Source organism: Salmo trutta, chromosome 19, assembly GCF_901001165.1.
Source record: "Salmo trutta chromosome 19, fSalTru1.1, whole genome shotgun sequence".
Lineage (NCBI taxonomy): Eukaryota > Metazoa > Chordata > Actinopteri > Salmoniformes > Salmonidae > Salmo > Salmo trutta.
Window position 1 is genome coordinate 52382301 of NC_042975.1, and position 65314 is coordinate 52447614.

At 42.0% G+C, this 65314-nt stretch overlaps 3 protein-coding genes across 8 annotated transcripts; 2 read left to right on the top strand and 1 right to left on the bottom strand.

Moving 5' to 3' along the window:
• Window positions 1–32374: 32374 nt before the first annotated feature.
• On the top strand, window positions 32375–37475 carry LOC115154954 (POU class 2 homeobox associating factor 2). 4 transcript variants are annotated; one of them, XM_029701688.1, is made up of 5 exons: window positions 32375–32728; window positions 34207–34307; window positions 35861–35906; window positions 36211–36515; window positions 36837–37475. In XM_029701688.1, exons 1-5 carry the CDS (start codon window positions 32704–32706, stop codon window positions 37251–37253), a joined length of 894 nt encoding a protein of 297 aa, XP_029557548.1. In that variant the 5' UTR covers window positions 32375–32703; the 3' UTR covers window positions 37254–37475. The 4 variants fall into 4 exon arrangements, with proteins under 4 accessions (XP_029557548.1, XP_029557551.1, XP_029557550.1 ...); XM_029701691.1 differs by having other exon boundaries at window positions 32375–32713; XM_029701690.1 differs by having other exon boundaries at window positions 32376–32728; window positions 35864–35906.
• A 3048-nt stretch (window positions 37476–40523) lies between these two features.
• On the top strand, window positions 40524–51936 carry stk36 (serine/threonine kinase 36 (fused homolog, Drosophila)). 3 transcript variants are annotated; one of them, XM_029701693.1, is made up of 21 exons: window positions 40524–40886; window positions 41027–41167; window positions 41308–41385; window positions 41525–41655; window positions 42061–42310; window positions 42539–42632; window positions 42747–42907; window positions 45148–45329; window positions 45552–45687; window positions 45828–45944; window positions 46162–46338; window positions 46522–46613; window positions 46756–46819; window positions 46908–47018; window positions 47223–47297; window positions 47383–47500; window positions 47739–47865; window positions 48029–48212; window positions 48546–49586; window positions 50230–50369; window positions 51705–51936. In XM_029701693.1, exons 1-20 carry the CDS (start codon window positions 40803–40805, stop codon window positions 50326–50328), a joined length of 3462 nt encoding a protein of 1153 aa, XP_029557553.1. In that variant the 5' UTR covers window positions 40524–40802; the 3' UTR covers window positions 50329–50369; window positions 51705–51936. The 3 variants fall into 3 exon arrangements, with proteins under 3 accessions (XP_029557553.1, XP_029557554.1, XP_029557552.1); XM_029701694.1 differs by having other exon boundaries at window positions 50230–50339; XM_029701692.1 differs by lacking the exon at window positions 51705–51936 and having other exon boundaries at window positions 50230–50858.
• A 226-nt stretch (window positions 51937–52162) lies between these two features.
• atf5a (activating transcription factor 5a) lies at window positions 52163–57919 on the bottom strand. Its single transcript, XM_029701695.1, has 4 exons — window positions 57513–57919; window positions 55910–56164; window positions 54341–55580; window positions 52163–54053 (listed from the first exon to the last, which is right to left on the bottom strand). Exons 2-4 carry the CDS (start codon window positions 56052–56054, stop codon window positions 53864–53866), a joined length of 1575 nt encoding a protein of 524 aa, XP_029557555.1. The 5' UTR covers window positions 56055–56164; window positions 57513–57919; the 3' UTR covers window positions 52163–53863.
• Window positions 57920–65314: the final 7395 nt, after the last annotated feature.

Sequence of the window (65314 nt, forward strand, 5' to 3'; positions counted from 1 at the left end):
CCTCCCTACAACGCCTGGGCATGCTCCTGATGAGGTGGCGGATGGTCTCCTGAGGGATCTCCTCCCAGACCTGGACTAAAGCATCCGCCAACTCCTGGACAGTCTGTGGTGCAATGTGGCATTGGTGGATGGAGCGAGACATGATGTCCCAGATGTGCTCAATTGGATTCAGGTCTGGGGAACGGGCGGGCCAGTCCATAGCATCAATGCCTTCCTCTTGCAGGAACTGCTGACACACTCCAGCCACATGAGATCTAGCATTGTCTTGCATTAGGAGGAACCCAGGGCCAACCGCACCAGCATATGGTCTCACAAAGGGTCTGAGGATCTCATCTCGGTACCTAATGGCAGTCAGGCTACCTCTGACGAGCACATGGAGGGCTGTGCGGCCCCCCAAAGAAATGCCACCCCACACCATGACTGACCCACCGCCAAACCAGTCATGCTGGAGGATGTTGCAGGCAGCAGAACGTTCTCCACGGCGTCTCCAGACTGTCACGTCTGTCACATGTGCTCAGTGTGAATCTGCTTTCATCTGTGAAGAGCACAGGGCGCCAATGGCGAATTTGCCAATCTTGGTGTTCTCTGGCAAATGCCAAACGTCCTGCACGGTGTTGGGCTGTAAGCACAACCCCCACCTGTGGACGTCGGGCCCTCATACCACCCTCATGGAGTCTGTTTCTGACCGTTTGAGCAGACACATGCACATTTGTGGCCTGCTGGAGGTCATTTTGCAGGGCTCTGGCAGTGCTCCTCCTGCTCCTCCTTGCACAAAGGCGGGGGTAGCGGTCCTGCTGCTGGGTTGTTGCCCTCCTATGGCCTCCTCCATGTCTCCTGATGTACTGGCCTGTCTCCTGGTAGCGCCTCCATGCTCTGGACACTACCCTGACAGACACAGCAAACCTTCTTGCCACAGCTCGCATTGATGTGCCATCCTGGATGAGCTGCACTACCTGAGCCACTTGTGTGGGTTGTAGACTCCGTCTCATGCTACCACTAGAGTGAAAGCACCGCCAGCATTCAAAGTGACCAAAACATCAGCCAGAAAGCATAGGAACTGAGAAGTGGTCTGTGGTTACCACCTGCAGAACCACTCCTTTATTGGGGGTGTCTTGCTAATTGCCTATAATTTCCACCTGTTGTCTATTCCATTTGCACAACAGCATGTGAAATTTATTGTCAATCAGTGTTGCTTCCTAAGTGGACAGTTTGATTTCACAGAAGTGTGATTGACTTGGAGTTACATTGTGTTCCCTTTATTTTTTTGAGCAGTATATTTGCTAAGGTTAGACTGAACACTGTGAACGCCAGACTGAAGCCAGGTTAAACCAGACGGAACATTGTGAGAGCAATGTTCAGTCTGTTTTAACCAGGCTTCGTCATCAGATCAATGACTACAAGGTTGCAGGATATAATCCCATTGAGGACAATGCTATAGCTGTGGTATATTATTAGGTAAGATACCGCAATGCATGTGATATCCTAATAAAGTCTATTGATGAAACAGATGAGGTAATGTGCTTTAGACTCTTAAAGACATGATAAGAGGACGTCATATCAAGACATTCCTTATCTTAGAAATTCATTTTGTTGCTTCTCTCCATCATGAAAAGACACTTTAAACTGAAAATAAACAATTACATTATGGTTTAATACAGATCATGTCTACAGAAGTAGTTCATGTCTTTGGGGATTTTTTTCCAGCTAGGACTGGTGTGATGAGATAACTGGGACTGTGGAACAAGATGGTACGAGTGCTAATTGCAAAGAGTGCCCCGTAAACCACACCCCAGTGAGCAGATCTACAGTAGGCATGTTGCACTGGGACACATTTTAATATGGAGATTGACCTCTCACTTCACAATGGGTCCATGTTGGTCCTGTGTAGTTATGCTAATATATTTGAGAAGTTTGCAGTTAATTTTGTCTTTGACTTAATAAGTTAAATATCTTTGGGTAGGGTAACAGGGTGGGTTATGTTTCCACTTGCCTCTAAAGAAATGTGTATTTAATGTTCAAGTGTTTTTATTGGTTGGTTCAATTCCGATGACAATAAGGCGTGTTGTTATTGGCCCCGCTTGCAGATAGATGCAAGGGGTAGATCACGTTCTGAATACTATATTCTATTTTTACATTTTACAATGTGTACAAGTTTGCTGTACATTCCTGATTTATACATGTGTGGGTATATGGTACCTGTTAGGAATTGAGGGGCTTTTTGGGATGTGCTTTGTTATATGATTGCTGTATATAAGTGTTAGCTAGCATGCACCGATGTAACGGTCACATAAGCTCACTGCTAACACAGTTGTTTTCGTGCTACAGATTTTACCATCGACAGCCATCAACATGTGAAGCAACATAAACATTGGCACAGACACATGCACACACACACACGACAATATACGCGCTATACATACACATGGTTTAGTACTGTAGATATGTGGTAGTGGTGGAGTAGGGGCCTGAGGGCACACAGTGTGTTCTGAAATCTGTGAATGTATTGTTATGTTTTAAAATTGTATAAACTGCCTTCATTTTGCTGGACCCCAGGAAGAGTAGCTGCTGCCAATGGGGATCCATAATAAATACAAATACAAACATCATTAAGCCCTGCACAACTAACGTGCTGTTTCCTATTTAACTACAGGTATTTACACATGTTATATTTTGTATTTTGTTTATGCCCAGTATAAAAAGGTGATGCAAGGGATTTTACCATCAACAGCCATCAACATCATTAAGCCCTGCACAACTAACGTGCTGTTTCCTGTTTAACTACAGATAATAAATAATGCTCAACTGCGACCACTGGCTGGGGTCAAGGAGAGTAAGATTAACATCTGTTACACGATAGCAAACAGTGAAACAATGAGATCCAGACAGTTCACACTAGAACATTTTCTGGGTGAGGAGGGTGTTGTTTACTACCTGAATGATTTGGATTATCTGGTTACCACCCGCGTTTGGAATAAATTGTGCTCGTTGATAAAACAGACCTGGGGTGCCTTTTCACACAGAGATTTATTTGACGAAGGTCTGCAGTGGGTCTGTGTATGTAGTTTTATATTGGAGACATGTTATAATTGCAGCGAATGTTATCTATTCATTTACTGTTAGGCTATAGTATTGCTGAGTAGCAGCCATTGATAGCAGCCAGGGAAACAACAACTTGTTCTCACTTTAGAGGATAGAACATTCCAATTTATCTACATGACTAGCGCACTTTACCTGAATATTTTGGATTATCTTGACAACCGAATAGCACTACTTATTTTGCTTGACTAGAGGTTGAAATAAATGGTGTTTCTTTGAAAAGATTGGCCTGGCTGAGAATAGAACAATCAGACATAGAACAGTCTTGTTCCACGGCCCGAGTTATCTCATCACACCGATCGCAGAGATAGCTCATTTGTATATGCATCCATTTTCCTGTCAAATTAAGGTGAAATTCTTACCACAACAGTGAAATCCCTTTTCTGGCACTGTCTCTGACTGTAGCAAGTGATGTAGTGGTAAAAAAAAAATAGGTGGGTAAAATCTGATCGCCGGTTGTGGGTTGAAAAATAATGCTTCCTACAAAGGTAGGTAAACTTTTTGGCAAAAGAAAAAAGGTGGGTAAACTTTGTTTACTTGCGTTTACCCTCCACTACTCCATTGACTGTAACATGCACTTACTCATACTGTCATCTGATGTTTGCCACTGTTGCCAGGAAACGATCCACGTACCTTGGAGCTGAGTGCAGAGAGAGAGAGCCAGGCAGGAAGCTACTGTGTCTGTCTCCTCAGAGAGTTTGTAAAGGTGAGAAGGATAAAATGTCCTGGTGACGAAGTCTCTCCCTCAAAACCCTTTTCTTTCCTCACTACGATATCTCAAACATAGATGATGTTGATATGATGATGACACCGAGTTATGTTCAGCCCAAATCAGACTGAGGTCATTGTCAGATGCTGACGTCTTAAATCTGACATGATTATACTAGGAGTTATTCTATTATGATTTATACGAATCAACATCAGGCTTCAAAAGGGACGATTGTATTGTATCAAGACATTAGCCTGGTTCCAGATCTGTTTGAGCTGTGTTGCCAACTATTATCGTCTTTGGCATGACAATGACCATAGGAGTTGGTTGACAAGACAGCACAAACACATCTGGGACCAGGCTATCAAAACAGTGTCCCCTCAGGTCAAAATCTCCTGGCTGCTTTGGCTGTGTTGTTATAAAAAGTAACATACATTTGTGTAATAGACTTTTAATCTGACATACTGGATCCAATTGAGTATTTCTCCAACATTTCATAAACTACAGTATAATTTCATAACACCTATCAAGGTTTCAAATGGATTTCAACAGATGTTAGATAATAAACATTTGGATCAAATATCATGCTTGATTTATAGGGAGCTACTTTTGTGGGCTTCAAGCTCAACTGGCACAATGTCTTTTCCATTGTCACAGAACAGCGGTGATCTTTCATGAGGACAATTGTCCTTCATTCCGCTTGACAAGGATTAAGTATCTCATAACTGTGTCCTAATGTTGCTGATAGGCTATATATATATATATATTTTGTTGTAGGTTCCATTCTTTCATGATTAGTATGCGCAGAGATTTTTTCCATTGCTGTTTTCCATTGCACATTTGTAGTGTGATATGATCATTTGCGACGATCTGACACAAATGACAACATCACAATAACAGTGATATTTTCCAACAGATCTGAATTTGTAACTGGGGGTGTGGCTGCCCTTCTAATCAAGGTGAGCTGCTGTCAACAGGTGAAATATTGGACATAGAGAGGACAATACAGCCAATTACAGTGCCGTCAGAAAGTATTCACACCCTTCACTTTTTTCACATTTTATTGTGTTACAAAGTTGGATTAAATATTTGTAATTATCATAGAATTTTTTTATTTTTTTTAAACACTAATATATCTTCATTATAAGTATTATAAGATTTTCAAGCCAATTTAAGTCAAAACTCTAATTAGGCTACTCAGGAACATTCAATGTTGTCTTGGTAAGCAACTCCAGTGTATATTTGGCCTTGTGTTTTAGGTTATCGTCCTGCTGAAAGGTGAAATTGTCTCCCAGTGTCTGTTGGAAAGCAGACAGAACCAGGTTTTCCTCTAGGATTTTGTCTGTGCTTAGCTCTATCCTGAATATTTGCATTTAAGAAAAATAATCCGTAGTCCTTGCCAATGACAAGCATACCCATAACATGATGCAGCCACCACCATGATTGAAAATATAAAGAGTAGTACACAGTGATATGTTGGATTTGCCCCAAACATAACGCTCTGTATTCAGGACATAACATTTATTTCTTTGCCACATTTCTTGCAGTTTACTATAGTGCCTTATTGCAAACAGGATGCATGTTTTGGAATATTTTTATTCTGTACAGGCTTCCTTCTTTTCACTCTGTCATTTTGGTTAGTAGTGTGGAGTAACTACAATGTTGTTGATTCATCCTCAGTTTACTCCTATCACAGCCATTAAACTGTTTTAAAGTCACCATTTGCCTTATGGTAAAATCCCTGAGAGATTTCCTTCCTCTCCGGCAACTGAGTTAGGTAGGACGTGTGTATCTTTGTGGTGACTGGGTGTATTGATAGACATAATTAATAACTTAACCATGCTCAAAGGGATATTCAATGTCTTCTTTTAATATATATACACTAAATATACCAATAGGAGCCCTTATTTGTGAGGCATTGGAAAACCTCCCCAATCTTTATGGTTGAATCCATGTTTCAAATTTACTGCTAGACTGAGGGACCTTACAGATCATTGTATGTGTTGGGTACAGAGATGAGGTAGTCATGCAAAAATCATGTTAAACACTGTTATTGCACACAGAGTGAGTCCATGCAACTTATGTGACTTAAGCAAATTTTTACTCCCAAACTTATTTAGGCTTGCCATAACAACTATACTTATTTAACTCAAGACTTTTTCATTTTGTATTAATTAGTAAACAAATTGAAAAACATAATTCCCCTTTGACATTATGGGGTATTGTTCGTAGGCCACAATCCCAATTGAATCAATTTTAAATTCAGCTGTAACACAGTAAAACATGGTAAAAGTCAAGGGCTGTGATACATTTTAAAGACACTGTAATATTCTGTAGGTATTTTTTTTATGCTGCAAATGTTTTTTTATCTTATGCATCTCCTAAAGCAGTGGTCATGGTCACCAACCTTTTCTGAGTCAAGATCACTTTCGGAGTCACATTCTTTTTTTCACGACTTAAAAAATGTAAGCCTATGCAACATTAACCTAATAACAATGTAAGAATGAGGTTTGTGCAGTAGACCTAATACATTATCACAGCATATTGGCTATGCTTGGCATGCCAATATTGTTCTTCCCATACCATATTATATTTCAAAACTCGAGCTTTGATAACAAAATAGATCAGTTGTTGTATCACTTGCGAGGCACAGTGGAGTATAAATTGAAATAATTTAAAATATTTTTACTGGACTGATGGTAGAGGGAGTCTCTCCGTCTCTCACGGTCCCTGCTCTCTCCTTTCCTCTGGTGAGACTGACCAGAGAGAGGGAACACGTCTTCCAATTGATAGCGAAACTCGAGTAGCACACATTATTTCTGCTTCTTGCAAAAATGTATGTTGTTCCTATGACCAAAGAAAGTGAAATTTTCCTCGATATTAAAATAGAAACGATGAGCTGCTAAAAGATTAAAAAGCTGGCCTATCGATACACTTGGCTTCTCATTAATTGCAGATGCAGTGCTGGTTGTAGCGCGAGTGGCAGTAGGGAGAATTGCATTTTATGTTTTGTAAAAGTGGTGAATAAAACAGTGTTGACAGTGCTGAATAAAAACTTAAAAATGAACTCGCTCATAAAAACAGCAGCTCTTTGCTGTATTCTTTGACAGTCCCTCTCTGGTCATGATTTTAAAAGTTCTAAAACATCACGTAGGCTAGTATCAAACTTTGCTGTCGGGCCATGGAAACTGTAGGAACGGTGATTTGAGCTATCCGATTGGCCAGCACAGTAGGCACACTTGATTTAGCTCTCCTGGTCCACCGGGTAGGCAGTTTGTCCCATCAGACAAATTAAATGGTTAAAAATGTGAACACTTTGCATACCCGGCATGCAGGCCTTCTGAATAAAGTGCACATACCGCCAACTGCGCAAGACAAATTGCCAAGACTTTATCATTGGCTTTTCTACAGAAATGTTTGGTGATTGACTACGAATGCCTTGAAGATCGATCAGTCGATTGATTGACCGGTTGGTGACCACTGTCCTAAGATGCAATCATAACCACCAGACGAAATAGGGCTCAGTTTCTAATGTTGTGGGGCCTTAGAACTAACCTACTGTAACTTCCCTGTCATCTTCCTTCTCTACCAGCAACCCCAGCAGCTAATAGACGAGAATGTATAAAAGGATACCCATTAAAACCTATCACTTATTTTTTGCTCTGAAAATAACTGGAAATGCCAAACCCCCAAAAAGTCTGACTATTAAATGTTGAGAAAAAACAATAAATAAAAATGACCGAAAATTGAAATATCCCTACTGTTCTCTTTTTAAAGAGACAAATACTTTGTTCCATCAAAGGAACGAACTTCCAACAGTTTACCTGAATATAAGAGTCAATATTTGAAGAAAAATAAAGGTGTTGTAGGAACAGGTGCATTGCACCCAGTAGCGGTGCATAGGTAAAAAAATCACTTGGGAAGCCAGAAAAAAAAGCCATATTAGAGACCTGTGTGATAATTGCGTTGTTGTACCCTCTCTCTGTCTCTATCTCTGCCTGCTGGTTCATAACATTTTTAATCTATCACTCAACTTCTTCAACACCATCCCCCAGCTAATTTTCACCCTCCAATAAACACTCCCTGATCCTGTCACATAAATACACTATAACCCAGACAGGGGCCAACATAATCCTTACTCAGACAGGGGTAATGCAAAGATAGACCTTGTTGTGTGTGTCCTTGTCTTACACCCAGTAGGGCCTCCAACTTCTGTCAGTCACTATGGCGGTGTCTCTCTTACTGTAAGTCCCTGTTTTACATTAAATCCACAAAACAACAAAGCTAAAGTCATCTAAGATTAAGTGCAACGATATGTGATGGCATGGGATCTATATTTATTAGGGCCTGTCCCTTCTCAGACAGTCACAATGGCTGTGATAGTCCCCTCTTACTGTAAATACACAAAAAAAGCAAAGCTAAAGTCATCTAAGCTTAATGAAAAAATATGATGATGGGATTGGATCTACATTTCTATCTTTATACATCCAGTTAAGCCCATTTACTGGATTATGGTAAAATAATAGCACAAGACCAGTAGCATAGTGAAGGGTATACGCAGGTATATGCCGCATTCTTTTTCAGTGGGCATTGTGTATACTCACTTCTTAATCCCAACGATGTGTATCAAAGTGGTATAGTGGAGGTACAAGATGTATCAATTAATAATGCAGATGTAACAGATCAGAATGTTTAGCTTAAAATGTTAATAAAAACTATTATTTCTTCACATTTTAAGTGCAGAAATGTGCACACGGCAGTAGGCCTACAAGCAAATGTTCCAAAATGCAATTTGTGGGAAAACAACGTTCTAAAAAGCGCACTGCACATGTGAGCAGTTTCATGGAAAGAGATGGAGCAACTATCATGGGTTACTAATATAACTAGGATAATGCCTTTGCCTGCTAGACAATGAAAGAAAGTTGATTTGAAAACCAATAGAACAGGAGAGCGCATAGGAGGAAGTCTTTATAAAAATGATTGCCTCCATGTTTCTATGGTGGGATTTTGGCTAGGCTACACTAAAGCGAAGATATTCTTCATAGTAAAACGTCCATGTTTCAAACAAATAAAGAACAGGAAAATATAGTGAGGCTAATGATAGGCCTAACCGTCTTCTGGTAGATGGAAGGGCTTTCCCAAAAACATTCTCAATTAAATGTTAACTAGCTACAAAGTAGCCTATGCTTACCTGGCAGAATGATATCATGATTATTTGATGATTATCCATTGGCCATTTGTTTTTCGAACTGGGACTAAACACCTCCCTCTGCAACTGGATCCTGAACTTCCTAACGGGCCGCCACCAAATGGTGAGGGTAGGCAACAACACATCTTCCACACTGATCCTCAACACTGGGGCCCCTCAGGAGTGCATGCTTAGTCCCCTCCTGTACTCCCTGTTCAATCGCGACTGCGTGGCCAAGCACAACTCCAACACCATCATTAAGTTTACTGAAGACAAATATAACGATGAGACAGCCTATAGGGAGGTGGTGTGAGACCTGGCAGTGTGGTGCCAGGACAGCAACCTCTCTCTCAATGTGAGCAAGACAAAAGGAGCTGATGGTGTACTATAGGAAAAGGAGGGCCGAACAGGCCCCCATTAACATCGACGGGGACAGAAGTGGAGCGGGTCAAGAGTTTGAAGTTCCTTGGTGTCCACATCACCAACAAACTATCATGGTCCAAACATACCAACACAGAGGGCACAACAACACATTTTCCCACTCAGGAGACTTGGCATGGGTCCCCAGATCCTCAAAAAGTTCTACAGGAACACCATCCTGACTGGTTGCATCACCGCCTGGTATGGCAACTGCTCGGCGCTACAGAGGGTAGTGCAAATGGCCCAGTACATCACTGGGACCAAGCTTCCTGACATCCTGTATATACTAGGCGGTGTCAGAGGAAGGTCCAAAAAATTGTCAAAGACTCCAGTCACCCAAGTCATAGACTGTTCTCTCTGCTACCGCACAGCAAGCGGTACCAGAATGCCAAGTCTAGGACCAAAAAGCTCCTTAACAGCTTCTACCCCAAGCCATAAGCCTGCTCAACAACTAAACTAATCAAATGGCCACCCAGACTATTAACATTGACCCCCCTGTTACGGTTTGATTTATTCCATTTTTTTTAAACTTTAGTTTATTTAGTAAATATTTTCTTAACTCAATTTCTTGAACTGCATTGTTGGTTAATTAAGAGCTTGTAAGTAAGCATTTCACGGTAAAGTCTACCTACACCTGTTGTATTACGCACATGTGACAAATACAATTGGATTTGATTTTGATCTCAAGTGCACAACAGAAATATCGCTAACCAAACAACAGTGCAGGTGCCTGCACAGTTGAATTAACTACACTCAAAACTCTAAATATCTTAGATTTTTTTCCAGACCTCAAAAATGATCTCCTAATGTGGTTTAAGCATGGTTGTAGAATTGTTGTAGAACATCCAATTTTGTTGTTTTCTATTAATAAAGTGTGACCTGCAAAAATAATGAAAAATCAGAACCCTGTGAATTTCTGAATCAGTTGACAGCGTAATTTACCTAATTCAAAAGTTGGCCTACTATTAGCCTGATTGCACAGAACAGCTTGGGTTGGCCTGACTGTGAAAGACCAATATGGGATTTATCGGTTTTTTTGGTCTTTTAGAGTGTATAGTGTATTCGGAAAAGTATTTAGACCCCTACACTTTTTCCACATTTTGTTACCTTCCAGCCTTATTCTAAAATGGGCTAAATATTTTTTTCCCCTTATCACACAATACCCCATAATGACAAAGAAAATAAATACAACTGGAAACATCACATTTACATAACTATTCAGACCCTTTACTCAGCGATTACAGCCTCAATTCTTCTTGGATATGATGCTAAAGCTTGGCTCACCTGTATTTGGGGAGTGTCTCCCATTCTTTGACCCAGTCTGAAGTCCTGAGCTCTCTGGAGCAGGTTTTCTTCAAGGATCTCTCTGTACTTTGCTCTATTAATCTTTCCCTCGATCCTGACTCCCAGTCCCTGCCACTGAAAAACATACACACGGCATGATGCTGCCACCACCATGCTTCACCGTAGAGATGGTGCCATGTTTCCTCCAGATGTGACACTTGACACTCAGGCCAAAAAGTTCAATCTTTGTTTCATCAGACCAGAGAATCTTGTTTTTCATGGTCTGAGAGTCCTTTAGGTGCCTTTTGGCAAACTCTAAGTGGGCTATCATGTGCCTTTTACTGAGGAGTGGCTTTCATCTGTCCACTCTACCATAAATGCCTGATTGGTGGAGTGCTGCAGAGATGGTTGTCCTTCTGGAAGGTTCTCCCATCTCCACAGAGGAACTCTCGAGCTCTGTCAGAGTGACCATCAGATTCTTGGTCACCTCCCTGGCCAAGGCCCTTCTCCCCCAATTGCTCAGTTTGGCCAGGCGGCCAGCTCTAGGAAGAGTCTTGGTGGTTCCAATCTTCTTCAATTTAAGAATGATGGAGGCCACTGTGTTCTAGGGGACCTTCAAGGCTGAAGAATGTTTTGGTACCGTTTCCCAGGTCTGTGTCTGAACACAATCCTGTCTCGGACAATTCCTTTAACCGCATGGCTTGGTTTTTGCTCTGACATGCACTGTGGGACCTTATATAAACAGGTGTGTGTCTTTCCAAATCATGTCCAATCTATTTAATTTACCACAGGTGGACTCCAATCAAGTTGTAGAAACATCTCAAGGATGATCAATGGAAACAGGATGCATCTGAGCTCAATTTCGAGTCTCATAGCAAAGGGTCTGAATACTTATGTAAATTCTAAAAACCTGTTTTTGCTTAGTCATTATGGTGTATTGTGTGAAGATTGGTCAGGGGATTTTTTTTAAACTCCATTTTTGAGTAACGCTGTAACATAACAACATTTGGAAAAAGTCAAGTGGTCTGAATACTTTCCGAATGCACTATGTATCATTGTTTGTCATATAATTTTTCACACGCGGTGCCTTTCCTTCTCTGGGTCGGACAGTTGGCAAAAATGTTGTATACCCATTTCTCCAGGCACCACTACACCAATAGACAAGACCAATCATGGAAAGGAATTTAGGTCATGAGTCTTTTTTTAAACCTTTAATTAACTAGGCAAGTCAGTTAAGAACAAATTATTTTTTATAATGACGGCCTACCTTGAATGACCAGACACAACTGGGAGAAGATCTCCAAAAGAACTGCCTTAGTCTCCGAACCACTGCAGCAGCAGAAAATAGCCAAATTCTGTCTCTGATCTGATAAAAGAATGTCACCATGCAGCACAATCCAAAGTCTTGGACGTAGAAAGTCCTAGCATTTCTCCAGCCTCTGGCTTCCAAGGAAATGTTTGTTACCATGGCAGCCAAACGAACGCTGCTCTGGGACAGACAGAGAGACAGATGGTGGAGAGGAGAGCATCATCCCATCATTTCCTGTCTGAGTGGGCAGAGCAGAGGAAGATTCCAGTCAGCAGCTTTTTTCCCTTCTTTTAACATTTTCGAAGTGTTTGGATACAGATGCAGCTTAGAAATGTATGACATGAGTGGGATATAGCACAGAACACGCGTGCACACACAAACAGCCACCATCTCCCCTCCACAGTGTGGCTGCATGAGGCTTGTGTTGGTGGGCTAGGCAGCGGGAAGAACAATTCACTCCCCTGTCCTCTCAATATCCTCCATATCAGCCCTTCCAGTCTCCCCGTCAGTCTGTCCGAGTATAGACATATAAAAATTGCTGCCTGTATAAACTGAGCGCGTTCCTTCCCAGGGTTCACTGACCGTTACATTTTTCTGCTGCAGTCAGGTAGAAAGAACACAGAGTCCAAGGCCTCAGAGTGACAGTCATATGCAGACCAGGCCAGTCCAGTTACCTTTTACTGGAAAGGCTTTTATACAGCCTCAAGTTATTTGAACATTATTTCTAATGACCGTAAATAGGAGACAGATGGCAACTGAAGCCATATCAAAGAGCTAGATATACTGAGATGAACCAAAGTATAGACTATCTTAACCGCATATTTATGGCATTTTAACCGAGGCTGAAGTTGGAACACCCGTACAATAACATTGCATAAAAACCCTAGTAGAGTGATTTTACACACAAGCACGATTAACAGGGGTCAATCTGTGGGTCAGATTTGCCCACATACTTTTTCTCTTTACAGACATAAATTTATGACCATAATGTCCATTTTTTTTATTGGGGCCTCCACTCATCCAATTTCAATCTCTCAGAGGACCCAATCACCCCAAGTAGACACCCAACAGCCACCATACTTTAATTTAATTGATAAGGTAATACAAACCAACCACAGTACTTAAGTGGCAGTCATTCTTCAAATGTATGTATTCACATTGTTTGGGGTACTTAAGAAGAAGAGTCAACACTAAAAAGCCCTAATAAGGCATAGCACCTCAAGTACAAAAACGTAATTTTCTTTATGTTTTTTTTGGTGTTTTTTGTTAAATGTCTGCTCAGCCCACGTGCTGTATATGTCATGTATACAATAACTATGTATTTATACTACGAACCTCCCATTCTACGGAATGCCAACCACCCTCATATGTCATGTCTGCTAAAATGTTTTCCTTGGTTCTTCAATGATAAGGTTAACTTTGATTCTCTACAAGTAAAGACCAACAAAATCAAATTTATCACATGGAATGTGCACTGGCTCCATGATGGGAAAAAAATCATATGGTTCTCTAACACTTAGAGATTGTCAGCAGAGGTGGTTTTCTTGCAAGAGTTACATTTAAAAAAGGAGAAATTTAACATTTAAAGAGAAGCTGTGTTGGAGAGGCCCATGCTGCCACCTACTGTAGTAACAGCAGAGGTGTAGGCATCCTGATAAATAAGAATACACCATTTCCCCATATATCCCAGCACCTGGACCAAGAAGGCCATTTTCTAATTTTGAATTGAACCTTACATGGTGAAAAATACACATTCATTTCATTGTATATCCCATCAAGGGAAAATCTGGAGTTTTTCGGTTGAATTTGATCTAACATAGCTTGAATTCTGACAGGAACTATTATTTTAGCAGGTGACCTAAATTATACATTCAATAAGATTGACAGACGTAGTAATAAAAAAAGGCTCCAAAGAGGCTGAAGATTATCATCTCTACAAATGATTTACAGGACACCTGGAGATTATTACTCCCAACAACAAAACACTATTCCTCAGCATCTTCTGGACACAAAATGTATTAAATACGTAAACAAAAAAAATGTAAACCTTTACCATTACAAATGTTGACAGAGGACAGAGAAAATCTGACCCCGATATAATTTGGGATACCTTTAAGGCGTACTTTAGGGGGATGATAATTTCATACTCGGCTAAAGTTAAATGTTTAATTTCTATATCAGATTTAAGAAGAAAAAAAATCTGTATCTTAAAAAAAGCCCATAAAAAATCTTTACAAGGTAAAGAAGAAAATAAAAGTTCTGAACTTAAGCAGGAATATGATCTTTTACTTTTAAGAAAAATCCAACAACTACAGGTTAAAGTCAAATAAAGCATACTACTTAATGGTAAATAAACCTGGTAAATATCTCGCAGCTCTCACAAAAACGAATACATGTTAAACCAGTTATAATATTAAAAAGATACAAAAGTGGTAATTAGAAACAACAATGCGAATAATGACCATTTTAAACGATTCTATGAAAAAATTACAAATCAGAATTAAACATCAGCCTTATTAGAATCAACAACTCACTATAATCACTAAAAACAGAGATCCCCCAAGAAGAAATAATAGATGTTTATTAAACATTCAGATGGAGAAAAGCACCAGGAATAAATGGCTTTCCCATAGAACTTTATGCAACATTTTGGGACAAATGACAACCCACGTCACTTAATTCAGTACTTTCTAGTTCCATGTATCAAACAGTTATTTCCGTTATATTAAAACCAGGAAAATCTGGAGTCCCCCTGCTGATTATAGAGCCATAAGCCACAATAAAATAATAACAAAGCTTATAAGCAATAGAATGGCAAAGTTCTTATCAGACTTGATACACATCAATCAAACAGGGTTTATTAAAAATAGACAAAGAAATACAAGTACATGTTTTAGTTGAATACAATATGCAAAAAAAATATATAGATCCATCAATAATGGCTGTTGATGCCAAAAAGGCTTTCGACCGTCTTGAATTGCCTTTTCTATTCAAAACTTTGGAAGCTTTTAACTTTCCTGCTGAAAGTTAAATACACACACACATATACACACACACGTACGTACATACATACGTATGTATGTAACAAATAACTTTCTTCTGAAACTCGTCAGTCTCTTCTTGTTCTGAGAAATGAATCAATGCTAGAAATTGTCAAGAAACAGAAGATCTCGTACAACGCTGTGTACTACTCCCTTCACAGAACAGCGCAAACTGGCTTTAAGCAGATTAGAAAGAGGAGTGGGAGGCCCTGGTGCACAACTGAGCAAGAGGAAAAGTACATTAGACTGTCTAGTTTGAGAAAGACACCTCACAAGTCCTCAAATGGCAACTTCATTAAATAGTACCCGCAAAACACCAGTCTCAACGTCAACAGTGAAGAGGCGACTCCAGGATGCTGGCCTTCAAGGCAGAGTTGCAAAGAAAAAGCCTCATCTCAGACTGGCCAATAAAAATTAAATATTAAGATGGGCAAAAGAACACAGACACTGGACAGAGGGACTATGCCTAGAAGGCTAGCATCCCGGAGTCGCCTCTTCACTGTTGATGTTGAGAAAATTGTGGCAAAATGGCTTAAGGACAACAAAGTCAAGGCATTGGAGTGGCCATCACAAAGCCCTGACCTCAATCCCATAGAAAATTTGTGGGCAGAACTGAAAAAGCTTATGCGAGCAAGGAGGCCTACAAACCTGACTCAATTCACACAACCTATTGTGGGAAGCTTGTGGAGGGCTACCCGAAAAGTTTGACTCAAGTTAAACAATTTAAAGGCAATGCTACCAAATACTTATTGAGTGTATGTAAACTTCTGACCCACTGGGGATGTAATGAAAGAAATAAAAGCTGAAATAAATCATTCTCTCTTCTATTATTCTGACATTTCACATTCTTAAAATAAAGTGGTGATCCTAACTGACCTAAGACAGGGAATTTTTACTAGGATTAAATGTCAGGAATTGTGAAAAACGGAGTTTATATGTATCTGGCTAAGGTGTATGTAAACTTCCGACTTCAACTGTATTTTTAAATAAATGTATTCCATTACTCAACAATACGAAAGCAGATTGTTGCAATAATATTCTCAGAAATTTTGCAGGCAGAATAAACCTTTTTAGAATGGCATAGTTTTTGTTTTTCGTTTCCGTAATACCAATTACTCCACCGAAGACATCTTAAATAAAGTTTACTCTGTCATAACATACTTTATATGGGCTACTAAAATTCATAGAATAAAAAGGAAAGTTTTAGTGTGGTTTTAACTTTCCAGACTTGAAATTGTATCAACTTGCTACCCAAGGCTTTTACTTGCGACATATAGTTAAATGCACTAAAGAAAAACAATGGGTACATATTGAAGATGCGCATGCTGATGAGAATCTTTTTACATGTCTATTTTCAAAGGATAAAAGGATAAAGCTAAGAACATTAACAACTTAGTTAAGAACACTATAACAATGTGGAAGGAAATTAAACATTCTACAAGAACCAATATCACTCCCAAGAAACATAACCTTATGTAACAATCCTTTAATAGCTTTTCAGAATTCCCAGATAAATTGGTCCACAGGAAATACATTTATTTCCCTGGCAGAATTTTAAAGTAATTTTAGACTGACCAACTTAAAAGTTACGTATCACAAAATTTTGATTTGAAATCTTTTGGACATCAGAGCAACCTTGAGGGAATCTTATTTGAATCCAAAAATTATGTTCATATGACAGGTAATATATGCAAAACCTTGCAGAGAGCATATCCAACTGACAATCACTTTAAAAAATATATATACGTAAACAATTGGAACCAAGACTTAAAAACAACTGATGTCGGCACAAGATGGAAGGAAAGTTGCAGCATGTCCTTGAGTGGCCCAGCCAGAACCCAATCTAACATCTCTGGAAAGACCTGAAAATAGCTGTGCAGCGACGCACCCCATGCAAATCAAATCAAACTTTATTTGTCACATGCGCCGAATACAACAGGGTAGACCTTTCCGTGAAATGCTTACTTACAAGCCGTTAACCAACAATGCAGTTCAAGGAAGAGTTTTAAAAATATTTAACAAATAAACTAAAGTAGAAAATAATAAAAAGTAACACAAAATAACAATAACGAGGCTATATACAGGGGGTACCGGTACCGAGTCAATGTGTTGGGGTGCAGGTTAGTTGAGGTAATTTGTACATGTAGGTAGGGGTAAAGTGACCATGCATAGCTATAAAACAGCAAGTTATCAGAAGTGTAAAAACAAATGGGGGGGTGAATGTAAACCAGGTGGTCATTTGATTAATTGTTCAGCAGTCTTATGGCTTGGGGGTAGAAGCTGTTAAGGAGCCTTTTGGTTCTAGACTTGGCGCTCTGATATGGCTTGCCATGCCGTGCGGTAGAAGAAAGAAAGAAAGAATTAAAGAGAGCATACTTAAATTCACACAGGACACCGGATAAGACAAGAGAAATACTCCAGATATAACAGACTGACCATGGCCCCCCTGACACATAAACTATTGCAGCATAAATACTAGAGGCTGAGCCAGGAGGGGTCGGGAGACACTGTGGCCTCGTCTGACGATACCCCCGGACAGGGCCAAACAGGCAGGATATAACCCCACCCACTTTGCCAAAGCAGAGCCCCCACACCACTAGAGTGATACCTTCAACCACCAACTTACCATCCTGAGACAAGGCCGAGAATAGCCAACAAGATCTCCCTCACGGCACAACCCAAGGGATCTTCCAGCCAACCCGGACAAGAAGATCACGTCAGTGACTCAACCCACTCAAGTGACGCACCCCTCCTAGGGACGGCATGGAAGAGCACCAGTAAGCCAGAGACTCAGCCCCGTAATAGGGTTTGAGGCAGAGAATCCCAGTGGAGAAAGGGGAACTGGCCAGGCAGAGACAGCAAGGGCGGTTCGTTGCTCCAGTGCCTTTCCGCTCACCTTCACACTCCTGGGCCAGACTACACTCAATCATAGGACCTACTGAAGAGATGAATCTTCAATAAAGACTTAAAGGTCGAGAACGAGTCTGCGTCAGAAGATCTCTTTGTTTCTTGGGACCTAAAACTAGCATCTCTGTTTTGTTTAAAAGTAGAACTTTAAAAAATATATATATACACTGCCCAAAAAAATAAAGGGAACACTTAAACAACACAATGTAACTCCAAGTCAATCACACTTCTGTGAAATCAAACTGTCCACTTAGGAAGCAACACTGATTGACAATACATTTCACATGCTGTTGTGCAAATGGAATAGACAACAGGTGGAAATTATAGGCAATTAGCAAGACACCCCCAATAAAGGAGTGGTTCTGCAGGTGGTGACCACAGACCACTTCTCAGTTCCTACGCTTCCTGGCTGATGTTTTGGTCAGCTGGCGGTGCTTTCACTCTAGTGGTAGCATGAGACGGAGTCTACAACCCACACAAGTGGCTCAGGTAGTGCAGCTCATCCAGGATGGCACATCAATGCGAGCTGTGGCAAGAAAGTTTGCTGTGTCTGTCAGCGTAGTGTCCAGAGCATGGAGGCGCTACCAGGAGACAGGCCAGTACATCAGGAGATGTGGAGGAGGCCGTAGGAGGGCAACAACCCAGCAGCAGTACCGTTACCTCCGCCTTTGTGCAAGGAGGAGCAGGAGGAGCACTGCCAGAGCCCTGCAAAATGACCTCCAGTAGGCCACAAATGTGCATGTGTCTGCTCAAATGGTCAGAAACAGACTCCATGAGGGTGGTATGAGGGCCCGACGTCCACAGGTGGGGGTTGTGCTTACAGCCCAACACCGTGCAGGGCGTTTGGCATTTGCCAGAAAACACCAAGATTGGTAAATTCGCCACTGGCGCCCTGTGCTCTTCACAGATGAAAGCAGGTTCACACTGAGCACGTGACAGACGTGACAGAGTCTGGAGACGCCATGGAGAACGTTCTGCTGCCTGCAACATCCTCCAGCATGACTGGTTTGGCGGTGGGTCAGTCATGGTGTGGGGTGGGATTTCTTTGGGGGGCCGCACAGCCCTCCATGTGCTCGCCAGAGGTAGCCTGACTGCCATTAGGTACCGAGATGAGATCCTCAGACCCCTTGTGAGACCATATGCTGGTGCGGTTGGCCCTGGGTTCCTCCTAATGCAAGACAATGCTAGACCTCATGTGGCTGGAGTGTGTCAGCAGTTCCTGCAAGAGGAAGGCATTGATGCTATGGACTGGCCCGCCCGTTCCCCAGACCTGAATCCAATTGAGCACATCTGGGACATCATGTCTTGCTCCATCCACCAATGCCACGTTGCACCACAGACTGTCCAGGAGTTGGCGGATGCTTTAGTCCAGGTCTGGGAGGAGATCCCTCAGGAGACCATCCGCCACCTCATCAGGAGCATGCCCAGGCGTTGTAGGGAGGTCATACAGGCACATGGAGGCCACACACACTAATGAGCCTCATTTTGACTTGTTTTAAGGACATTACATCAAAGTTGGATCAGCCTGTAGTGTGGTTTTCCACTTTAATTTTGAGTGTGACTCCAAATCCAGACCTCCATGGGTTGATAAATTGGATTTCCATTGATTATTTTTGTGTGATTTCGTTGTCAGCACATTCAACTATGTAAAGAAAAAAGTATTTAATAAGATTATTTCATTCATTCAGATCTAGGATGTGTTATTTTAGTGTTCCCTTTATTTTTTGAGCAGTGTTTATTTAACCAGGTAGGCCAGTTGAGAACAAGTTCTCATTTACAACTTCGACTTGGCCAAGGTAAAGCAAAGCGGTGCGACAAAAAACAACAGAGTTACACATGGAATAAACAAACGCACAGTCAATAACACAATAGAAAAAGTAAAAATACAGTGTGTGCAAATGGCGTGAGGTGGTAAGGCAATAAATAGCCCATAGTAGCAAAGTAATTACAATTTAGTAAATTAACACTGGAGTGATATATGTGTAGATGATGATGTGCAAGTAGAAATACTGGTGTGCAAAAGAGCAAAAAAGTAAATAAAAACAATATGGGGATGAGGTAGGTAGATTGGAAGGGCTATTTACAGATGGGCTATGTACAGCTGCAGCGATCAGTAAGCTGCCCAGATAGCTGATGCTTAAAGTTAGTGAGGGAGATATAAGTCTCCAACTTCAGCGATTTTTGCAATTTGTTCCAGTCGCTGGCAGCAGAGAACTAGAAGGAAAGGTGGCCAAAGGACGTGTTGGCTTTGGAGATGACCAGTGAGATATACCTGCTGGAGCACGTGCTACGGTTGGGTGTTGTTATGGTGACCAGTGAGCTGAGATAAGGCGGAGCTTTACCTAGCAAAGACTTATAGATGACCTGGAGCCAGTGGGTCTAGCGACGAATATGTAGCGAGGGCCAGCCGACGACAGCATACAGGTATCAGTGGTGGGTGGTATATGGGGCTTTGGTGACAAAACGGATGGCACTGTGATAGACTGCATCCAGTCTGCTGAGTAGAGTGTTGGAGGCTATTTTGTAAATGACATAGCCGAAGTCGAGGATCGGTAAGATAATCAGTTTTACGAGGGTATGTTTGGCAGCGTGAGTGAAGGAGGCTTTGTTACAAAATAGGAAGCCGACTCTAGATTTCATTTTGGATTGAAGATGTTTAATATGAGTCTGGAAGGAGAGTTTACAGTCTAGCCAGACACCTAGGTATTTGTAGTTGTCCACATATTCTACGTCAGAACCGTCCAGAGTAGTGATGCTAGTCGGGCGGGCGGGTGCGGGCAGCGATCGGTTGAAAGCATGCATTTAGTTTTACTAGCGTTTAAGAGCAGTTGAAGGCCATGGAAGGAGTGTTGTATGGCATTGAAGCTCGTTTGGAGGTTTGTTAACACAGTTTCCAAAGAAGGGCCAGATGTATACAGAATGGTGTCGTCTGCGTAGAGGTGGATCAGGGAATCACCCGCAGCAAGAACGACATCGTTCATATATACAGAGAAGAGTCGGCCCGAGAATTGAACCCTTTTGTACCCCCATAGAGACTGCCAGAGGCCCTCTGATTTGACACACAGAACTCTATCTGAGAAGTAGTTAGTGAACCAGGTGAGGCATTCATTTGAGAAACCAAGGCTGTTGTGTCTGCCGATAAGAATGTGGTGATTGACAGTTGAAAGCCTTGGCCAGGTCGATGAAGACGGCTGCACAGTACTGTCTTCATTTGATGGCGGTTATGATATCGTTTAGTACCTTGAGCGTGGCTGAGGTGCACCCGTGACCAGCTCGGAAACTTGATTGCACAGCGGAGAAGGTACGGTTGGATTCGAAATGGTCAGTGATCTGTTTGTTAACTTGGCTTTCGAAGACTTTAGAAAGGCAGGGCAGGATGGATATAGGTCTGTAAAAGTTTGGGTCTAGAGTGTCACCCCCTTTGAAGAGGGGGATGACCGCGGCAGCTTTCCAACCTTCAGGGATCTCGGACGATACAAAAGAGAGGTTGAAGAGACTGGTAATAGGAGTTGCAACAATGGTGGCAGAAAATTTTAGAAAGAGAGGGTCCAGATTGTCTAGCCCAGCTGATTTGCACGTGTCCAGGTTTTGCAGCTTTTTCAGAACATCTGCTACCTGGATTTGGGTGAAGGAGAAGCTGGGGAGGCTTGGGCAAGTAGCTACGGGGGGTGCGGAGCTGTTGGCTGGGGTTGGGGTAACCAGGAGGAAAGCATGGCCAGCCGCAGAGAAATGCTTATTGAAATTTCCTAGCCTCAGTGCAGTGGGCAGCTGGGAGGAGGTGCTCTTATTTTCCATGGACTTTACAGTGTCCCAAAACATTTTGGAGTTAGCGCTACAAGATGCAAATTTCTGTTTGAAAAAGCTTGCCTTTGTTTTCCTAACTGACTGCGTGTATTGGTTCCTGACTTCCCTGAAAAGTTGCATATCGCAGGGACTATTCGATGCTAGTGAAGTCCGCCACATTATGTTTTTGTGCTGGTAGAGGGCAGTCAGGTCTGGAGTGAACAAAGGGCTACATCTGTTTTTAGTTCTAAATCTTTTAAAGGGGCAAGCTTATTTAAGATGGTGAGGAAATTCCTTTTAAAGAACGACTAGGCATCCTCAACTGACAAGATGAGGTCAATATCCTTCCAGGATACCCGGGCCAGGTCGATTAGAAAGGCCTGCTCGCAGAAGTTTTTTAGGGAGCGTTTGACAGTGATGAGGGGTGGACGTTGGACCGTGGACCCATAGCGGATGCAGGCAATGAGGCAGTGATCGCTGAGATCCTGATTGAAAACAGCAGAGGTGTATTTGGAGGGCAAGTTGGTCAGGACAATATCTATGAAGGTGCCCATGTTTACGAATTTAGGGTTGTACCTGGTGGGTTCCTTGATAATTTGTGTGAGATTGAGAGCATCTATCTTAGATTGTAGGACTGCCAGGTGTTAAGCATATCCCAGTTTAGGTCACCTAACAGAACGAACTCTGAAGATAGATGGGGGGCAATCAATTCACATATGGTGTCCAGGGCACAGCTGAGGGGGCTCTATAACAGGTGGCAACAGTGAGAGACTCATTTCTGAAGAGATTCATTTTTAAAATTAGAAGCTCGAACTGTTTGGGCGTAGACCTGGAAAGTATGACAGAACTTTGCAGGCTATCTCTGCAGTATATTGCAACTCCTTCCCCTTTGGCAGTTCTATCTAGATGGAAAATGTTGTAGTTGGGGGTGGAAATCTCCGATTTTTTGGTGGTCTTCCTAAACCAGGATTCAGACACGACAAGGACATCAGGGATGGCGGAGTGTGCTAAAGCAGTGAGTAAAACAAACTTAGGGAGGAGGCTTCTGATGTTAACATGCGTTAAACCAAGGCTTTTACGGTTACAGAAGTAATTTGCCGCCATCCATTTCCTTCTGTCTGAAACACAGGCTTCCAGGGAGGGCAATTTTGAGGCTTCACCATGTTTCATTGAAATGTACAGCTGTGTGTTGTCCGCATAACAGTGAGGTAAAATATATAGTGAAAACAATAGTGGTCCTAACACGGAGCCTTGAGGAACACCAAAATGTACAGTTGATTTGTCAGAGGACAAACCATCTACAGAGACAAACTGATATCTTTCCAACAGATAAAATCTAAACCAGGCCAGAACTTGTTCATGTACAACAATTTGGGTTTCCAATCTTTCCAAAAGAATGTGGTGATCGATGGAATCAAAAGCAGCACTAAGGTCTAGGAGCACAAGGACAGATGCAGATCCTCGGTCTGACGCCATTAAAACATTATTCCCAAGTGCAGTCTCGGTGCTATGATGGGGTCTAAACCAGACTGAAGCATTTCGTATACATTTATTGTCTTCAGGAAGGCAATGAGTTGCTATGCAACAGCTTTTTTTACATTTGAGAGGAATGGGAGTTTCGATATAGGTCAATCATTTTTTATATTTTCTGGGTCAAGGTTTGGCTTTTCAAGAGAGGCTTTATTACTGATACACATCCGGTAGATAGAGAGCCATTTATTATGTTCAACATAGAAGGGGCAAGCACAGGAAGCAGCTCCTTCAGTAGTTTAGTTGGAATAGGGTCCAGTATGCAGCTTGAAGATTTAGAGGCCATGATTAGTTTCATGTGTCAAGAGATATTGTATTAAAACACTTGAGTGTCTCCCTTGATCCTAGGTCCTGGCAGTGTTGTACAGACTCAGGACAACTGAGCTTTAGAGGAATACGCAGATTTAAAAGAAGAGTACGTAATTTGCTTTCGAATGATCATGATCTACAAGACTGTTTTGCTAGCACGGACTGGAATATGTTCCGGGATTCTTCCGATGGCATTAAGGAGTACACCACACTGGCTTTAATACTAAGTGCATCGAGGACATTGTCCCAACAGTGATTGCACGTTCTGTACATACCCCAACCAGAAGCCATGGATTACAGGAAACATTGGTACTGATCCAAAGAGTAGAGCTGCCGCTTTCAAGGAGCGGGACTCTAAACAGAGATGCTAGTTCTAGGTCCCAAGAAACAAAGAGATCTTCTGTTGAATCTGACAATTAATCATGATGGTTGTACAGTCCTCTCAAATAAAACTGTGAAGGACCTCGGCGTCACTCTGGACCCTGATCTCTCTTTTGACGAACATATCAAGACTGTTTCAAGGACAGCTTTTTTCCATCTACGTAACATTGCAAAAATCAGAAACATTCTGTCCAAACATGATGCAGAAAAATGAATCCATGCTTTTGTCACTTCTAGGTTAGACTACTGCAATGCTCTACTTTCTGGCTACCCGGCTAAAGCACTAAATAAAACTTCAGTTAGTGCTAAACATGGCTGCTAGAATCTTGACTAGAATCATAAAATTTGATCATATTACTCCAGTGCTAGCCTCTCTACACTGGCTTCCTGTTAAGCCAAGGGCTGATTTCAAGGTTTTACTGCTAACCTACAAAGCATTACATGGGCTTGCTCCTACCTATCTTTCTGATATGGTCCTGCTGTACATACCTATATGTACGCTACGGTCACAAGACGCAAGCCTCCTTACTGTCCCTAGAATTGAAATGCTTGAAACATGTAGGCATTACAGACTCGGTCAGGGAGAGGTTGAAAATGTCAGTGAAGACACTTGCCAGTTGGTCCGCGCATGCTTTGAGTACACGTCCTGGTAATCAGTCTGGCCCTGCGGCTTTGTGAATGCTGACCTGTTGAAATGTCTTGCTCACATCGGCTCCCGAGAGTGTTATCACACAGTCGTCCGGAACAGCTGGTGCACTCATGCATGCTTCAGTGTTGCTTTCCTCGAAGCGAGCATATAAAAGGCATTTAGCTCATCTGGTAGGCTCGCATCACTGGGCAGCTCGCGGCTGGGTTTCCCTTTGTAGTCCATAATAGTTTTCAATCCCTGCCACATCCGACGAGTGTCAGAGCCGGTCTAGTAGGATTCAATCTTAATCCTGTATTGACGTTTTCCCTTTTTGATGGTTAGACTGAGGGCGTAGCGGGATATTTTATAAGCTTCTGGATTAGTGTCCCGCTCCTTGAAAGTGGCAGCTCTAGCCTTTAGCTCGATACGGATGTTGCCTGTAATCCATGGCTTCTGGTTGGAATATGTACGTACGGTCACTGTGGGGATAACGTCGTCGATGCACTTATTGATGAAGCCAATGACTGAGGTGGAATTCTCCTCAATACCATTGGATGAATCCCGGAATATATTCCAGTCTGTGCTAGCAAAACAGTCCTGTTGCGTAGCAACCACGTCATCTGACCACTTCCGTATTGAGCGAGTCACTGGTACTTCCTGCTTTAGTTTTTGCTTGTACACAGGAATCAGGAGTATAGAATTATGGTCAGATTTGCCAAATGGAGGGTGAGGGAGAGCTTTGTATGCGTCTCTGTGTGTGGTGTAAAGGTGGCCTAGAGATTTTTTTCATCTGGTTGCACATGTGACACGCTGGTAGAAATGAGGTAAAACAGATTAAGTTTGCCTGGGGATTTGGGCCCATTCCCGAGAAAGCAGTATATCCTTTGCGTCAGACTCGTTATAGAAAGTGAGTAAACGCTGTTCTAATGTCCAGAAGTTATTTTCGGTCGTAAGAGATGGTAGCAGCAACATTATGTACAAAATAATTTAAAAATAAGTTACAAACAACGTGAAAAAACCCCGAACAAAATAGCACAGTTGGTTAGGAGCCTGTAAAACGGCAGCCATCCCCTCCGACGCCATTCTAAGACAGTAATGAAATTACTGTTCACAAAAAATGTACGCTTAATCCAGTACAAACTATTGCATATAATTTATTATACAAGAGACAAAATTCACAAATTCTACAGGACAACACTAAAGTCCCTACTGTCTTAAGTTTAAAACTAACAGTGATTCAATAATCAATGCTTTCTGGGAATGCTATAAAGTCCAAAAGTTATGGGCGGCGCTAGATAGTTGGCTGTCAGAAGCATTGCAATGTAAAGTTACTTTTAATCCGTCTGTTTGCATATTTCAAGACCTGACATGAACTGGACGATTCTCATCACTCATCTTGAAAAAAATGTATATTAAAAACATGGACATCAATTAATCCGCCATCATTAACAAAATGTAAAAATCTGATGATTAATTATTAAAATAGCATGGGCGAACGAGAAAAATAATTGGTACAATTTAAGGCCATGTGGCAAACAATAATGCAGGCACTAGTGATGGAGGTGTAAGCATTTTTTCACCTTTATTTAACCAGGTAGGCCAATTGAGAACAAGTTCTCATTTACGACTGCGACCTGGCCAAGATAAAGCAAAGCAGTGCGACAAAAACAACATCACAGAGTTACACATGGGATAAACAAACGTACAGTCAATAACACAATAACAAAATCTATATACAGTGAGGTGCAGATCTGGGCAGAGGAGATGTAGTAGTTGTTTATGTGAATCTGTAAATTGTTGTTTGTATGTGTTTGTTTGTATTTGGTGTGGAGAAAAATTAGACAAATAAATTAAAAACAAAGAAATCGGCCGAGTCGAATGACAAAAGCGGGCCGGGCATTGGGAGACAATGATAGAACGTAGGTTCTTGTTATCTGTGAAAGCTATCAAAGGGATTTAAAGAGACTTGGATTTAAAGAGACTTGGAGAGAGAGAGAGTGCAGTCCACAGATGGTAGTGTCATCAGGTTTAGCTAGCTCCTGGTCACTGAGTTGGAGTCCAGAGCCCAGTAAGGCAGCTAACACTTATGCTTATTTATGATGGGAAGGAAAGGACAAGACTTGACTACTCCTGGCTTGGTTCTCTTCTCCAGGAACCCAGCGCCATGGCTGACCTCTCAGTCACTTCCTCATGCTGTGACGTCCGTCTGTTGGTCCCCTGGATGTTTATTAATGATTGCTATCCCAGAAACCACGGAAGCAGTTATGACAGAACCTCGAAAGTGAACAATGAGAATCTACTGTATACTGCACAATACCTAACACCAACATTCATTGACAATACAGGACCGTTTGGGACAATTTCTTTTGAAATAATAATTGCCGACTTTGGGGGTGAAAATGGGGGATGGGGAGGAAAGAAGAGATCAAGGATCAGAGGAGGAAGAGGACAGATGATGGCATAGAGAGAATAAAAACAGAAGAATGGAGTGAATGGAGTGTATTTACAGCTTGTTATGAGAGGATGTTGAGGTTAACCCTAAGCCTAAGAGATGAGGTGATGGAGGCTGACGGTGCAGGTTGAGGTCGTGGTTGACTCCTGATTGGAACTCCAGACTGTGTGTGTGTGTGTGTGTGTGTGTGTGTTCATGCATACCTGTGTGCGTCATCTAGACACAATGGATGAGACAGACAGAGCCTCATCTCCCAGGCTCCACCACCATAACCTCTCTCATATGGTCAACATATCCCAGGCAGTTTCCTGGAAAGCAACAGGATTCTGGATGCAGACAATATGTTGTGAGCAACATGCATGGGGCTCATTCAAAAGTTCCATAAGCAAAGGCTGTGCACAGGTGTTTCAGAAGACTATTGGATTTTGGCTGGTTCGGATATCAAACTGTGTGGCTTGTGGCTTGGTCTTGTGGCTCCCAGTTTAACCATCTGAGACAGTCAGACAGATTTAGCCTACTGTAAGCAAGGGGAATACTGACACCTAGTGAAGTTAAAATAGAACTAGAGGGATATTTTACAGTTCTCCATTACCTTGTACAGTATATCAATAACTTGGGTGTTACACTGGTTTTAACGCAGAATGTCAACAGTGAGAAATAGGTTGACTGAAATTAAAGCAGCTAAACCCGATGTTTATTTATCTTGCCCTGTCACCCAACACTACCTCATCTCTCAGATCCAAAGGCCAGTGAGTGATCCAATGACATTATTTATACTTAGGGTTTATAAATAGGATGACACAACTGTATATGAGTGAAACAGCATAGCAACAGAGTGTGTACTGATCAGATCACCCAAACAGCGGTAAACAGACAGACAAATGTAATGTTATTGTAAGCAGTATTGACTCCTCAACTGTTGGGTGTGGTCACTAAGCATTCATAATACCACTACAGGTGAGGTGACAGTTGCCTCTGACATCATCCCTAAGTGAGGTAACTAACAGTAACACACCTTTGGGAAAAGGTGATGCTACAGTATTCTCAGCTGGATGACGACACCTATCTACCAGGTTTGGATAAACAGGTAGGTTGTTAAGCATTATTCTATTCTGTCAGGATCTGCCCTTAGCTTGGCTCCCCAACACAACATCATGGAAGGATAGCAACACGTTGTCATCTGACTGTAGAAACTTGGCAGATGAGTGATTGCCTTTAGGGGCAGAGTTTCCTGAACAAATCCGTCAATGAGCGTAATCAGCAGATGTCATCTACTGTATGTATGCACTCTATCACTGTCTTTAGATCATAGAAATTAGTCAACCGACAGACAGCAATGACGATTTTCTTATAATTTATCTTGCGCTAAATTAATGAATTAATGAGTGAACGAACGACTCGTAAATCGTCAAATAAAATAAAATGTTATTTGCCACATGCGCCGAATAAAACGGGTGTAGACTTTACCGTGAAATGCTTGCTTACGAACTGTTCAACGATGCAGAGTTAAAAAATAATAATAAAATGAAAAATATAGTTACACAAGAGGAATAAAATGCACTAGAAGGGAGCTATTTACAACTTACAGGGAGAACCAGTACCGAATCAATGTGCAGGGGCACGAGGTATGAGGTAGATACACTACATGAAAAAAAGTATGTGGACACCTGCTCGTCAAAAATCATGGGCATTAATATGGTGTTGTCACTGCCCCCATTTGCTGCTATAACAGCCTCCACTCTTCTGGGAAGGCTTTCCACTAGTTTTTGGAATGTTGCTGTAGAGACTTCCTTCCATTCAGCCACAAGAGCATTACAGAGGTCGGGTACTGACATTGGGCGTTTAGGCCTGGCTCTCAAACGGCATTACAATTCATCCCAAAGGCGTTCGATGGGGTTGAGGTCAGGGGTCTGTGCAGGCCAGTCAAGTTCTTCCACACTGATCTCTACAAACCATTTCTGAATGGGCCTCGCTTTGTGCAAGGGGGCATTGTCATGATGAAATAGGAAAGGGCCTTCCCCAAACTGTTGCCACAAAGTTGGAAGCACAGAATCGTCTAGAATATCATTGTATGCTGTAGGGTTAAGATCTTACCTTCACTGGAACTAAGGGGCCTAGCCCGAACGATAAAAAAGGCCCAGACCATTATTCCTCCTCCACCAAACTTTACAGTTGGCAATATGCATCTGGGCAGGTAGCGTTCTCCTGGCATCCGCCAAACCCAGATTAGTCTGTCTGACTGTCAGATCGTGAAGCATGATTCTTTACTCATCAGGATAGATAATAATAAGAGTAACATAAAGAACAGAGCAGCAGCAGCATATAAGTATAAAAGTGTGTGTGTGTGTGGGGAGGGAGGGGGTGAGAGTGTCAGTGTAGTGTGTGTGTCTATATACTGTGTATATATAGGAGTGTGAGTGTGCATAGAGTCAGTGGAAGATAGAGCCAGTGCAGATAGTCCGCGTAACCATTTAATGAACTATTTAGCAGTCTTATGGCTATTTAGCAGTCTTATGGCTTGGGGGTAGAAGCTGTCTCGGAGCCAGTTGGTCCGAGAGCCGATGTTTCATAAATATATGGTTCTTACAGCCGTCTAACCTGCTGGTTTGTTGATTTTGACTAATATATCTCCATGGTCATCTAGTTTAGCGGTGATATACTGTAGGTCGAATAAGATTGCCTTAGCATATTGAATCCTGAGCAGTGATTGGCCCATTGCCAGGAAGGAGAGAACAGTGATTGACCCGTAGCCAGGAAGGAGTCAGGATGGGATTTCCTGTTGGCTCCTTTGTAGTGTCAGACAGATACAGGGCCCAGTGTGCCTCAGGTGTCAGTCCTGTAGTGTCTACAGTACCCCACCTGCTATAAGCCCAAGGCCAGACAGTAGCCTGCACTATAGGCCAGACAGTACTCTCAGTACCCTCCACTGATTAAAAGAGACTAGAGAAGAGATGGCACTGACATTGACTGAGAATATCCTTTTGTAGGTCTATTGAGGCTGTTTTTTAATCAGGGATCCATTGATGTGGGCTTTAGAAGTAATAAGGGTCCTTTGTTTCTGAAATTAGTTTTTTTCATGTGGTTTTTCTGATAAAAAATAGGCTAAAGGCACAGATACTTTACATCCTGTGGATTGACTATCAGAGGATGTCTCGTTCTGATATGTGAATGAGTGTCAGATGCCTGTGCTGTTGTGGCCTTAATTAAAGATGGATGCTGCAACGTTAGGGACTTTTTGGTCAGTTTTCCAAAATGATTAACTGGTCCGTCTCCATCCCTTCTCTCATTCTATGTTCTAGGGTGCTCTTTGATCTCTCCTCCGGTTGTGTGTCTCTTTACGATGTAAGTCACAACCATCCCTCTCTCTCGCTCCCTCTGATGACATCCCTCTTTTGAAGGGAAAATGTTTGCCAGCCTCTCTTAAACCTCAAAGACTGCCTGGCCTGTCGTAGGTGTGGACCATGTCACACTGCCTCCGCTCCCTCTGCCCACTTCCTCCTCGCTCCGATAGCCATCGACACACAGAGCCTGCAGGCCTAGTTAGTGCTCCTTCCTGTATTTAATTAAGGGTGCTGACAGGTCAGGAGCGTGAACGTCCTTCCGCGCCTCCTCCTGCAGTCCTCCTCCATCTCAGCTGCGTGTTAAAGTCCACTTTGTTCACCTGCCATATTGGATCCGCCATGAAGCATCCTGAGCCCATGCCTGTCCCTACTGCCCTGAGAAATTGTCCATAGAATATGAAGACCAAGTCCTGCAATGACTGTTGATTGTGCCTACCTGTGTCTCACTGTCTGTCTGCCTGCCTGCCATGGAAAGAACTGGAGCAAAGATAAGGTCAAGTTGTACTTTTAATACTGTACTGTTATTTTGAATGAGATGCTATCTCTGATCGACGACTCCCACCTAACCGTCTGAACGCAACTGCACTTGTTGATGTACTTCTCAGACAATAACGAACACTCAGCGCCAGAGGCTATACTCCACTCTGTCAGGCCATCTCTAACCCACAGGCCTCTACCCCCCCACATCAACCATGACCCAATTACAGGGGGTACAAAACATGTATCATATTACCAAACATGCACACACAGGCACAGGTTTGAGGTGCCCAGGCTCCATTGATATTGAGTCTGTTCAATGTTTGCTTCTTCTGCAAACCAGCAGACAGTCGCCACTGGCCTTTGTAGCTCTGTGTTGCCAGAGAGAGATAAAGAGGGCACTGCGTTATCAAACTGTACACACAGAGCATGGGCAGAGGGTTTCTCTCTAGGAGAGGGTGGAGTTAGTTAACCGATTATAATGTTCCCATGAAAACAGAAATGCAGCTTGAAACTATAATGATTGACTGTGCCTGGCCATTTCCATTTCTGTGGAAAGAGATGGTGCTTTCTACATAGGCTCCCCTGCAGGGGGTCAAAATAGCGGTTAGTCGGGCGGCAGGTAATTTAGTGGTTAGAGTGTTGGGCCAGTAACTGAAAAGTTGCTGGATCGAATCCCCGAGCTGACAAGTTAAAAATCTGTCGTTCAGCACCCGAGCAAGGCAGTTAACCCACTGTTCCCCGTGCGCCGAAGACGTGGATGTCGATTATGGCAGCCCCCCGCACCTCTCTGATTCAGAGGGGTTAGGTTAAATGCGGAAGACACATTTCAGTTGAAGGCATTCAGTTGTACAACTGACTAGGTATCCCCCTTTCCCTTTTAACCCCTCCAAAATAACTTCCCTTTCCTGTGTCATATACTGTAATTCACTACTACTGCACATGACCCACTGACATGCATTACATGCATCAACAGTTTTACACACAGGACAGCCATGGTAGAAAACCGATCAATGATCTTAATAAGTCATCCAATTATAAAGCCCAGAGAACTTTTCCCAGGAACTGGATACACATTCAGCCATTTCCAATGTTACAATGGCATTACACACAGGACAGCCATGCTCAAATCCCGAAATATCTTAATGAATCCTAGAAAATAAATGTACGGTAATAATAATAATAAAATATATGCCATTTAGAAGACAACATTTTAACCCACGCGAATTACAGTCATGCACGACTTTTCCCAGAGATTCATATTGGACACCTGTTTAATCCCCTACATCAGGTCTACCCACATACAGCCGTTTGAGTCCTGGGAAACCCCCTCTACTAGAACAAGTTGGCTTTGTGAGATATACTGTAGCTTGACAGGTGAACAAGCCTGACTTCTCAGTTAGGGCTTAAAAAAAATTTTTTGAATGATGTAGTATTTATCATCAAAAGTTGTTGCCCTCCTCATTCTCTTACCGATCTCATCTTCTTTCTCATCATCATCAACACCATCATCATCATCATCTCCATCACCAAAACAATTCCAAAACACATCCCCCTGCATCAGTACGATGGGTAAGGTAGGTTCTCTCTGTCTAATCTGGAAAAATGATGCAAATTATTTTTTTTTAAAACGTCCAGCCAATAATTTGCATTTACACAAAGCAAAAAGACTGCCTCAGAGGCACTTCAATGACTGGGCTATCACATCCGAACTTCTATAAGACTGGTACAGAGTTAGTTTGTAAGGGGCTGAAGTTTGGTATCATGAACACTGTTCACTTCAACTCCTGGAGACATTAAGAGAATACCCTTTATTAAGATCCTTGTGTGGATAACTAGGCCTACACGATGGAAGCAGGTGCGTTCATGGAGGGTACGGTATAGTATATTTTCTCATGTTTCATCTCAACATGGAAAGGCCTTTGTGCAAAACATCTTAAAACAACAAGTGTTTACGTTTAGTGGCCGTATAAAAGAGCTTGGCTAAGTCCTTATTATAGAGTTAATTGACTTTTGAAGCCATGTTAAGTTACAACTGAGGAAAAACAACATGTATGTTTTGTGTCCTGATGGATTAGCCTATGGCATTTGTTCAATGCCTTAAAATCTTTGGCTTAAGGTAGGTAGTTTAGAATATTACATTACTGGTATCTGGTCACTTTGAAGTTAAAGCCACTAGGGCTTATCGTTAGCCAACTGAATAAATCAAAATGACATTTTCCATGTCAATATTTAATTTATTTCTCCATTTCTTCTCCATAACAAGTTTTTATGGATGTGTGACATTTCTGAGTAGCAAGAAATAGCCTACCATTTCTCAGAATGACTGCTGACATCACTGTTATATCATTGATGTACGGCCTAGTACATCACTGTGGCCAAGCTTCCTGCCATCCAGGACCAGTATACTAGGCTGTGTCAGAGGAAAGCCCAAAAAATTGTCAAAGACTCCCAAGTCATAGACTGTTCTCTCTGCTACCGCACGGCAATCGGTACCGGAGCGCCAAATCTAGGACCAAAAGGCTCCTTAACAGCTTCTACCCCCAAGCTATAAGACTGCTGAACAATTAATCAAATGGTCTCCTGGACTATTTACATTGACCCCCCCCCCCACCGGTACCCCCTGTATCTAGAGCCTCGTTATTGTTATTTTATTGTGTTACGTTTCATTATTATTTTATTTGGTAAATATTTTCTTAACTCTTTCTTGAACTGCACTGTTGTTTAAGGGTTTGCAAGTAAGCACTTCACGGTAAGGTATTCGGCGCATGTGACAATTAAAGTTTGATTTGATTTTGTTGAGGCGTATCTTGCTTCTTCTAGACTGAATTGTCTAAAATGATTTTATCTGAAATTAAATAATATGACAGTGTGGGTTCCATCTAACTTCTCCCATGATCTCGTGGTATGGAAACTAGAACATCACAAGGGATTAAATAAATGCAGATCGGACAATGCCAATGCACGTTGTAGCCATTGTTAATATAATATCTCAAATAGGGACTTTCTGTATCATATCTTTTCTTTTTACAGTGCTGAGGAAAATATGCTGCCAAAAAAGTATGATTTAGCGCCGCAGCTCTTGCATAATAATCATGTTGTCTCATTTGAAACCCTGATGAAGAAATTATTACATTGGCGCTACTAGAGTGAGCAGATGTTCCTTTTCTTTTAATGTCTCATTTGATTGTACAATGTGTCTAGAGAGAGAGTTAGAATATCCTGCCTGTAGGCTACTAATATATTGACCAATACATACAGGTCAAATGTTTAATAATATTATCATAACAGGGATCACTATTTGTATTCTCTGGATAAACAGGTTATGACTCTCCCGTGGTTCCTTTGCAGAGTACTCCAAAAGAGTGTACCAAGGTGTCAGGGTCAAACACACTGTCAAAGACCTTCTGGCAGAGAAGAGACAGAGACAGACAAGTGTTCCCAGGTTCAACGTGAGTTTACTTTTCGGCTTGTCCTCTTTTGCTCCCATCCATTTTCTCTCTTTCGGTCTTTTTCGCTCCCTAGTAGCCTCTCAGATTATTTACATTCCGCATCGTCTTTCTTTCAATTAAACAATCGTGACGTGAACACCACCCGACCACACAAAGGAAATACCCATGAAGAGAGTGTGTGAGAGAGTGAAAGTGTGTGCTCCCAAGAGGCTTCAGTTGACAGTAGGCTACATCCCTGCTGGGCTTTCTGTGGTAGCACTAGCAGGTCACCTATCAGAATCCTGATATCAGACACACCTGCCAATGCTACTGGCCTTCTCCCCGGCAGATCATTTCTGACAAGCGAGCCATTGTTGGGCCCCAGACAGTTAAGCTGAGGTTAGGCCATCTCTAAACTCAGGCCTAGATCAAACAGGGAAAGACAACGAGCTCCTTTCATCAGCCACCACCAAATCATAAAATGGCTGCTCGTTTTCAGTTGGGGACAGGTCAGTCTGACGACGGATCACAAAGAGCTCGACTCTTTTTCATTAACTCTCAATGGGAATGGGGACTGTTTAAATAAACTGATGTATTGTCAGTTGACATATATTTGTATTCTCACAGATATGGTTGCTCATTGTTGGCTGGCTGAAAAGCTTGGTTCACACACACATCTATGAAAATAGAATACAGATATATGGTTGGTCATTGTTGGCTGCCTGAAAAGCTTGGTTCACATGTGTGTCTTATGACAGTTTATGTGAAACCATTTAAAATGGTTCATGCAGCAGAGCATGGGGGAATTTACCTTGTTCTGCTATTACCCCGTAATCATACCATCCAAACAGTTTAGAAAAATAACAAAACCTGTGTGAAGGAGAATTTTGGTGGTGATTTGAATAAAATTCACTAACTGGAAAAACAATTGATTTATTCTAAACTGAATGATAGACTGGGGTCATTTTGCCAGTGCATTGCTACTCTTAGTATTTGGAAAATACAAGTCCATTTAACTCTCATATATTTTTCACTAGTCAAGTGTTCAGATAGGTATTGTATAATTAAATAAACCAACTCTGCAGGTATGATGTCTTCTCAGCCATCAGGCCCAGTCAGTATTGGCTCTGTATTCTGTTTGTGCTGTAGTATACTAGTTTGTGTATCAAACACATTTATTTATAAAGCCATTTTACATCAGCAGATGTCACAAATTGTTTATACAGAAACCAAGCCTAAACACCCAAAGAGCAAGCAATGTGTACTCACTAGGGAAATGGCACTTGGAGGGGGTAGGGCACATCCCAATGGCGAATTGGCAAATTACATTCAAATTTTTACCCACAACATTTGCCTGCCTGCCCTCCATTCCGCCTCCTTCCCCCTCCCTCGGTCTCACTCAGTCTCTCTCTCATGCTCAATGCTTACTTCCTCTCACTCTGTCTCACCGGAATTGCTTGATCCAAGTTCAGTGCATTGTTTTGCATAATACACACACACACACACACAGAGAGAGAGAGAGACAAAGCGGTGCCAGTGTGGTAGGTAGTAATCATCAGTCTCTGTCTCACCAGCAGGCTGGGACAAGTAATTCCCAGGCAGCCTTTGTGCAGATGCCAGGTGAGTCTATTGTTGGAGCCTATTGTAATACTCACTATGGCTGAAGCTTTTACAACAGCATACAGTATGTGGGGGTTCATATGTAAAGATACCTACTTCTATTTAGCTCAATTGGTAAGAACATGGCGCTAGCAACGCCAAGGTCATGGGTTCAAGTCTGGCTGGGAATACATATACTAAAATGTATGGACACATAGTAATTTAAGTCTCTTTGGATAAAAGTATCTTCTAAATGGTATATATTATGGAGGGGGAGGGATTCCACTGTTACACTGGAAGCTTCACCTCTAGACTCTTTCTACAGGATCCCATATGCTTCCTGGTTACTATAGCATGAGGAGGCCCCCCTACCTGACTGACTCAGACTTCAGCCCGTCCACTAAACAGTACTCCTCAGATCCCTACAGCTCAGCCCTGGGGGGAAAGGCCCTCTCCTACGACCACCCCTCCACTTACCCTGCCTATATTGACAGCTACTATACACCCGAGTCATTTGGGGACTACCGTGGTGCCACAGCCTTCTCTACCAGCGGAGGATCCCTCTTCCCCACCTCGTCTCTACCTCATCTGCTACCACCTCTCCCTGGGGAATCATCAAATCTCCTCCTGGTACAAACACATTTCACCTTAACTGCTATAGAGACAGTTTCAAAAATAATACAAAGAAAGAGAGACAGAGTGAGAGAGTCTTCCTTTAGTGTGTCACAGTGCATTTGAGCTGCTGTCTTATAAAACGTAAAGGTCTCCCTTACGGTCAAGTCAAGTGTAAGACCTTTAAGTTGTAAAAGACACCTGTCTCTCCTCAAATGCTTCTCCATTACTTTCATATTTGTTTTATCATCACAACCTCTGAGTATTATGTGAATACAGTAGATCTGTGTTGCTCTCTTAACCTTCCCCTCACTGTTCTCATATGTCTTCCCTCAAAAGAGAGACTCTTGGGAGCAGTCTGACGGACACTCAGTGAGCCAGGATGAGGTCCTGTGTTCCGAGGGCCCAGTGCCCACCACAGCCTCCTCTGGCCTGGCTTCGCCTGACCCCGACAGCCCCTCCCTCTATCGGCTGATACCTGGCCGTAGTGGAGGATCCACCCTGTCCGGCTCCCAGCCCTACTCTCTACACCCCCTGGAAGAGGTGCACTACCCTGGTGCCTCGTACAGCCCCTCATCCAGCTACCCCTCCAGTTACACATATTTGACATCCCCAGGGGAGACTCCAGGGGTCAAGGTATCACCTGTGCCCTCGGAGGACCCTGGCAGTGTAGCCGTCAACCTCAGTGATGCCTCGTGGGCCAAGGATGACGGGACTGGCTCTTGGTTGCCATATGAACCCAGGAAGGCCTATTGATACGCATGGACACTGACTGAGACACGGACTGACATGTCGTTGTGGACATTAATGGATAGATACAGTACAGTTCACTACAGAGTCACTACTACAGAGAATGTGGCTGAATGTGGATGTGGGTTTGTTATACAATAGAATTATATACTTTGTATTCCGTTTGACCTGTATATAAACATTTAATTGTGCAAATGTTAAAATACAGATATAAATCTTTGATTGGGACATATGTGTCTGTGTTTTATAACTCTCTGTGTGTGTGTGTGTGTGTGTGTGTGTGTGTGTTTTTATAACCATTTAAAAACATTATTCAAGAAACTAGTATGAAAATGCATCATTAGGCCTACCTCTTTTGGGTGCATTGTAACTACATGGATGAGACAATAGAGGTCGCCGTAGACCATAAAAACGCTTCTCTTTTTGAGATGCATATTTGAATATTAAAATGCATACCCCACAATCATTGTTAATAGTTATGACGACAAGGTTGTACACTGTATATATATGAATCACAAAACGCAGAAGTAAAAACAGAAGAAATACAACTGACCTGTATTTCTGGTTCACGTCTTAGCCACGTTTGGAGGTCCTTCCTCGTGTTTCGTTTGTTTCCATTGAGTGAGTTGATCCAGCACCTTGCCGCTGTCCACTGACTGAATCCTCCACCTAATCGGCTCTGAACTGCATTCTTCTCAGTTGTGTGTCTCCAAGCAAAATGTCAGGTGGTGAGTTATTTCATATTTTGATAACTGTGTATTGGTTGGCTGAAAAAGCATCAGCAAGTAAGTAAGTGAAATAAAATAAGTTGAGGACGTTGTTATTCTCATGCTCAAAGTCATTTAAATGGACCATTGGCAGGAAATTACTGAAGTGTAGTCTAATGTTAAGATTCGGTCGACAATAAGGCTGGCGGCATATTCACCAATTAAGGATTTAAGTGCGCAAAAAAGAAACTACGCACATTGCGTAAAATGGATAGGCGTAAATGCATGTGTGAGAAGGCTGCGGGAAAAGCCATTTTCTTATGTATAAATCTACTAATTTCTTTGACACAGAAAAGCCAAAGGTCTACGAAGGTGTTCGGGTGAAGATCACGGTAAAGGAATTGCTGGAAAAGCGCAGAGCTCGTCAAATGAAATTGTCATCGGTAAGCAGAGATCCTTCGTTCCAAAACCAGAGAAAGAACACACATGCTCTCACCATCATCATCATCTCCGCTTTAAATAACTTTGCAAAAAAGTAATGTGCAGTAAAATACGATAAGATCAACTTCACAATGCACCTTACTATGTGGTGTATTAAACATACGATTTTGTGTAAAATAACACATTTTTGATATCTTACAGGAATATCCAAACTCTTGGTATCAAGATGCTGTTGCCACACCTTTCTTAAGTCTGGTGCCAGAGCCAAGTACACAACCCTGGCCCTGTGAAGACAACCCCAGTGACTATGGGACAGAGTGTCTCTCATTATACAGTGATAACTTCAGCTCAGCTCAACAGACTGAACCTGCAGCATACAGTGAACCCTGCAACTACACACATCAACAGCCCTGGTCCCTTGGACATATATTGCACAAGGACTATAGGGAAGGACAGGTACGCATAATAGCTATTCACACAGTGATATCCTTTAGCTTCCTCCCCTGTTTTTTCCCCTTCTTAAATCCTTATGTGGTGGATCTATCGCTAATTCCCTCTGTTCTAGCTGTAGGCTAATTGATTATCTTCCTAAATGTCTAGGACTGTTAAATAGCCTCTTTGAATGTCCCCAAGTCTTGAATATCCCTTTCGGAATATGGTGCCTTGAAAGCGCCTTGGCTACGGCATATTTGGTTGTCTGAAAGGACACACTACGACTTTTTAAATGCCGCAACGAAGACTTCTCTGGAAATACTGTAGTTTCGAAGCGCCACTGAACAGGCATGTAACTTGTCTGTAAAGGAATGATGCTTCTGAAGGGGGTCTAACGTCCATCAAGGCAACCAGCACTGGCAATCAAATTATCTTGAGCTGTCTGCACGTAGCCTGCGTGCAGACCACTCGCTCCTAAGAAAATTACTTTGACGTTCGTTAAATACAATGACTTTCCAATAGATTTAGTTGAAAGAAAACGCATATCTACCATACCATAAAAAAACAGAAGGGCAACACAACAGCACATCAATATGTAAGGTTTATTGTTGTCAGGGAAACGATACCGAACATTCTATGAGGAGCAGAATTCTACAGTCTGAAAAGGTACAGAGGCTTCTGATGCGGCCCTTTTTGTAATTGTCTAAAAGGTTATCCATTTTTCGTGATTGACCCATTACTGTAGCGGTGTCTTTGTGTAAGAAAAGGGTACAATTGGATGCATATTCTCTTGAACATCATCTTTTCATGTTTTGTTGCAGGCCTGCTGGTCATCATTAGAGACTTGGACTCCAGCCTGCACACCAAAGAATATGAATCCTTTGGACACCCATCATCTCCCCTCCGCACTACAAGAATACTCAGACCCTGTGGATCCCACTTACATATTGCTTAATACAAATGTCACTCAATACGATACCTCTGTGTACACAAACCGTACTGAATCGACCTCTACAATACAGTGGATGCCCTGACCTAAGTAGCACAGGTTATTATGGGTTAACTTTGGACAACTGTTATTGTAAATGGCAAGTGTCAAGCATGAGTCATGTTTAAATACAGAGTTTGTGGAGGGTGGCGGGGAGATGGTGGCTGGCTGGGCGCACTCTGTTCTGTGCCCCATTTGGAGACCAACCTGAGGTTTAGGGCTGGCAGGGTCTACCAGCTGTGTGTGTGTGTGTGTGTGTGTGAGAGAGAGAGAGAAGTTACTTTTTTATAGATTGCCATAATTATTTTTCAAGTCAATAAAATTAAACTGAAAAAGATTGTCGTTGTTGATCATCCAGAGCTGTAGTTTATCCAAATATGGTTTAGAAACTCTGGTTTATTTATCTTTTCCCCCATCCATCTATTCATTATATTTCTATGGCCCAAATCCACCGACAGCATCGGTTACCGGGACGCAAAATCGGTTGTTAGGCTAAGGACTCATGTTAAATTTGCTGTCTTCTCAGTAGCCTGCCTCAAATATGTATTACGGTTTAATACAAACCATTCAAATTAACGTAATGAAGTATTTTATCAATAAATATAAGAATTTGTTACGAAAGAATTCATGCGATGTAGTAATAATCATTAGTATTGTCCCTATGCTTCTTTGTGAGACTGTTTTAAAACGGCGCTTTCTTTAGACGCAACAGGTTGTCAAGCGCTCTTTGTTTTCTTTCCTCTGCACATTGGTTAGCATTTCATTGCAGAAAAATAACCAATAGTCATATTTCATACTCATGGAGCAAATTTAATATTTGTTAAGGTACTTCAAATAACTAGTCTCTGCGACAAACGTTTATCACCTCATTAGCTAGGCTCTATCATTTTTCGAGGGATAACGTGGAGTTTTGCTCCACGTTAAAGTTTTGCTAGCTAACGTTAACGTCGTTTAGCGAGCTAGCTAAGGTCTCAAACCCTCTTCAACATGGACTTGTATCACGTTTTGGAGATGATAGGAGAGGGCTCGTTTGGACGAGTGTATAAAGGACGTAAAAAGTTCAGTGGCCAAGTGAGTATATGGTACATTATTGGGAAAATATTAAAGTTACACGCTGACCTTTCTGCTGTACGTTAACTTCAGCTTTGTCTACCATTTAAGAGCTTACAGTCCCATTCATTGCGCATCCATTTTGTTTTGGTCCGTTGTAGGTCGTGGCACTAAAGTTTATCCCCAAGGTGGGCCGTTCTGAGAAGGAGCTGCGCAATCTCAAAAGGGAAATTGACATCATGAGGGGACTTCAACATCCAAACATTGTCCTTCTCTTAGACAGCTTTGAGACTGAAAGAGAGGTATGTAAAAGCTGTTGTCTTCACCTGCATATAATGTCATCACTTATACTTTACATTATTACTTAGCATGGAAGATACATGCTTACAATACATTTTAATTACATTAATAACATGATGATAATGCTGTCTGTTCATGGCAGGTTGTTGTTGTGACTGAGTATGCAGAGGGAGAGTTGTTCCAGATTCTTGAAGATGATGGGAATTTACCAGAGATCCAGGTAAAGCCATTGACTCATAATCTAGTAGATTATTTCTCAACTTATTACAATAAGAACGGCAAAGTACTGTAAAATGAAACCTATTATCGATCAAACAGCTGATATTCATTCATGCATGTATTTTTCATCCTATGCAAAGGTCCGTGATATTGCCTGCCAGCTGGTCTCTGCCTTGTATTATTTGCATTCCCATCGGATTCTCCACCGTGACATGAAACCACAGAACATTCTGCTGGGCAAAGGAGGGGTGGTGAAGCTGTGTGATTTTGGGTGAGTATATTTGGTGCTGAAAGGACAGCCTTTGTGTTGAAGGAGAACTTTGTGGTGTTGAAAGCTGTGACATTCAATCCGTTAAGAAAAGCTCTGACGAGACCAACAGGCCAAAACGTAAGCTTGAATAAAAATAGTGAGAACTATTAGCAAGAACAGTGTGCGGGTTTCTCTTTTCTTTCAAGTAATCTCTTTGTTACCATGCACCTGCAACAGACGGCTCAGATGTGCGAGTGCCTTTTTGAATTTTGATTCAATCAGTTATAGAAATCTCACTGATGAGGGCCCACACTTTATTATATGAATGAGTAGAGGAAACTCAAGTGGAGAATGATGCCGAATTATACCCTATAGCGAGTCTGTCTCTCTGCCTTTAGCTGTACCTGTGTGTGTCCTATCCTCCAGATTTGCTAGAGCAATGAGTGTGTCCACCCTGGTCCTGACCTCCATCAAGGGGACGCCCCTCTACATGTCCCCAGAACTGGTAGAGGAGAAGCCCTACGACCACACAGCCGACCTCTGGTCTCTGGGCTGCATCCTCTATGAGCTCCACACGGGGGCGCCACCATTCTACACCAACTCCATCTTTCAGCTGGTCCAGCTCATAGTCAGAGACCCGGTCAAGTGGCCGGACACCATGAGCCAGACCTGCATGGTACTACAGAGTCCCTGTTAACTCTGAATTAATCCAGTGTTTTACCTTGAAATACAAACTGAATCATGCTACATTTCACAGTGAAACTATAGTGAAACTAATAGTGAAACATTTAGTTTGTGTAATTCAATTTGGAATTGAAACTAGTGATTTTAAGCTCATGTATATTAATTAAGATAGCATTTAGAGTCCCAGCACCACATGGCTTGTCTAATCTTTCCATGCCAGACTTTCCTGAAAGGTTTGTTGACCAAAGACCCACAGAAGAGGTTGTCATGGCCACACCTCCTAAAACACCCATTTGTTGCTGATGGAGTTCTAGGTAAGACCCTTTTTCATTCTACATTCTATTTTTTATGATAGACCTCTTTAAATAACAGGCTTCTATAGTAGACACAGAGACCTCGTCTATTCCTTGTGTTGTTGTTGTCTGTAGTTCTCTCAGACCCTGTTGTGTCCAGCCCGCTGACAGTGGCCCCCAGCCCAGACCTGCAGGTGCTAAAACTCCAGCAGGCAGTGCAGAAAGCAGCGCCACATGGTGGAGAGGGGAGGTTACTGCGCAAGGCCAGGGAACAGAGGGACAAGAGGAACAGACAGGTAGGTAGACTGGGCAAGGGCCCTCACTAGCTTTAAGCACAAGCTGTCAGAGCAGCTCACAGATCACTGCACCTATACATAGCCCATCTGTAAATAGCCCATCCAACTACATCATCCCCAAACTGTATTTATGTATTTATCTTGCTCCTTTGCACCCCAGTATCTCTATTTGCACATTAATCTTCTGCACATCTATCACTCCAGTGTTTAATTGGTATATTGTAATTACTTCGCCACCATGGCCTATTTTTAAATAAAGGTGAAATAAATCAAATAAAAAATTAACACCTGCCCGGGGCAAGCAGACTAAAGATATAAGTTGACCGAATGGACAAGTAAAAAAAAATCACACTAAAATCACAATATCTTACACAATATATTACTCCAATCAGAAATTGGATCAGAGTGTCATCCGGATGCAATGTTTTGCGCACTATTCTCCCAATTTCAGCAGAGCGCGTCGGAGTAGAATTGTTTTGCGATGACAGGAACGAGCAGTCTTTTTCAATCACCAAGGGCCGGTTACACCAGTTGGTCGTAAGCCCTTCTATGAGTTACAAATGGGGCAAATTCAACAACTAGTGGGGAGCAGGCGTATGGTGTTAAATTGGGACTATATCATGATAGGCATAGAAAATATTAGCAATCTATATATTTTTTTATGTGTCTCGGGTTTATATTGCACACACTCTGCAGGCTTTTGGAGTTGCATATGCATGAGGTTATTTAAGGTTACATTAGCAAGCTAAATGTTTCTTATCAGTGATAGATCATCTATTTGTTGTCTCATCTATCACCTCCACTTATTTGCCCAGCTAGAGATCAATTAACCAAATACACAGAGCGATTCAGTTAAACAAAACCACATTGATTGATTAGTCTATCAGACAAGTCATGGGTTTTTGGTTGGGAGAAGGCGAGTGAAGAGAAAAATAATCCACTTGTTGAGATGAGCAAACTAGACTAAAGATGATCATAAGCACTCACCTCAATTAAGCTAACATTTTCCTAACCTAATTGCAACCAAATATCCAAACGGGGATTCAGTGAAAACTAAAGTCTGACATTGATTGATTTGTCAAGACATGTCCCCAGTCGCCACACTTGTCTCAAAGCAGCACGATGGCACTGTCCCAATCAAAACAGTGCTGAAATTATAATCTTTTCCACTATTGCTTTAATTTATTAACAGTTGGTGGCTTTGGGAGTTTCAGAATATTTTATCCTTACAAGGTTATAGATAAACATATCTTAGTTACCTTGCTTTGAAGTAGCCTACCTTAGCCATTTGATCCCTGATTAATTGAATGAGGGAATTATTTTATAAAGACATAAAAAGTATTAGTTTTAATTGTAGTGTTGCAATATTTTATAGGCTACTTAAGACGTCAGAATGCTTCAGTTTCGGCTGGTGCCTAGCCTAACCGAACGAGTGTGCTTGCATACTCCCTTAAAAGACCTTTGCTTGAAAAACTAGAAAAAAACAGCAATAGTACTGTTTTGTCCTTTTTGAGACGAAGTAGCCAGTATGCACTTCCTCAAAAGAGTCAGAATGAATTTAAGATAACTCAAGAAATCTGTCATTCATTTCAACATTTTTGCCAAAAGATCTTAGTTGTGCAATTTTACATCTAACAGATGTTTGGTGCAGTATTTTTCTACGAAAGAATGTGCATGTAAACAAGTCGTCTCTCGTTGAACGACAACACTTTATCGAAGAATCCCTACTGTTGACCAATCACTGACGAAGGGGCATAGACTTTTTGTGTGCCCGATAAGCCAAGAAAACCCTCAAGTCCAAAACAAACAAAAATGTCACAAAATGTCGTCATAATAAATTCACGAACTAAACTGGGTGGCCAACCATCCACCAAGGGCTTGTTGTATTTTGATAGGCAGAATGTAGGCAAAAGAAAAATCAGATTTGCTATGGTAGTAATAATAATGATAATGCATTTTATTTTGTAAAGTGGTTCCTTGCATAATACAATGATGTAAAAATGGTGTTACAAAAATCTGTCCTACTTGTCTGAAGGTTAATGTCAAGCACTGTGCGCACAAAGTGACAGACAGAGCTGTTGAATCAACACACAGTATCAGGCCAGAAATGTTGTAAAAGTAAAGTATCATGTGTATCATAATTGTGTGTGTCGTAATCATGAACGTACATAGAAATGGAAAGGAAGGACAAGCTGTTCTATTCACTGTAACTTTCACACTCATGTACACTCTATGCTCAGGTGGGAAACGGAAAGACTGAATCATCTAGTCAGGCACCTTCAAGGACAGCCCCTGCAGTGAAGCCCCTGTCCAAAGACAGCCTGGTGGCTCCCTCAGATGGTTTGGATCAAGATCTGTCACAATTAACCGCCAATCTGAGCCTTACCCCAAAACAGTCTGCCATTGAGATTTCCACTAACAGGTACAATGTGGTGAGCCTTTAAAACTCCAGACAGTCTACTCCCCACAGACAGGTGTGTTCTATGAAAATGATCAATGGAAAGCACTCACACATCTGAGGGTTGCTTCTCCAGGTGCATCGTAAATGTTCAAAGCTTTGACAAAGGCTGTCAACCTGAAACGTTACTAATTTATAAAAGTAGTTTATGTAAATGTAAAGGGGTTTCCCCCGTGTCCCCACCAGGGGTCAGATCAGCCGGGACTACGAACAGGAGTTCCCCTCTGTGGAGGTTGGGCCCCGACAGGCCCTGAGGCGACCTGAGACTCAGGAGCGGGGCCAGGCCAGGACCAGCCTGAGTGCTGTGAGGCTCCACAGCCAGGTTAGTGTCACTGCTGCTAGAGAGAAGTGCTCTTTGAGTGACGAAGACACAGTCTAGGATAGGGTTTTGGGTTTCATGAGTTTTGCTTAAGCTTATCATGGTTTGTAATTCATTGTTGGTTCTTTACTACTTTTTGTTAGGATGTTGACAGTGATGAGGAGTGGGAGAGGTTGATCCAGCAGACCTCCGTTTCCAGCGGCCAAACCATTCAAATCATACCTCGATTGAAAGAGAAGTTGCTGACATCTAAAACCCTGGTAACTACTACTCACAGGCAACTACAGTAGAATCAAGTTAGTTGAATTCAAGTTGGATAGAAAAAACTTATTTGGTGTGATTTGAATTCAATGCCACCTTAAAGTGAGGGATGTCGTCTATGCTGGTGACAAATCCAATTTCCCCTCTGAGGATCAATAACGTTTATTCAAATGTATTCTTTGACATAAAACCCTGTGTTTCTGTGTTCTTGGTCAGCTATTGGATGGTATCCTGGAGGGGGCATGTCAGATCCGTCAGCCGCTGAAGGTCCTGTCCAACCTGATCTTGACCTCTGATTCAGAGGACTCCCATCGACTTAGACAGGAAGTTGGACTACCTCATTTCCTATTCAACCTGGTCCAGGATATTGTGGAGAATCCAGTGGTCGTTAAGGTTAATTTGGTGACATTATCCAAAATATTTTCAATAATCCAATGAGATTGTGAGAACTATTTGATGGCTGTTTTATTCAAGTAAATATGTGCCAGTAAGGACTGCATTGTTCATTTCTGTGGATATCCCCTCAACTGCTAACTTGCTTTTTCTGTCTCTCATCATGTTAATAATCTCCATCAGCAACCGTGGAGTGTGACAGTACTGGGAGAAGTGATTGTTCTACTCTTGAACTATTGGGAGAAGCACCGTGACTGGCAACAAGCAGATAACAAGTTTGTTTTTTTATTTCTTCTCCCCTCTTAGTGGTTTAAAATTGTTGTATTTAGTACATTTACATAGAGGTCATAGTTTAAAATGACATAATGTTTAACAATATTTCAATGTCATATGACACAAAACCTTTTCTCACTGTAGACTGGAAGATTTCGCCATGCCCTTTTTCAAGATTCTGCTTCGGCCTGACCCTAACCCATTGGCAGTAAGTATGAAACCTCTCAAAGAAATGCAGTAGGCTAGTCGTGTTGAATTGGCTCTGGACAGACTCCTATTCTCCATCTCTCATCTAGCCTCTGGCTGCAGCCATTCTGGCCATATTCAGCCAGTGTGGAGTCTCTGTGGTTGTTAGCATGGACAGGATCACTGCCCAGCTCAACAAGCTTCTTTCAGACTCCGATGAGGTAGGCAATGAGTGTCTATTAAATTGCATAGCTAATGTACAGTGAAATATAAGTGTATGATTGAATGGTGTTATCTTTGTGTGTAAATATTTATACAAATAATTTGTATGACAGCTTTACTTCTTGAAATAGTTTTGCAATGAAAAAATATGTATGATTTGTTGTGTCTGACTAGACTGTTCCCTGAAATGTTCCCTCTCCCAGCCACGCGTCCCGTTACCATCAGGCTGGGGGTTCTGTGATGGCTTCTTGTCATTGATTCTCCACACCCTAACTGAGGTTAATTGTGCCTGCACACAGATTTGTCAATAATAAAAATGTTTTGATCCATTTAAAAAAAGATCCCCTTTTATTCTCTGAACAGCATGAAAGCCCTCCACACTCTGCTTCTTTGGATCCGAGCATTCTGCGCCTCCTGTGGGTGAAAGTTGGTACTTCACTGGAGAAAACATCAGCCAGAACAAAGTTCTGCTCCTCAAACGGTATAAACTACACTACCTGATGATGTTGGTCTCTCACCAACATTGAACACAATGAAGAAGGCTAAAACCGAAACGTCTGTCTAATCTGTTTCCCTGCCTACTTAAAAAAGACATTAAACAACAAATAATTATTATCTGGAATTCTGTCTTATTATTATTATTACCCATTTTTTTTACAAGTTTTGGGTTGAGCTCTCACCAATCTAATATAAATAGTTTCCATCTCCTCTCCCATCAGGGCTGTATGTGTTCCTGTCCCTCGCCCTTTTTGTCCTTACCAGGGACCCGTACTGCTGTGTTCCCCTGTTCTCAGACAGCGACACAAACTGCATACTCACCCTGGGCCACCTGCTCACCACTGATTGGTTAGTGACCTCTCCATCTCTCTCTCTCTCCGTCTAGCTGTCATCTTGCATAACACATGTTCTTATTCACTTGTGATTGTCCTAATAATACTTACAGCATATCAACAGTCAATCAATACCATACTGTTACGGTGGTGATATGTGGAGAGTGCCTCTTTTCCAGTGTTTCCAGGCCGTCTGATGAGACTCACGGCCAGCTTTGGGGTGGTGACTCCAGTGTGAACAGCCTATCAGTGTTGAGCTGCCACCTGCTGTGTTTCCCCTTTGCCCTGGACCTGTCCTCAGAGACCATGGACAGACTACTCCAGCTGTACCACAGCGCTGGCATTGTCTCTGGCCTGCTGCAGGTCAGGCTCTCCCCTTACAGCACCCTTACAAGAACATTGTTAAGCCTTTGGATGTATGAGTATATATTGACAATGCGCAAAGACCCCACTCTTAATTGATCTCCCTCTGTTGATATGTCTGTCTGACATACCGAGTGACTGAAAACCTTACAGTTTTTCTGATGCAATTTAAGATGACGCTTGCTCTAGTCACACATCAGGTTCATCCCACAACTGCTACTCCACCACACTGCTGTCTTGGCACCATTGGGAGAACATTGTGTTGTTCAATGTCTGGTGTCTTTGATGGTTGAACTGAATTGTGTGTGTTTGTTTTTTTCTGTTCTGGATCAGGTTATCCAGTCCGTTCCTCCGTCTCTCCTGGAACTGCCTCTCTCTCTGCTGTGTCGCCTGCTGCTGTGTGACCCCGGCCGCTCTGTCCCCTGCTTCACAGCAGCCGCCAGGGCCCAAGGATTCTTCTCTCCACCCAGCAGTGACCCCAAGGAGGATAGAAGAGACCAGGCCCCTGCCTCCAGTGTCGGGGACCAGGCTGGGCACCCAGTGTCTGTATCCAGGACTGCCAGCTCCCTTCTCTCTGACCTGCTAAAGCCTGATAGTGAAGCCCTGTGGGGGTCGGCCGTGGAGCTCTTCACCCTACTATCCCAGGCTGCCCGCTGCTCCCCCAGGTCCCGACCCTCCACCCCTCATCTCCACCTGGAGCCTACTCCCCTGCACCAGGCCCTGGCTCACCCAGACGACAGGGTCAGAGCTGCTGCCTGTAGCCTGCTAGGTAACCTGGACCCGTTTACACCTCATACTCCTCCCTCCACCAGTGACCCAGAACGGACCCGGCTGCAACCCGCCATCCTCAGAGACATAATTGGCTGTCTCCACGACCCCTCCGCGTCCGTACGGAGGATGGCCTGCAAGGCCGTGGGCAATTGGCTGGGGCTCATCGGAAAGGCCGAGTTTAGAACACGGAGAGCCAATGGGAGAGAGAATAGTAGTGCCTCTATTGCAGCCCGGGACATGAAAAAGGGCAAGCCAGACAAGACTGTGTCCTCCCAGTCCCTGGTAGGAGATGGAGGAGACTCATCCACAACACTCAAACAGCAAGTAGCAGACCAGGAGGATGGAAGTGGATGGGTGGAGGAAGCCAATTGGGCAACAACTGAGCTACTCTCCCTCATAGTGGACCCTGATGCCCTGACGCGCCGCCACTGCTGCGCTGCCCTGGGCAACATGGCTGCTGTGGAAGGGGGTGTGGCCTCACTGCTGAAGGGAGATGTGCCCCTTCTCCTCCTACAGGCCGCCTGTACCGACTCCCAGCATGCAGTCCAACGAGCGGCTGTCGCTACCCTGAGCTTATACAGCCAACAGGATGCACTACGACAGGTAATAGAGGGTGATATTACCAAGGGGTAGACATTGAAATAAATATAAGCACCATAGAATAGTTTAGTCACAGTGGATCAAACTTAAAAATGTTTTAAGAAAAATGGTTTCATATCCTCCATGAGATGGTGAATGTCTATCAAACACACATTAAAAAAATAAGAATAATAACTGTGGCTTGTTATCTAATTTAGAATGCAAATAATATAACTCTTTGAAGTGTTTACGTAGTTATTAGACTTTCTACATTTCTAAAACCTTTTTCAGTGTGTTGAGGCCAGGCTGTTGTGGAATGTTATCCCCTCCGAACCCCTTGCTTACACAAAAAGTTTTTTTGTCTTTCTATTATATCATTTATTGAGTTTCTTAAATGTTGCCATATCTCATGTCATGATCAAACACCAACACTTTCTTTACTCACCATTGCCTTTAGTCATTTAACTCTGGATGCAACACTGCATGTCTGCTCACACACACACACACACTCTTATCACTCTTATGCTTACACAGATTCACACTTTCTCTCACACTCTCTCACACATACACACACACACACATTCTCGCTCTCTCTAACACATACACAAACAGACAAACTCTGTCTCTACTCAGACCATATTCCAACCTCTTTCATCTGTGCCTTAAGGCTCTGCTGTCCCTTGATGCACGTGAGAAACTTCGTCAGGCTTCACAGCATGTCGCCCCTCCACAGTGTGACTACTGTCAGATCATCAAGCTGCTATGAGGGCCAATGCAGTGAGTGAGAGAATAGTGTGTGTCTATTTGGTAAGATCAGACTTGTGGATCAGCCCGTCTGCCTTTGCCTTAATACTGGGATTCAATGTATAAGCTGGATGGCGGATGTTATATCCCCTACCCATAACTCATCTGTGCAGCGCGCTTGTTGATAAAATTATTGGCATCAATATTTTATGTCTTTGTTTTAGAAGATAAAAGTTCATTTCATTACATTGAGGGATTGTCATTTGTCATTTGGGATAACTTGTTAACATGTTTTACTCTCTTGAATTGAAAGGCGCATAATTGATTTGTTTAGTTTGGGCAATATGGTCTGGACTTGTACGGTGTAAGTCAAGTTTTTTGAGTGTAATGTAATTTGTAGTGCTTTGAATTTGATTAAAATATGTAGTGTAAGCCTATCATAAATTTATAGATTTTGTTTAACAATGTAAAATGGTAGTTTTCAAGTAATTCTTCACGAAGACTTTTGATTTGTTATGCACTGGTATTAATAAAACCTCCTGTGCCATTCTACTGACAAGTACTATATTTGTGATATTGTGATATTAGTTTGTTTTACCTGCTTTTGAGCCAATCTTAATTATTAGATAAAAATGACATATGCGCACACACTATCAATGCATTCATTCAAATCATAATTTAACAAAGTATAATAACTCAATTGTAAAACAAAAAAACTACAGATGGCCAAGTGAGCAAGTTTTCAGAACAAAATAATATTCAAAAAATCTGTTTATTTTGATTGGATTATTAACTTTTAAATTAGCCCATTTTATGAGACGGAATATCATTCATGTATGAATATAAAGGGATTTAGAACATTGGCATTGCACATGTTGGTTGTACAACTTTCTTGCCAAAGTGCAGTTTGCGGCAATTAGCAGGAAGAGAGAGATTATGTTGCGGATTTCCTTGTGGCACAAAAATGTTTCGTATGATCCAATTGCATTTTAGATGGGCATAAGGTCTCTTGTGAAAATGGCTCAAATTAGTATTTTTCAAAGTAAATGTTTTTCCCCCGGAGTACATAAAACAATATATTTGAGTGTGATGCATCCTATTAAAACATCCATTTTGAGGAGATAAAATATATATAAAATACTGTTGAACATTATATGCTTGATAACATTTGGTCCTAGGTAGTGTGATATAATGTGACTGATAGTCAACACACCTTCAATGATAATTGCATATTTGTTGTGGAGTAGGCTAGTGCCTGATTTTGTGCTGAATGGGGCCCATATGACAGTTTAGTATGTAATAACACTATTTTACATGTAAAATGACATGTTGGGATTTTTAGCATGTCATTTTTTTTATATGTCGGTCTACACCACTTAACTTGTCTTCTTTTCACAGAAAATGACATGCTCGGGAGTGAATTCTGGGTCCATCTCACATGGAATGACTGGTTGCACTTGTTTGAAAAATGTATAAATGTATATGCTACATGTATGTATATCAAAGAAAATCCTGTCGTGTATAAAAATTGCTTGCCCTCCATAACAAAAATATAGACGGGTGTTTTTGGCCTTACCCTCCGAGGAGCAGATTGATAAAGCAATAAAACGTTAAATATATTTGAAATCAAGCCAGATTCTGTACAATAGTCCATGTAATCCACGCTGTGTAAAAGACAACAACATAGCCTAAGCGTCCAAAAAAAATACTTTTAATGCCTCATTTCGAAACAGTTCCAAGAAGTATCCTAATCTATCCGTTATTTCATTTATGTGGGCTAAATCTCCCCTGGCTTTTCACCAGAAATTACCCATGCATAACGGAGATGAGCTCAAAACAAGAATAAACTGTTAGGCTTCTGTGTAGACACAAATCACTTTATTTGAATAAAACGAGTGACATGTAACACAAAGGAAATATATTGAGAGGAAACATTGGAATTATTTCAAAATTACTAAATGGTTGGTTATTTTATCTGGTGTAACTTATTGGTCGTAATCGTGTTGCTGAAATGTGTGAGGCTTAATATTGAAAGTAATAGAATCTCAATATCACAAAATAACATTAATACACATTGCATTAAAAGCTGTATTTCAGAAACATGATTGTATATCGCCAAGATAACAGACCATATTTGAAAAAGATGCAGTGTCCTACCCATTCATCCAAAAGATTGATAACAAATAATTACATTATATTAAGATCTTAACTATTCGTTAAGACATTTAAGAGTTATTGCATTTCAACTTAAATTCATTCAAAAAGCAACAGCAATTCAATTGGATTAATTCCTATTAAAGATCAAATTAGATTTTCAAATTTAAAGATGATATATTGTTACATTTGCTTAAAGCAGATTGACCGTTTTTAGAAAAATTTAGAATTGTACCTAATTATAAAATAAAGTTTTATACTAAATTAATTGACACTGCATCCTCGTAGACAAAAGCGGGAAAGAACATGAAAAGCTATCACAAACATTCTAGTGAAAAATAGTTTTTTTGTTCTTTTTTAGAAAAAAAGCAAAGGCTGACTACCTACCTACCATCTCTCCTTCAAGACACAATTGAAAAAGTCTTTATAAATTAGACGAGTATACCCGCCATATAAAATCACAAACCCTGATTTGCTTTTACAGCAAGTAAAGAGACAGAGGGTCCCACATTGATTTCTGAAATCCTATACCATCTAATCCAGTGAAGAGAAACGACTAGGAAAGAGCTAGAGACAAGTGAATTTGCTGAGCGAGAGCATGGAATGTGAGGCTGCTATGGAATCAGTGCACAGTAGCTATATAGCATTATATAGACAGACAGAACTTGTTAATTTTAGTAGCCATGAAAGTCTTTGCCATGCAAAAAAATCTTCAGTCAAGAATTACCAACTTACATACTTCTAGAACTTTGGGCATGAATTGCATAACCTGAGCTATAAAACTGATTGTATCATATTGCAATTAGCATTTAAGGGGACAACACTTTCAACAAAATCTTAAGTCTTCCCTAAAGGCTGTTTTTGCATTCATATTTATATTACTTTGCTTTCAATTATTGGAATAATAATTTGGGAAAATATACAAATAGTGCAAAGCTCCCACAAATAAACAAAGATTGTCTTTTGATAAAAAGCTAATGAGTATATTGAACCAGTAGCTAAGTTATTGACATCAAGACCAGTGTAAGGCCTTAGTTGAATCACATTAGTCTAACCAGTATATAAAAAACACCACTGGTGGAAATCAAACCCATCTCCATTCAACAGGAAACCCATTCAGAAATTGATTGTCAGCTGAGACATTACAGCATCACAGTGCAGGCTTGCTTGGTTAGTGCCGATTGCCGAAACAGTGGAAGTATAAAGTAGTTGTTTGACTCATAAAAAAAAAATCACGTCATCAAAACATGCAATTGAACCCCTTTGTCGCCCCCCACCCTGACCCTCCCAAAGAAAAATACAAAAATTAATATTCAATTTGAAAACATTGAAAAACTAACATTTCCCTGTCATTTTTTCTTCAAATCTACTTGCAGAAAGTCTTCATCATCTTATCTTCATCATCAGGCGTCGGTGTCCGGTTGCTTGAGCCGCTGACTGCGGGCCTTGTACACTTCGATCAGTAGGTCTTTAACATACTGGATCTCCCTCTCCACTGACTCTGCTTTGTCCCGAAGTTCCCGGTTATGCCCCTCCAGACCGTGCAGCTGCTCCTCAAGGCAGTCCAGCTCTGCCCTTTTACGTTGGCGATACCTGGTAGGGTGGGGTCAAATGGGAGAAGATAGGATCAATCAGAGTGAAATCAAAGTAAAAGTCAAATGCCAGTGGCAATGTTCTATTTAGTTCTGTTATCAACAAATCAGACAACAAAATTTGGATAACCACAAACCTGTCGATTCAGAGTTGAGATAAGCACACACAACTCAGACTTTCGCTAAAATCATTTATTGATGCAAATGGGAGACTTGTGTAGAAATTGTGCGCAGATCTCAAGTTTGAATACCACCTTAAGTTTTCAGCGCTTGGTTGAATCATCATACCTATGAGCGGCAGTCTTGTTTTGGTCTCTCTTCTTCTGCTTGCGCTCTGGCGGATGGTGGACCTCCCCTGGCATTGTTTCGTCCAGCTCAGGCTTCGCGAGGGGACAGGGGTCCTCCTTCAACCCCAACACCACCTGCCTGTCAAGAGCCTCCCTATCCATTGCCAGACACTCAGAGCCCTGCTGGTCCTCTAGGAACCCACCACAGTGGAAGTCATGATGTTGACGGCCCATCTCTAAACCCTCTGCCTTGACCTGCTCGCTGACCGTCCCTTGGAAGCCGTGGTGGTAGGAGGCCTCTGATTGGGACGCTGCCTGAAGATAACAACCCTCACTAGTCTCCGTCTTCCAAGGAATAGTGGACATCTTGGAAGACAACTCACCGACTACGCCAACTTTGACATTACTACTCAACAATTCTATCTCACTGCTACTAGCACATCCTCCACCACCACTACTGACATTCACTTCCCTCATGCCATACATCAACAGCTCCTCTTTCTTGTGTGGGATATCCAACGGCCCGCCAAAGCCACCATACCCACTGCCAACAGCTATGACCTCTTCCGCGAACTGACAATTTTTCTCTTCCTTGGGTAAAAAGGGGCATCTTCGAATCTCAACTCCACTGCCTAGGCAGTAACCTTTCCCGACTACCCGCTCGTCCTCTACACAGCTGTAACTGCCACTTAGAGTCACCGATGGGTTACTTCCTTTGGAACTCCATATGCTATTCTCGTAGACCTCGCCCACCCTCACCCCATCTGAAACTCTTTTGCGACTACACCCATTGGGGCGATTGCTACAACTGTAAGGGGCGTGTCTAGGCAATTTTGATCGCCCAATGGGCCCACCTCCGCAAAAGCTCAGCAGGTCTAGTTCCCCAGTTGCCAGGGTAACAAGTAGAGGGCTGTGTTCCGATTGGTTGGAGGTGGAGTATGATGACGCATGAAAGGGCAACTGGTAGTATGACTGGTGGGGACCCACTGGCGGTGGACCCTTGTCGCATTTTCCCAGTTTCGGTCCTTTCTCCGGCAGCGGTTCAGACAGGAAGTAGTCCTCCAGTTGAGCGAGTTCCTCTTGCAGCAGAGAAGTCATTACCTCCAAGTCAGAGGGCACCTGGATGTCATGCTGAAGGGGTGAGGGAGGAAGGGAGGAATTGGGGGAGGGAGAGGGGTGAGGGTTTGGGAGGTACGAGGAGAAATCCACTTCTTCCGTCATCCAGTCCGTGAGACCATCACCTATTGAGAGAAGAAAAATACAAAATTGTCATCAATGCAAGAAACATCATCGTTAATTGATTGTAATTAATTAAAACTACATAGCAATGGTAATGAAATCTTAAACGTCGATAATGGAAAAACAAATAACGTGTTTGTATTTTAAAGCCTGAACATTAAAATGAGTGAAAACAACTTAAATCGTTTAGTAAAAAGTAGCTACATTTCAACAGGAAAAAACTTCAGACGTTAACTACTTTATTACTCACTGTTCGAAGGAGAACGAATGTGCTGCAGTGCGGTGCCCACCTGAAATGTGGAAAAATAAAAAAGCGTACTCTGCAACTCACCAATTAAGTGCTGGCTCTCCTCTGGCACCTCCCCCCTGCACTCCTGTGATTGGCTGAGGTTAGCCTGTGGGTGAGAGAGAGCGAGGGGGTCTGCCGGGCAGACGCGAAGAGTCTTCCAGAGAGGAGCTGCTGACGTTGCCATCATTTTGTCTATTGGTCTTTTGATTCAATCCGATTAGTCCGATCGTAAGATATGAGTTGGTGGGGTCTGAGAGTTGAGCCACAGTGAGCAGGGCTGGGTGAGCATAATGACACCTATAGGAGATAAAGAATGAGTAGGGAGGCGTTTAAAGCGAGTCATTAAAAACTATACACTGACACTATGGGTTGCTGATCATCATCACAGAAACAGTGGCTGAGACATTTCTTAAAACAGTATGGGTCACTCATCATACAAAAATAATAGATGTCCCACTTAACAAAGGATCAACAAGAAAACATATTGGGTTGAACCCATTCAGTCTCTAGGTGGCTAAGTAGGTAATGACCTCAACAGGTTTGCAAGCCCAACACTTACAACATTACGTTAAAAAATTGTGCTTTTGAATAGCAGGCAATCACAATAAATAGAAATATAACCTAATGTTGCACTATTACCATGTTATCATATTGTTATTAGTGCAAGTAACACATGTCCTCAAGGTCCCACTCCCAACTGAGGTTCTTGGCTTTTTGAACGTACCCATCTGACCTTACAAAATCTTAAAAGGTTCAGATCATAAAGGTGCGATAACATCCCAAGCCAAACCCACAATACAGACAGCAACATTCACACATTATGTTCACTTACATACAGTAAAAAAAAACAAAAAACGGTATAATCGTCAGAAATAAAAGATCTCTCAAAAGTCAGAATAACTTCACAGGAACTGAGAGTCCGTTGGTGTGCTGTCATACCGACCACACCACAAATGTTATGTTGATGCATTCAAAACACGTGGGCTTAAGCAAATGACATAATGCACACCTTGTTATGTTCTAGGATAACCCAGGCTCATCTGGAGCACCGCTACTTCCTCAATACGGTTAACTATCTAATTGGCCTACTCTAAACAATCAGCCTTCACATGCACCATTTAAGACGTCATTAATAATAGAGAAACACCTTAGCCTAATGGTTGTCTAACTATAACAACAGCTTAATTAATGGATACTCAGACAAAGTGAATAGAAAAACAAAAGAAACCTATTCCCACACGACAACACCTTTTGCCAAGACAGACTAAAATATACTGAGCCAATAAAGTTTACAGTAATGGCCATACTACATTTATCACAAAAATAGTGCGTTTTTAAAAAATGTAACAGCAATAACATACGGTTATTATTTGCCTTTTGCTGCCATTGTCATTATCATTTATGGGCTGCCTATTTCTATTGTTGTGGTGTGATTACTGTTGTTGTTGACAAAGTTTTCAGCAGTCATCACACCGCTGTAGCTATTATAAACGTTCAGTTCAAAATACCACCCGTAGATTACATTATTGAGTTAAATGTATCTCAGACCGATAACAATGTAATATGCACAACAGTTCAAGCGAGTGGGCTGGCAACAAAGTTTCGAACGCTTCAGAAAAGATCAAATGTAACAAGTGTCACTTACTCCATTCTTGCTGAAAATTCTTGTGAGTTTGGGGTGCGTTGCAAGAGCAAAGCACGGCGTCTTTCGGGGGTCCGAGTTCTTCTCAAATTTAACAAGCCATGGCTCCCTTGGAAAATCCGGGACAGAAGTGAAGACTTGTTGTTGCTTCTTTGTTGTGATGAACTTGATGACTGAGAGACGATTTATTGAGCGAGAGCATCAGTTCATTCACACCTAGCAACCGGCTGCGTCACGATGGGCAGGCAAACCATGCTGTAGATTCCTCCGCCCTCTCTCTCCAACCTCTTGTTTTCAAGACATCCACGCACGTTCCAGTGTGAGACTTGGGAGAATATCTATTCAATATATTTGCTATTGGTGGAGATGTCTTTACAATCATATTGACAATCGATGTTTAGGTGGGAGGAGGAGGAGGTAGGCTATAGCTGGTTCCCTATCAGAGCAGGTGCTCAGGAAATGTAAACATGCCTGATGCCAAAAAAAGTGACTTATTCTTGATGCCACGGGGCGTAAACCCACTTATGCGCCTCATTGTTTACATGGGGACTATTTAATTTCATGCTGCGAGGAAGGACACCATATGCTATACAGGGGATGCTTGGTTGCTATTGCAACTCGGTTGCATCAGCGCTTCAGGCAGAGCGCAGATTCGCTGGATGCACCGAACCTGTCGCTCCGCTATTGGCTGTGGAAGGATAGATCTGTTGCCCGATTGGCTACCCGGTGCTATGGATTCATCCCGGTGGTTTTTCAGTTTACCGCTCTCTGTGCACATGTTCCACGTAAACAACATCCCGAGTGTAAACGGAGGAAGAGGGAACGTTTCCAAAGAGGCGGCTGCGGCACATTTATCTATGTTCTGAAAAGGGTTAGCATGTTGTATTGGGATTCCACTATAGGCTACGTTGTAGCCCAAGCATTACTCATGTAAAGTGGATTATACCTGGTTTGTAACATTGTCATAAAGATGTGCTACAAATAACGTGTGAGAAATGTCTTAAATTGCATGTAGGCTATGGGAAATTTTTCATGCGGCCCAAAATCCATGTTAAAAAAAGATAACACTTAAAAGCAGGAGCTTATAGGGTTACACCGATTAAACACCTATTAAGCTTGTATTCCATTTCAATTGTCTTGTCTAGGCTATAGAAAACTGCTTGGTGGTGAGTAAATGAACAACAGACGAAGAAAAACAACCACTCCAATCACCCCATCCCTTGTTCGTGGGTAGCCTAATATTGTATCATATGTAGACCAATTTATACTCTAGACCCACAGGGTGATGTGGAAACTGTAGCTACCTACTGTGATTAAACGATAGCAAGTGGAAACGACTCATTTAATCGCATCTTCAGCACATTTTATTTAGCCTGTAGGGGGTTGGCTTGAAGGAATCTTCCGCTTCACACCCCCTGCTCCCCTCTGCCTGTTGCTGCCTCGGCACACCTGACACGCGCGCTCCTGGAACTGGATTATAGGTTGTGATGTAAACAAACCGCATTAGATAAGTGTTAGGCTACATTGTTTTTGTTTTGGTAGTATCCTAATTCACTTGAAAATGGCATGCATCTCATGGGGGTTATGTTTAGGCATAGGTTTATGTCTGATACTTAGAAGCCTAAAAGCTTGCCCTGGGAGACACAGCTGGTCTAATCAAATTAATACACTGATAAATTAAATCCAGCTAATGACGATTATGAAAAGAATAAGGCCTTGTTTTTCGCCCCTTTCAGCAAATCCAAAAGCTGATTGAAGGAGCGGTGTCTTCCTGTTGCTATAGTAATAGCGAACACTGCCCCCTATTTTAGACGTGTTTTCTGGTTGCTGTTGCCATGGGATTTGCAGTGCTTGCTCTCTTTCCCTTCCTCTCTCCTCTTGTCTCGAGCTCGACCCATGTTTCCCCTCTACCAGCTCACACCTGCTGAGTTGCATCTCTGAAAAAAGTTTTCATGTTTGCAGTATTCTTTTGCCACATTCATAAGGACAAACTGTTTATGTCTGTGTACAATTTCTAAGGCGTTTGACTCCTTGTTGTTGGATGTCTAACTAAAAACATAAAAATAACGACATATGGATAACATGGACCTCACCTTATGTAATCTATTCAGGGAAATTGTTTTAAGCATCACCACATTATGTTGGGTCGCATAGCCTACCTATATTGTTGTCTAGAGGTAATGTGTTCAGGTGATAATGTATTAACTTGTCATCTAAAAGCTTCCGCATAACCAATAGACCTACCCAGAGAGTTAAGAGTTGCCTAACTCAAAAGAGAGTATTTACTAAAGGTCAATGGGGTTTGATCTGCATGGGAAACACCCTGTTTCATTGAGACAAGTAGCCCTAGTAGCCTAATTACAGCCATGGGATGGAGACAACCTCTCTACACATGCCGTCCCAAATAACACTAAACCTTCGAGTATCATAGCACATCCTTTGAAGTTGTAACACTGTACTAACGCACATGACGGTTCACAGTTGAGTTGTAGAAGAGCGACCTGATGCAATCTAGATACGCGCGATCGTAACGGAGACGAGAGTGAGATATAATAATGGTTGTTAAAGTGAGTATGTCTCGCAGGAAAGCGCTGACTCCTCTCGCGGGCCGTGTTAATTGGTCCACGGAGAGCACTACTGTTTGCGCAGTGTGAGAGGTATCCAGTGTACCGCACATGGCCTTATGCTGGATTTGTTCCCAAGTCTCCACTCCACTATACCTAGATTTAATTCCCTCTGTCAATATGTTTTAACTCCAGTCTCCACAAGTGTATACAAGTGCAGCAAATATTGAAGCTTTAAAAAAAAAGAAACGCAAGGTAGGCCCACTGAAAGTAGCCTAGTCTACAAGGTAAAAATCTGTGGGTTTTCTTATTTGGCCTTCAATTTGAAAACACAACTACAGTTTGTTAATAAAGAATGTTGTTGCAAATCGATAGGCCTACCAATCAATCTATTCTCAATGTATAGTTTCTGTCAATTAACTAAGCTACCGTATGCCTACATCGCACACGTCACCCATCCAAACCAGTGAAATTAGAAAATGATAACCTAATTAATATCAGCAACATTGCACCCGTCGCTATATGAAATAGTCAAACCCAGATATAATGCCTTGTCTGCGAGTTTTTGCAAGTTATTATATTTATTTGTGAGTCTAAAGTGAACATACAGCACATGAAGTAAGCAAGTCAGAAAGCTAGGAGCACAGCATGCCAAGTGCATGTATGGCACATTAGTACGGGTTTCATCACCATTTCATCACACACCAACCAACTCTCTCTGAATTCATTGTTGTCTACAACTTTTACATCCCCTCCTTGAACATACGATCAAAACATTTGAAACTGAAAGAATGAATGACTTGTGAAGGGTATGCATGCATTCCAATAGGGATTTGTGATATTAACATTAAGCTGTGTAGCTTGCATGTTTTTTTTCCCCATGTCTGCATTAATGAAAATATTAGTCACGATGAGCCCAAACAAAATAGGTTTGAAATATGTAATTATAGCTAAAATCTCCAAATTTGTTTCCATCATGCATCTTGCATAAAAATCACCGTAAAGTAAGCTGGACTGGTGTAGCCTATATTAAAACCGTGGCACAGCCAGGGAGGTTGATCTGTTTAATATTCCACAAGGAGACCGTGGTAAATGAGAACTGTTTGATTTTGAGGACGAACATTTGTTTTTGTCCTCCTTTGGGATGGCAGGGTGTTAGAAATGCGAGAGCGCTTCTTGCATCCCAAATAAAAGGCGCGGCCATAGCGCGACAAGCAGGAACCCGAAACCACAGTGGAGCCGGGCGCTTTAAGGTGCACAACTTCCAAACCTCGAGATCAGTTGTTCTTTCATCCTCACAACGTATACAATTGGTAAAGCAGGAATATAATGGACATTAATGAATTATGTATCAAGTACACTAATGACAAACAATTTCACAAGAGGTAGGGGGCCTATGGGCCACAGGTCTATGGTATCTTATTTAACCTTCTGTCAGCTTGAGGCATGACTTAAATCTATTCAGTGAAGCAATGTTTCACACTCAAGTGCAATCTTGTCCCAGGTGTCCCCTCTCATCAACTGCGCTCGTGATTTGTCAGGTTGATCTTCACATTCAGAGGCGCGCGAGAGCCCTTGGACCCGCTCGTCTCTCACCTTTGAGCTCGGGCAGTAGATACTTATATAGGGTATAGGCCTTTACATCTCATTCAAGGTGGGGAAATTACTCAAAGTAGAATAATTAGAACATTTGTCAATTGTCTTTTTTGTACATGATCTAGGCCCACATTTGCCTATAATTGTCGACATATAGGCTATCCCTCCATGATACATTTTCTGTTTCTTTGGTTCAGTCATAGGATTTAAATGATTCATATTCAAATGTAAAGCATGCAAGTTAAAATAGTGTAAATAAAATCGACATGACACAGATAAATACAAATAAATATAACGTACATTCCATTAAACTTTGTGGTAGTGCTGAAAAGTGGTGGTAAATGTGGTGGTAGAAAGACAATGATTAAGTGTTTTGGAAAACTCACTTGGCAACGGTCTTCACTTTTAATTAGTAATCTTATATGAAACTAGGCTACAGTAGATTGTAATACAGATAAATTGAATGATATTGGACATATGTTGCCCTCTTCTGGCCAAGGTGGGATTTGCACTAGGTTGCCTGTGGTTGTTTCAGGCCATATGCCAGTGTTTCCCCAACTCCAGTCTTCGAGTACCGCCAACAGCACACATTTTTGTTTTAGCTCCTTGACAAAAACAACTGATTCAACTTGTCAAGGGCTTGATGATTAGTTGACAAGTAGAATCAGATATGCTTGTCCATTGCCACAACAAAAATATATAATGTTGGGGGTACTCGAGGATCAGAGTTGGGAAACACTGCCCTATGCTATGAGAAATATTCCCCCAGCATGGACATAGTAACTCTTGAATTTTTCAGTTTGGCAGCAGCTATGTATTTTTGTTACGCAGTACTATATTATTCGAATGCCAAATTGTCTTAATTTCACCATATTTTCAGGATGTTTTTTAGCCCATCTTAACATTTCCCATGAATATTGATTGACACCATGCCATCCTGTGAGACGCGGCTTTGCTTACTCAGAACCAGACCCTCCTATTAATGCGTCTCTACAGCTCAAGGAGGGACCATGTCAACGTGTGCGTGTGAAACTGGAGAGAGATCACTCACTGCTCATCTATATTTCACCCACACTGAACCTGGGTGTCACTCAACACCTGCTCTCCTTGGTAATGAGCGTAGACGGGCCTTTTAAAGATCCTGTTTATTATTCAATATGGCATCCTCACAGGTCTCTGAAGCCTCACAGGTATTACTTCATGTTGGCATGTGGAATTCTCAATGTCAAACAAAGACCCACTATAGGTTCTCAACAGCTCTTATTGTTATTCACAGAGACATGTAAGAGACAGAACCTGATATGGTTGATAAGTGTTTTCAGGTAAGGTTAATATGGCTGTTGGAGTGTAGGTTTATAGCGTCACCTGTGCTGAACCGAGGGGACTGTATGTGTGCCATGTACCTGTCTGACTCTATCACCATCAGAGGAAAGAGCATTAGGGTGTTATTCAGTTGCACCTCTGCTCCGTTTCTAGATCGCGAGGGAATGACAAGTTGACTGGGTTCTTCAGCAGCGCTAAATTCCATCTAATCTACCTCTCAAAATAAAGTGTTTGCCTGTTAACCTGCACTAAGTGTGTGCCTTTGGTGACCTTACCCTGCGTGTGTCTGTTTCAGCCTTACGAGTCTTTGGGGATCTGTGTTCATACATTAATCATATAGAATGTCACACGCTAGTGTTCGTCTGTCAACAACACCTCCCCTTTAACTCTCTCAAATTCAAGCCAGATTTTCCCAAAACTCCCTCTCCTGAAATAATCTACATGAACCCAAAAGTTAATACCTGGTTCTAACGTGCGTCTGTTGTCCTGATCTTGTCCACATTCTGATTGTGCCCACATTTGTCAGCAGGTGTAGACAATCAAGACACATTGTGATCTGATTGTGAGATCTTCCTGACCATGTCCAGAGGTAGTCGAAGACGTGTATTGTACGGATAGTCTTGAAGTGTAAATGGATCCTGACAACTAAAGCATATACGTTTGGCCAATGTCACGAAATAATAACTTGCAAATTGGTTGTAGTTATACAAGTGCCACGTTCAACCAGTTAGCAAGTGGGACATTTCAGAGTTTCCTAGTTCCGACTAGCACGTGATGGCGCCATAATTATGGACAACGCAGTGACTTGCGGGCAGGGTAGGCACACAAATGAATGAAAAAATAACTGTAATTAAAATAAATATAAATGTTTTCATCTTAGTTTTTCCTGCATGATAAAATCGATTTTCAGTCCTGTGGGTGAAAACAGCTCGTTGATGTAAGGTCGAAGGAAAATGGCAAGAACCCTGCAAGCTGATAGGCAGGCCACAAACAGGCAAATAAGGGCGCAGTACCACAGTGGTGTGCAGAAACGGCATCTCGGAACGCACAAATCGTCGGTCCTTGTCACAGATTGGCTATTGCAGCGGACGACCACGTCGGGTTCCACTCCTATCAGCTAAAAGCAAAAATAAACAGGCTCCAGTGGGCACACTGGACAATTGAGGAATGGAAAACATTGCCTGGTCTGATGAATCCCGGTTCATGTTGCGTCATGCTGATGGCAGAGTCAACATTTGGCGTAAGCAGCATGAGTCCTTGGCCCCATCCCGCCCAGTGTCAACGGTACAGGCTGGTGGCGGTGGTGTAATACTGTGGGGAATGTTTTCCTGGCACACGTTAGGTGCCTTTATACCAATTCAGCAACATGTCCATGCCCCAAAGAATTCAGACTGTTCTGGAGGCAAAGGGGGTTCAACCCCCCTTTGAACCCCCCCCTAGATGGGTGTACCGAATAAACAGTATGTGTGTACATTGTACAATCAATTGGTGAGAGAGAGACTCATATCATACTTATTTGTACATATCCACTGTATAAATGAAGTTCGGCAAATTTGGTTCCTGTTTCAGTCACGTCTTTGGTCACGTTCGCGTGGGTCAAACAAAACATCCTAATGATTGCTTGACAATAGAGCCTCTCATAATACAGTGACCTTTGATCACTTTTTTGCAACGTTCATGCAGTTGACATGTAGGCACAAAACTGACATTTTTTATCCCTATAATGCAGCACCCTTTGAAAGGCGCCACCGACTTGACAGAAGTGATCCGCTTGAATGCGCCCACAGACATGACTTGTGCATGCATGTTTCTACCGTGTTTGAGAGGATCAAAACCTCAATGTATCAGAGGTAACTTGTGACTGACTGACTGACAGACAAATAATGAGTCGTTATTTATGATGCAAGGTGACTTGTAGATCAGTTAGTCGGCAGTCGCCTGCAGTCGTTTTGATGCTCTCAAGTAAGGCCAATATGTCCCATTAATTTTCATTGCACTCAAATAATAAATGTGCATGCATATTGCTGTTTAAAAAGTAATTGGATAGGAAGGAGGATAGGCAGAGCTCGCTCCTGCCTATGGACGTCACACGTCATCTGCTTCCTTTTAGTGATCAGTATGGCGAACATATTGTATCTGATACCGTTTTCAAAGTTGGATTTTCTAACGAAACGGGGTTATAACAGATGGAAGACCAACACCTGAGCCTAGGGACATATATCAAAGAAAGGGACAGAAAATAACATGATATTTTCAATCTGAGTGGTATCAACAGAAATAATAGAAAAGGCTCAATTTAAAGTGCCTACCCGGCCTCAGACC

What these genes read in the sequence shown, in the direction of transcription:
- stk36 (XM_029701693.1), top strand. Translation starts at nt 40,803, where the DNA reads ATGGACTTGTATCACGTTTTGGAGATGATAGGAGAGGGCTCGTTTGGA. An exon ending in GTGAAGCTGTGTGATTTTGG is followed by an intron (nt 41,656 to 42,060) that starts GTGAGTATATTT and finishes CCTATCCTCCAG; the next exon opens with ATTTGCTAGAGCAATGAGTG. An exon ending in TTCTTTCAGACTCCGATGAG is followed by an intron (nt 47,019 to 47,222) that starts GTAGGCAATGAG and finishes TCCCTCTCCCAG; the next exon opens with CCACGCGTCCCGTTACCATC.
- LOC115154954 (XM_029701687.1), top strand. Translation starts at nt 35,594, where the DNA reads ATGGCGAATTGGCAAATTACATTCAAATTTTTACCCACAACATTTGCC. An exon ending in AGCCTTTGTGCAGATGCCAG is followed by an intron (nt 35,907 to 36,210) that starts GTGAGTCTATTG and finishes CTCTTTCTACAG; the next exon opens with GATCCCATATGCTTCCTGGT. An exon ending in AATCATCAAATCTCCTCCTG is followed by an intron (nt 36,516 to 36,836) that starts GTACAAACACAT and finishes TTCCCTCAAAAG; the next exon opens with AGAGACTCTTGGGAGCAGTC.
- atf5a (XM_029701695.1), bottom strand. Translation starts at nt 56,054, where the DNA reads ATGATGGCAACGTCAGCAGCTCCTCTCTGGAAGACTCTTCGCGTCTGC. An exon ending in GGAGAGCCAGCACTTAATTG is followed by an intron (nt 55,581 to 55,909) that starts GTGAGTTGCAGA and finishes TTCTCTCAATAG; the next exon opens with GTGATGGTCTCACGGACTGG. An exon ending in AACAAGACTGCCGCTCATAG is followed by an intron (nt 54,054 to 54,340) that starts GTATGATGATTC and finishes CCACCCTACCAG; the next exon opens with GTATCGCCAACGTAAAAGGG.